Here is a 72,089-nt window from a genome sequence, read left to right as displayed (position 1 = left end):
CTCCAGGGGGTCACACAGATCTTCTCCTTCTAGCCAACCTTCACCACTTATTGCTTTTCCCAGCCCCAAAACCCAGCAGGTACTCCCTGGGAACTAATAGGTCAGCAAAGCCTATGGGCTAACCATAGATCTTTACCTCTACCTCCATCCCTGTAAGTCCAATCCCCTAGACTCATCCTCAGCTATGTAGCAGACCTTCTGATGTGCCCTCTCCTCATGGTCTGTCTCCATTTCCAGTGGACTAAATAGACACTTAATGGAACAACCTGCTTCCCACCCTCATGTGTACCTCTTAAATCTCAATCCATAGCCTATCCCATTCATAAGGGTGAGCTACCAATACCTATAAATACACACTTTACTGGAACCCCCAGTGGCCAAAACTATCAGGATCCCAGAAGAATTTCCTACCAGGAAACACAGTCACCACATTCTCCTAAGAACCAGAAAGGAAAAATAAACCAAGGAACAAAACACCCACCCAACAAAGACAAGAATAAATATCAGCACCTAGAATTACAATCTTCCCAAGTCCTGATGCCCAGGTGCCAGAATAAAAACACAATAACAGGCAAGACACAGAGAGAGAGTCTAAACAATGTCTGCATCAGGTCCCTCCCCTCAGGAAATCCCACAGAAGAGGGGTCAGAATGATTGTAAGAGTCAGAGAGAATGAAGGACACCAGGGAAACAGGACCCACTGAATCAACTAAGCAGGATGCATATGGCCTCACAGAGACTGAATTGGCAAGAATGAGGTCTACAGGGGTTTGCAGCAGGTCTTCTGCTTAGACCTACTGGCTGTTAGCTTGATATTTTTGTGATAGCTGGTATGTCTTTGACTCTTTTGCCTACTCTTGGGACTCTTTTCCTCCTGTTGGGTTGCCTTGTTCAGCCTTGGTATGTAAGAGGGCTTTTGCTTTGTCTTATTATATTTTGTTTTGTCATATTTGGTTGTTGTCTCTTGAAGACTGCTCTTTTCTGAAGGGAGGTGGAGGAGGGAGTGGATCCAAGGCAGAGGGGAGGTTGGGAGAAGCTGAGAGGAATAAAGAGAGGAGAAACTGTGGTCAGGATGTATTGTATGAGAGAAGAATCTATTTTCAACAAAAAAGTAGAAAATAAATAAAACAATTAAGTGATGCTAAAAATAAGTAAGTAATAGGCAGGACAATATGTCTCCACTAGAGCCCAGCAACCCTATCACAACAGGCCCAGAATATTCCAACATAGCAGAAGAACAAGAAAAAGACATTAAAACAGCCTTTATGAATATCATAGAGGTCCTTAAAGAATTAGTGAATAATTCCTTTAAAGAAATCTATAAAGTGGAAGAAAATGAGTAAAACAGTCCAAGACTTAAAGGTAGAAATAGAATCAATAAAGAAAACCCAAACTGAGAGAAACCTGGAAATGAATAACTTAGGAAATTGAACAGGAACCTTAGAGGCAAGCCTGACCAACAGAATACAACAGATAGAAGAGATTGTGTTGGACATTGAAAACACAATAGAATGGAGACTTTGGTCAAAGTAAGTGTTAAATCTAAAAATACTCCTGACAAAAAAAAAAGTCTAGGAAATCTGGGACATTATGAAAATACCAAATCTAAAAATAATAGCAATAGAGGAAGGAGAATAATCCTAGGTCAAAGGCAGAACAAATATTTTTAACAGAATCAAAAAGGAAAAGTTCCTTAACCTAAAGAATCTGATGCCTATCAAGACATAAGAAGCATACAGATAATGAAATAGATAAGAGCAGAAAAGAAAGTCCCCTCAGCACATAATAGTCAAAATACTAACCATACAGAACATAGAAAAATATTTAAAGTTGCAAGAGAAAAAAATAAGTGAGATAAAAAGACAGAGCTTGCAGATAGAATTACACTTGATTCTCAGATCGGGGCAGTGATGGCACATATCTTTAATCCAACACTTGGGAGGCAGAAGCAGGAGGATCTCCACAAGTTCAAGGCCAGCATGATCTATGGATTGAGTTCCAGGACAGCCAGGGCTACACAGTGAAACCCTGTCTCAAAAAAATAATAATACCTGATTCTCAATGGAGACTCTGAAAGCAAGAAGGGCCTGGGCAGATGTGACAGATGTACCACAGACTCTAAGAGATCACATAAGAGATGGCAAATATCATACCAGACTACCATACCCTGTAGCTTGAGTTTTCCTGCCTGGCCCACAGTCAGGGCAAATCTCTCTCACCTGCCAGTCCCACAGCCACTCAGACCCGACCAAGTAAACACAGAGACTTATATTGGTTACAAACTGTATGGCCGTGGCAGGCTTCTTGCTAACTGTCCTTACAGTTTAAATTAATCCATTTCCATTAATCTATACCTTGCCACATGGCTCGTGGCTTACCGGCATCTTCACAAGCTGTTTCTCATCGTGGTGGCTGGCAGTGTCTCTCTGACTCAGCCTTCCACTTCCCAGCTTTATTCTCCTCCTTGCCCCGCCTATACTTCCTGCCTAGCCAACGGCCAATCAGTGTTTTATTGATTAATCAGCAACACATTTGCCATACATCCCACAGCAATACCCAGCAAAACTTTCAATCATAATAGATGGAGAAAGTAAGACATTCCATGATAAATCCAAATGTAAATAATATTTATCTACAAATCCTGCCCTACAGAAGACTCTTGAAAGAAAACTACAACCTAAACAGGTTAACTACACCCAAGAGAACATAGGAAATAAATAATCCCATACCAGAAAATCAAAAGAGGGGAGGCACACACACACACACACACACACACACACACACACACACACACACACAAACAAACAAGAATCAACAAACACTGCTCTTTGATAGCTCTCAATATCAATGGTCTCAATTCCCCAATAAAAGGACACAGATTAACAGAATGGATGCAAAAATTGGATCCATCCTTCTGTTGCATCCTAGAAACACACCTTAAGACATTGCCTCTGTGTAAAAGAATGGATAAATATATTATGATCAAATGGACCTAAGAAGCAAGCTAGTGTAGCCATCTTAATATACAACCAGACATCAAACCAAAAATAATTAGAAGAAATGGGGAGAGACACAAGATAGATACTCATCAAGGGAAAATCCACCAAGCGGACATTGCAATTCTTAACAGCTATGCACCAAATACAAAGGCATCCAATTCATAAAAGAATCACTATGACAGACTAAATTGCATATTGATACACACACACACACACACACACACACACACACACACACACACACACACACACATTGATAGTGGGAGATTTCAAGACCCCAATCTCACCAATAGGCAGATCATCCAAACAAAAACTAAGCAGAGAAATACTGGAGCTAACTGGTGTCATAAACCAAATGGACCTATGTAGCAGAAATCTTAAAAGGTCTTATTAATAAAAACAAACCCAGTGCCAGTTATTGGGATGAATGCTGGAAGATCAGAGAAGCAGAACAAGCCACAGCCACCTCACCTCATCAACTCCTCAGCCGATCCTGTTTCCTCAAACTGGAAGCCTCTATGTCCTCATCTGAATGGCTTTCAGCTGAACTGCTGCTAGAAGCCTAAAAGATTAACCAGCCAAAAGCTTCTAGTTTCTGGTCTTCACACCTTATATACCTTTCTGCTTTCTGCCATCACTCCCTGTGATTAAAGGCTCACTTTCTGGGATTAAAGGAGTGAGTCACCATGCTTGGCTGTATCCTTGAACACACAGAGATCCAGGTAGATCTCTGCCTCTGGAATGCTAAGATTAAAGGCTTGTGCTACCACTGCCTATCCTCTATGTTTAATATTGTGGCTGTTCTGTTCTCTGACCCCAGATAAATTTATTAGGGTGCACAATATTTGGGGGAACACACTATCATCACAGACCTAAGAGCTATTTACAGAATATTTCACCTAAACAAAAGTAATATACCTTCTTTACAGTACCTTATGGAGCTCTCTCCAAAATTGACCACATACTTGGACATGAAACAAGTCTCAACAGATACAAGAAAATTGAAATAGCTGCCTGAATCCTACCAGACCACCACAGATTAAAGTTGGCTGTCAACAACAGAAACAACAGATAGCTTGCAATTTCATGGAAACTGAACAACTCACTACTGAATGAAAAATAGGTCAAAGCAAAATTAAGATGAAAATTAAAGACTTCCCAGAATTGAATGAAACTGGATATACAACATACCTAAACTTGTGGACACAATGAAGACAGTTCTATTAGGCAAGTTCATAGTACTCAGTGCCTACATAACAAAAAATTTTTAAGAAAATAAATAAATTACACTCAAAAGAAGAAGATGGCAAGAAATAATCAAATTCAGATCTGAAATGAATAAAAAAGAATCAATGAAACAAAGAGTTTGTTTCATCAAAATGTCAAAGAGATTGACAAACCCTTATCCAAATTAACTAAAAGGCAAAGAAAAAATATACAACTTAAATTCAGAAATGAAAAGGTGTGTGGTGATGTATTGTGTCCCTCAATATACTGTGTACCCCAATAAAATTTATCTGAGGATCAGAAGAAAAAGCCAGCCACTATATTAGATATAGAAGTCAGGCAATGGTAGCACATGCCTTTAATTCTATCACTTGGCAGGCAGGGATCTGAATGGATCTCTGTGAGTTCAAGGCCACATTGGAAAACAGAGCCAGGAATGGTGACACATGCATTTAATCTCAGTACCAACCATAGAGGTCTGGAGGTATGTACGGACAGACAGGAAGTGACAGAGCTGGGCAAGAAAAAGAAGTGATGTAGATGGGCTGAGAGAGCAAATGAGAGAACAAAACAGAAAGGCATATAGGCGTGGATATACAGGAAGTAGCTTGCTTTGGAAGCTGAGGTGTTGGTGAGGTGAGGTTAGCTTGTGGCTGTTCCTGTTTCTCTGATCTTTCAGCATTTACCCCAGTACCTGGCTCTGTGTGTTTTATTTAATAAGGCTATTTAGCAATTCATCTACAAAGGTGGACATAACAACAGACATGGAGAAAAATCCAGACACTCATAAGCATACATTAAAAACCTGTAACCCCAACAAATTGGAAAATCTAAAAGAAATAGATAATTTTCTCAATACATATCACTTACCAAAGTAAAATCAAGATCAGATAAGCAATTTAAACAGATCTCTAACTCCTAGTAAAATAGAAGTAGTCATTAAAACTCTCCTAACCAGAAAATGAGCCAGGTGGTTTTAGCAGAGAATTCTACCAGACTTTCAAAGAAGTTAATGCCAATATGTATGCCTCAAATATTTCACAATATTGAAAGAGAAGAAACATTGCCCAATTCATTTTATGAGGCCACAATTACTATCATACCTAAACAACATAAAGACTCAACAAAAAGAATTACAAACCAATTTCTTTTGTGAACATACATGCAAAATCCTAAAAAAAAAAAAAAAAAAAAAAAAAAAAAAAAAAAACTTACTAACTGAATCCAAGAACACATCAAAAAGATCATCCATCATGATGAAGTAGACTTCATCCTAGAAATGCAAGGATGGTTCAACATACATAAATCAATAAATGTAACCTACAATATATACAAACTGAAAGACAAGACCCACATTGTCATCTCATTAAATAGAGAAAACACCTGTGACAAAATCTAACACTCCCTTCATGATAAAAGTTCTGGAAAGATTAAAAACTCAAGGAACATACCCAAATATAATAAAAGCAGTTTAAATCAAGCCCACAGCCTGCATCAACTTAAATAAAGAGAAACTCAAAACATATACCACTAAAATCAGGATCAAGACAAGGTTGTCTACTCTACACACCTGTACCTATTCAATCATACTTGAAGTCTTAGCTAGATCAATAAGACAACTTAAGGAGATCAAGGGGATACAAATTGTAAAGGAAGAAGTCAAAGTATCACTATTTGCAGATGATACAATAGTATGCACAAAGTGATCCTAAAAATTACACAGGAAACTCCCACGGCTGATAAACACTTTCAGCAGAGTAGGTGAATTTAAAATTAACTCACAAAAATCAGTAGCCCTTCTACATACAAACGACAAATGAACTGAAGAAAAGCGGGAAAACAACACCTTTCATAATATCCTCAGATAATATAAAATATTTTGGAATATCTCCAATCAAGCAAGTGGAAAACGTATATGATAAAAACTTCAAGTCTTAGAAGAAAGAAATTGAAGAAGATATCAGAAGATGAAAAGATCTCCCATGCTCATGTATCAGTAGTATTAATATAATAAAAGTAATCATTATACCAAAATCAATTTACAGATTTAATGCAATTCCCATTAAAATTCCAACACAAATCTTCATACTTCTTGAAAGGGCAATTTTCCAGGTAGAAATACACACATACACATGTACACATGCATACACACACAAAAATCAGGACAGCTAAAACAATCTTAAAAAATAAAAATAACTGTTGGGGGTATCACCATCCCCAAATTCAAGTTGTACTACAGAGTAAAGTAATAAAAGTAGCATGATATAGGACAAAAAACAGATGAGCTGATCAATGGAATTAAACAGGATATTCAAACATAAATCCATACACCTATGGCCACCTGATTTTTGAGAAAGGAACAAGAAACAAACAATGGGGAAAAAAACAGCATCTTCAACAAATGGTCAAACTGGATAGCTGCATTTAGAAGAATCCAAATAGATCCAATATTTATTACCCTGTACAAAACTCAACTCCAGATGGATCAAAGATCTCAACATAAAACCAGATACACTGAACCTGATAGAAAAGAAAGTAGGTAATAGCCTTGAACTCATTAAGATAGCAAAAGACTTTCTCAGTAGAACATCATTAGCAAAACCACTAAGATCAACAATTAATAAATGGAACTTCATGAAACTGACAAGTTTCTGTAGGCCAATACACACTATCATTTGGATAAAGCAGCAGCCTATAAAATGGAAAAGGGTTTTTACCAGCTATATATCTACTGGAGGGCTAGTATCCAAATTATATAGAAAACTAGATATCAAGATAACAAATAACTCAATGAAAAATTTGTGTACAAATCCAAACAGAGAATTCTCAAAATGGCTGATAAATGCTTAAACTTAAACACTTAAACTTTAAACACTTAAAAAAATATTCAATATCCTTAGCCATCAGGGAAAAGCTAATCAAAGCTACTTTGAGATTTCATTATACAGTGGTTAGAATGGATAATATCAAGAATAATATATCTTTTTTAATAAATATTTTTATTTTATAATTAATTTAATTTTACATATCAGCCACTGATTCCTCTGTCTTCCCTCCTCCCACCCCCCAGTCTTCCCCCCAATCCACCCCCCATTCCCACCTCCTCCAAGGCAAGGTCTCCTCTGGGGACTCAGCCCAGCCTGGTAGATTCAGTTGAGGCAGGTCCAGTCCCCTCCTCCCTGCACCAAGGCTGAGCAAAGTGTCTCAGAATAGGCCCTAGGTTCCAAAAAGCCAGTTCATGCACCAAGGACAGGTCCCAGTCCCACTGCCTAGGGGCCTCCTAAACAGTTCAAGCTCATCAACTGTCTCACTTATCCAGAGGGCCTGGTCCAGTTCCATGGGGGCTTCTCAGCTATTGGTTCACAGTTCATGTGTTTCCGCTAGTTTAGCTATTTGTCCCTGTGCTTTTTCCAATCATGGTCTCAGTGTCTCTTGCTCATATAATCCCTCCTTTCTCTCACCAGTTGGACTCCTGGAGCTCCACCTGGGGTTTGGCCACAGCTCTCTATATCTGCTTAACTAGACTGCAGCTCACAACTCCAGAGAGGCTACCTAGTAAAGATGACCCTAAGAAAGACATAAGGATTGCCCAGCAACAGAGAAATGGATGAGATCTACATGAGCAAACTGGGGGTGAGGGGGTTAATGGAGGACAAGGGTCTGGGGAAAGCGAGCTTAAAGGAATGGGAGATTCCAGCTGGATCAGGAACAGAGTGGGAAAACAAGGAAAGAAACACCATGATAAATGAAGACCCCATGGAAATAGAGGAAGAAGAAGAGGTCCCCAGAAATCCACAAAGATACCTCCACTATAGACTACTGGCAATGGTCAAGAGAGTTCCTGAGCTGGCCTACTCTGGTGATCAGATGGCCGAACACCCTAACTGTCATGAAAGAATAATGTATCTTGATATCAAGATAATATCAAGTGACAGCTTATGCTGGTGAGGATATAAAGTAATAGGAAAATTCATTCATTTCTTGTGAGAGTGCAAACTTACAGAGCCATTATGTCAATCAGTATTATTGTTCTTCAGGAAGATAGGACTTGGTCTACCTCAAGATCAAGCTATACCACTCTTGGGCATATACCCAGATGATACTTCATCCTACCACAGAGACTCTTGCTCAATCATGTTTACTGCTGCTTTATTCATAATAGCCAGGCATTGGAAACAACCTAGATATCCTTCAACAAAGGAATGGATAGAGAAAATGTGGCACATTTACATAATGGAGTATTATCCAGCCACTTTAAAAAATAGCTGAAATCATGAAAATTGCAGATAAATGGATGGAACTAGGGGAAAAAATCTGAGTGAGTTTTCCCAGATTCAGAAAGACAAATATGGCATGTATTCACTTCTATATGGATATTAGCTGAGGTGACTATCTATAGAACTACAAAGGGTAGAGCTACAGTAAGGGTCTGGGGAAGGGGTGCAGAAAGATTTTATCAGGAAAGCTAAATAGAATAGATAGTGAGGGTGGTGGGGGCTGGAAAAGGAGGATCAATTGGGGAGGGGAGAGTATAAGAGAATGAGGGAGGGAATATAAGGAGAGATAGCTAAATTAAGGGCCTCTTGAGGGGCAACATTGAAGCCTAATACAGTACAAGTGTCCTTAAATATATACATATATGAAGGTGATCTAACTGAAATCACCAAATAATGAGGGATACAGAGTTCCAACTGGACATCTTACCACCAAATGAAGCTTCCAGTCTCAGAACTGAGTTACATCTGATTAAGTTGTTGGCCTGTTGGCCAGGGGGCTACAAGGGAATTCCCAAACAGCCAAGGCTATTGCCAAGACTATATGGTTTGCTCTCCATAGACTGACAGGCAAGTCCCATTGTTGAAGATGAGATATGCACAACTCATTGAACATGGAGTAGTCGAGCTGGTTCTTATAGAGAGCCTTTACCCCTACATTGGTGCAGGAAGGTACTCTGCATGCTACCAAAAAGTGTAAATATTAAACCAGCCACAAACCCTTTGATCTACAATCATGGCCTTCCTGTGAGATATACTAGGGCAATGATGGCACAAAGTTTGCGGGAGTAATAAACCAATGTCTGATTTGACTTAAGGCAAACTTCAAAAGATGGAACCCAGCACTGCTTGGATAACCCAGAACCAGAGACTAAATAGCCCAGGGACCTAAGAAAAAGCCAATACTACTGGTCTAAAGGGGGGGAAAGGTAGTAATGTAGCATTTAAATGACTGCTATTGACATTCTTCTATACTCATAGATCAGTGCCTTGCTCTGCAATCATCAGAAAAGCTTCCTCCTGCAGCAGATAGAAACAAATACAGAGATCCACAGGCAGATATTATTCAGAGAGTGAGAAACCTTGAAACACTAAGACCTACAAGGGATATGTCTATCAAATTTCCCCCTCAGGGCTCAGGGAACCCCACAGAAGAGGAGGCAGAAAGACTGAAGAGCCAGAGGGAATGGAGAACACCAAGAAAACAACATGATCGAACCAACATGATCAAAGCTCATATGAACTCCCAGAGACTGAGGCAGCATGCACAGGGCTTGTACAGGTCTGAACCAGTTCCACAGTTTTGAGCCAAGTTTGAAGCAAGCTTTAATTAAATACTGGCCAGGTTGATGGACTCTAGCCAGGTCAACCCCTGGGTTCCCAAGGAATGGTCACCATGAATCACATTTTGCAGGGGTTTAAAAAGGCAAAACCCACGATTCATTGTATTTCCCATCATATCCAATCAAAAGCAAGGATACATCCTGACGTATTTCCTGCCCATTTACCCCCTGCCTACAACCAATCAAGCACATCCAGTATAAACAAATTTGTTTAGGAAAGTAAAAACACATCGCTTGCTATTTCCCAATAACTACAGCTCCCAGAATCCCAGGAAGTTATTATGTCCTTGAACAAGTAGGGTTTACAGGTAAACTTTGGCTTTTACACTTGGTTAGAGTTATTTCAAGATATGTTGGGGCTATTGTTAAAAATATTGTTTTCTTGATTTCTTCCTAAGTATGTTTTTCATGTGTATATATGAAGACTACCAATGTTTGTGTGTTAATTTTACATTCTGCTACTTTACTGAAAGTATTTATTATTTTGTGTCCTCCTTTTTTTTACAGATTATAACACACTAATTCCAGTTTTTGCTGTCTGTATGCTACGGGATGTAGAACCAGCCAGTGAATGCAGTTGACCTTCCTAAGGTCTTCCTTAAAGATTACACTTCTTCAACTAGCCATTAACTGTCCCCAGTTTGGGTTGGGGACTTGTGAAACCCTCATCCCTTCCATTGCTAGAATGTTGACTGAAGAGGCTAATTTTTTCTCTTTTTTCTTTCTTTTTTTTTAAAGAATTCAAAGCATTTCAGCATTTGTTTTTAAATAGGAAATAGTTTAGCATTAGAGTTTTAATAAGTATCAGTACTGACAATAAATTTTCTCATTAAATGAAACAAAAAGCAGCCATATACTGTAAATATGCATTTAACCAACAAAATGTTTGCCTACAAAATATAGCCTACCGCTTTTAAATGAGTGCCACCTTTCAAACTATTATTCTTTCCTTTTATTGGAAATAGATTTTTTTCCCACATAATATATCCTGATTATGGTTTCATCTCTCTCTACTCCTTCTGATTCCTCTTTACCTCCCTTTTTATCACTCATGAAAGAACAAATATACTTTTATGGGATAAAAATAAAATATAACAAAATAAGTTATAGTAAGATAAAACAAAAAACTGACATATTGGATAGGTAGATCTGTGTGATCCACTAGAGATGGGATGGGGGAAAAGTAGGCTGCAGCAGCTGGTCTGCTACAGAGCTGTAGGTATGACTGGGTTTTGAAGGATGAGACTGGGGGGGGTTGGATTTGGAGGAGCAGAGGGAGACATGAAGATCTGCAGACAGACTGCCTACTTCCCTCAGAAGCTAATTTCTTGAAGTAATAAGAATTTTTTTAATCATTAAATTGCTTAGTTAAAATGTGAGTTTATTAAGGATGGCTAAAAAGGTAAGTCATTAGTCAGGAAAAATATCAGTTCTCAAGTTTCAAAGATTTTACTTTTAGTAATATACAAATAATTCTTTTTTAAATTTATTGATTTATTCTATATCCCTGCTGAAGTTTACCCTCCCTCTTCTCTTCCCAATCTCTCCTCTCCACTCCCATCCTGTTCCCACCCCCCAATTGACTCCTCCTCCATTTCTTTTCAGAAAACGGCAGGTCTTCCATGGGTATTAACAAAACATGGCATACCAAACTGTAGTAAGACTAAGCACCTCCCCATGTAGTAAGACTGGGCAAGGTGACCCAATATGAGCAGTAGGGTCCCAAAAGAGGAGACAGCCCCTGCTCCCACTGTTAGGAGTCCCACAAGAGGACCAAGCTACACAACTGTCACATACATGCAGAACATCTAGGTCAGTACCATGCAGGCTCCCTGGTTGTCAGTTCAGACTCTGTGAGCCTCTGTGAGCCCAGGTTAGTTGATTCTGTGAGTTTTCTTGTCAAGTCCTTGACCCCTCTGGCTCCAACTATCTTTTCTCTCCCTCTTCTTCAGGATTCCCCCAAACTCTGCCTAATATTTTCGCTATGAATCTGCATCTGTTTCCATCAGTGGCTGGATGGAGCCTCTCTGGTGACAATTGAGAGACAATAAGGCATCATTACATTGACATTTTTGTTCTAGCCTAAAACCCAAGCCAGGAGAGTAAGCCCTCCCCTGACACTGTCTGGAGCACCAAGACCCACAGGCTGGATGACCAAGAGACCTAGGATAGAATCAAAGATTTTTTTTAAACAATTTTTGAAATATATTTCAAAGCACTGATATTGCTTTAATATTCAATTTTGGCAAACCCTTTAAGATGGCATGTAAGATTAGAATCGAACCCCCACCCCTGTGTTTAATGTACTATATCTGACAGATATTCTATACATGGAATTGAGATTGATGCTTGAAGTTACACAGGCTCTGAGGTGGTGTAGCAGTGGGAATCATAGAGAACAGACACTTATGTTGTTTCCTCTGTTCATGTTGGAAATGGTATAAAAGCATCTAAGTGCCTCTGATTTACCCTATTTGGGCAGAGGCTGACTGTTGTCTTACCATCAGCTTAGAGACTAAACCTAAATCTATGGCTAGTTTAGCTACTTTCTGCAGCCTCACAGTCCATGGCCCACTGCTCAGGCCATAGCCTGGCAGGACTTCCAGTCCCACCAGCACCTGTTCTGCCACTACCACCAAATGTCATTTTTAACTAAGTCTCTATCATTCTATTTACCAATAAAGACTTGGGAGTCAGATGTTGGAGTGAAAACCTGATAGCTCAGAAAGGCCAAAAAGCAACCAGTTGACCTTCCTTTTTGGCCAGTGACCCAACAAGAGAGCATCTCTCTGGCTTTTTCAAACCAAAAAGACCACCAAACTCCAAGTTCTTCTCTACTACTTCCTAAGGGTCTCTCTTTGTCTCTTCCTGGCTCCCTCATACTCTCTATGGCTAATTCCTGTCAACTAGTTGCTGGCTCTGCCTCCTGACCCAAGTTTGGTTTTATTAACACAGTCTTGGGGTTCACAGTGTGATCAAATATCCCACAACAGCTGCCAAACTTAAAATAAGAAACTATTGTTCCTGCAAAGTAAAATAAGTTAATCAAAAAAGCTAGGGAGATGGCCAGTTGGGGGGACCAGAGTGTGGATCCCCACATCCATATAAATACATAAACACTGGGCAAGTGTGGTGGCCCATCAATCTTAGGCCTCTGGGGAAAGAGTCAAGGGGATCCCAGAGCAAACTGGGTAGCTAAAGTAGCAGAAAACATGAGCTCTATATTCAGTTCATTGAGAGTTCTTGCCTTGATACAAAAGATGAAAAGCAATCAAGAAAGATACTTGGCAATAGCCTCTGGTATTCACCCACGTGCACTCCACACATGAACATGCATATACACATATACATACACCACACAAATATGCAAAAATAAATAAATAAGCAAATAAAAGGAATCTGCCTGTTTCCTAAAATAAAAGTTGATTAATAGGGATCACAATATGCAGAAGTGGGATGAAAAAAGTAAATAGGGTACATAATGTAATTTACCCTAGATACTCCTTTAGGAACCAAAACTGATATAGCTGATGTATTTACTGTACCTCAATGCATACAATGTTCTCATATAACAAATAGTCACTCATTCTGAAAATATGGTTCTCAAAGGCCTTTTCTGGTACACTCAGAGACTTCTTATTCTGCAATATAAAAAGAACACTAAAGTTTGCTTTTTTAAAGTCTTACATTTCAGAAATAATACACAAACCAAAATTTCATTTTTGTGGTTGATGTTTTAACTAATGGAACACCAATTCAAAAAATATGCTTATCTTGCATTAATTGTGTGTTAAACATTACTAAATTTGACATCATTTTAGAATGTTTTCAGTAGAAAATAATTTTCCTGAGCTATTCATGTTCAGGTTGCAGGACTTGAGAAATGGTCCAGTGGCTAAGGATACTTGCTGCTGTTGCAGAGCACCAGAGCTCAGTTCCCATCACTCACATGGGGCAGCTCACAACCTTCTAAACTCCAGCTCCAGGGGCTCTGACACCCTCTCCTGGCCTCCACAGACATCTACACATATATCCATATAACCACATACACACACACACATAGATATAAATAAAAATAAGATAAATCTTTAGGGGCTGAATATATGCTATGAGGAGCTGATATTAGCAGTGGGTGGCTGTTGGGAGGGAAAGTCATTTTCTTTGGTAGTGTAGTCACTAGCAGGCTCCCCACACCCCAGCAGATGACCCCCTGCCATGTGCATAGGGGCAGCACTAGGTGAACTCAGTAGGTTAAAATTTTCTAATTAATTAAAAATTAGAAGGATATGAAATTGGAGAGAGATGTGATGAGGGTTTTTGTGAGACTTGTAGAGAAGGACTTAGGGATGGGTGTAATCAAGATATATTGTCTACATGTAGGAACTTTGCAAAGAATAAAAATAAAATTAATTTTTAAAAATATAAAGAGCTAAAAAAAAGATGTTCTGAGTTTAGACATAAGGCTTAATTTAATCATTCAATTTCATGTCACCTGGAAAATGAATTGCAAGGTTATGGGAAAGGTGCTGCTGTCCTAAGAATGAGCACCCTTACACCTCTGCTTATGAATCTTGATCTAGCCAGAACTAGAAATGTGTACAACATGGAAGAGAGATCTGATCAACAATGTCACACTGACTTTTAGTCATCCTCCATGAGGTAGGAAAGTCCTTCTATGGCCCTTTATTTCACCACCTTTTATGTCATTGAACCATTGCCTATCTTTTTAAACTCATAAAATAAAACCAGAGTTTGTGTGTCCTTATCTCTGTTGACAAAGAAAGTTCTTCTTACTCCAGGCTTACAGGACAAATAAATTTTTACATCTCTTAATCTAAGTGGTAGACCATTTCCCTTCATCACCAGCATCTTACTCCCCTCTATTGCTCCTAAGCTATAAACAGCTTTAAACCCAGCCTTGCAGTGGCTAGAGGTAGGAAAAGACGGAAAAATAAAACAGGATAAGAACTTACTGCCGTGGTAATAGTGATAAACACAGTAAATCATACATAGCACATGGTCCACAGCATGGGCAAGCATTGGAAGGATCATGTATTCTCTAACCCTGCCTAGGGAACTTGCTAAGACCAGGTGATGAATTATCTAATCCCCTGGGCAGTTCGGGGATCTACTTTAGAGAACACAAGAGATGCCATTTCCACACATGAGAGATGAGGGTTACAGTTCTCCTCTGGTGTGAGTTGTCTCACAGTCATGTCTCCAGTTCTCCTCTGGTGTGGGTTGTCTTAGTCATGTTCTCCAGTTCTCCTCTGGTACAGGATGTCTCACAGTCGTTTTCTCCAGTTCTCCTCTGTTGCAGGTTGTCTCACAGTCATGTCTCCAGTTCTACTCTGGTACAGGATGTCTCACAGTTGTGTTCTCCAGTTCTACTCTGGTATGGGTTGTCTCACAGCCATGTTCTCCAGTTCTACTTGTGTGGGTTGCCTCATAGTCATGTGCTCCAGTTCTACTTGTGTGGGTTGTCTCACAGTCGTGTCTCCAGTTCTACTTTGATGCAGGATGTCTCACAGTTGTGTTCTCCGGTTCTCCTCTCATACAAGTTGTCTCACAGTCATGTTTTCCAGTTCTACTCTGGTGTGGGTTGCCTCATAGGCATGTCCTGTTACTACTGTTTTCTGCATAGTATTCTTCCCACAAAAGTGAAGCTTTCCTATTTTAACAAAGAGATCAAAGAAAATTATTTGTGAATTTTCTCCATAGCATCAGATATGTGCCCCTAGAAGTCATGGTCTCTCACTTTTGTCAACTTTCTTAAAACATTCAAATGTGCCGGGCAGTGGTGGTGCACGCCTTTAATCCTAGCACTCGGGAGGCAGAGCCAGGCGGATCTCTGTGAGTTCAAGGCCAGCCTGGGCTACCAAGTAAGTTCTAGGAAAAGGCGCAAAGCTACACAGAGAAACCTTGTCTCGAAAAACCAAAAAATAAAAAATAAATAAATAAATAAATAAAATAAAAACCATTCAAATGCTTCTAACAAAAAACCACAAAGAAAAATCAGTTCTATCTGTGACTACATTTCATAGGTTTAAAAGCCCAGTGATTTTTTTCCAGTCGTCAGATCTAATGATGTCTATTTTGTTCTTTTAACATTAAAAAAATTAGTATAAGATGCCTAAATAGGAGTAGATTTCACTCTGGAAATAGCTGGGAAAATTCACCCTGGAAGTAGCTGGAAAAACTCAATTTTCACAGTCTTATTAACTCACATTTAATATTTCAATAAGCTCAAACACTGGCTAGAGGAATAGCAGTCTATCTGTTTGGATTCTATTTCACATCTCAACTTGGTTTTTATGTGACTCCCATTTACAACCAGAGATAAACATGAGTCACTGTGACTTACTATCTGTCTGCTGTCTTCTGAGTTAAGGGAGCTTGGCAAGAAATGCTGTGTATAACTGGAAAATCCAAAGTCGAGTCCCCTATACTATGCCAACACAAACAAGCTCCTAATCTACAAAGAAGGATTAGCCATAGACTAAGAACTGGACCTTTCAATAAGTAGTCCTTATTCTTCTAGCCCTGGAACTTCACTTTGCTCTGCTATTTCTAGCCCAAAGATAGTATAGTTTCTACATGCTATTGCTATATTGTAGGATCCTCTCAATGTTTCTGTTACATCCTAATGTCTGACTCTTCATGAAATGCAGGACTCTCATCACAGTACAAGCTCCCTGATGCCCACCTGCCCTTACAGCCTTAAAAGACATTCTATTCTGTATGCTGAATTTTTACTCTTTTCCATCCATATCTGCTACATTCCCTATCTTTGAAGGCCATTTCTCTGCATTCTATATTGCTAGTCAGAATTAATCCCTTCTTGGGCATACTTCCTAATGACAAGTTCCCATGACATGCAATCCTATATAATTGTTTAAATCCTTACTGATTATTACTGTGTTCTCTTCTCAAGGGCAAATCCTGTAGCAAAACTTTAAGATGTTCCTGAACAATGACCTTAATCTGCATACAGTAAACAATGTAATGAAAAGAAAGCTCAGGATATAGATTGAATGTAGGCCTTAACCTGCATATAGTAGACAATGTAATAAAAAGATAGATCAAGATATGGATTGAATGTAGACCGTAACCCTCATACAGTAGACAACAAAAGATAGCTCAGGATATGAATTGAATGTGAACCTTAACCTGCATACAGTAGATAATGTACTGTAAAATACAGTTGCAGGATTTGACTTGAGAAACACTGAAAAGATTTTGAAAACTGAAGAGGCATTTCCTTAGGTTTCCTCCATAAAAAGGTTTTTTCTTAAAACATGAGTACTTTTGGAAATGGGAGTTACATGATGAACTTTCTTTATTTCCACCAGTTTTCTATTTTTTAATTTAAAATGCATATATTATAACTGTATTCTTTAAAAACATCAGTTATCTTTATTTATGATGTACAGTTAGGAAACCAGAGAAGAACACAACAATCAGTTGTCCAGTGCCAACTGGTCAGCCCTGAAAACATCCATATAGGTAGCATTCAACAGACTGAAGAGGTTATATTTAGTAATATATGTGTTTATACATATATGTATATATATGCATGCAATAACAATTTGTAAAAGAAAAAAATGAGGTCATGAATTTCAATATGCTCATTCAGTATCCTGTTGGTGTATATTTGTGGATAAACAGACATTTATTAGTTGTTTCAGATCGATTGTTTAATATACATGATATTTCAACTTCCATGTCTACAAAATAATAATAGTTTTAAGTACTTCATAGACTAGCTACAGGATAGATCAGCAAAAGTTAGCTGTTAGGTTGTTAGTTAGTTAGTTAGTTACTTCCTGGATCATGGGAAATTCATCACAAGAATTAGTCATTACTGTCAATATCACTATTACTATTTGGAAAATACAATTGCTGAGAGAAAAATAAATGAAAACTACCTTTAAAAAATCTAATGATATCCATGTGTGTGATTCATTACCTTTTAATAAAATTGCTATGTCAGAGTTTGCTTAAGATTATTGCCTTCTTCAGAATGTCTTACACATAGGCCACTGGGGACCATCAAAGAAGCACATATTTTTAAATTTCTAATCATTAGTTTTAGCACATTTTGCCACAAATTATATTCTTATCGTCATACTCTTCAATATGAAATCAAGTTCTCCACTCTGCTGAGTTTTCCCAGAAGATGCAATCCTTGAGCTCTTACAAGAAAACTTCCACAGGGAAAATATCTCTAAGTAAATGTGTAAATATAATGGCCCATCTTGACCTCTAGGCACACAGCTGGTAAAGTAGTTGAAAAAAAAATGATTTACACTGTTTTTTGCTTACATATTAAAATCTAGTTGTGAAGGTGCTATTCAGATACAAGATGCCAAGGAGTAGCGGTTAATCTGCTAATGCAGCTTCTAAAGCATGGAGCATTCATCATGGTGATGCAAAAATGGTCCTTTCTTCCCTGTGTTGGGACAAACATCCCACAAATCATCATGAAAGCATTGAGAGGGACTGAACCCTGAATTATAGGCCTGAAGAACCTGGAAGAATCACTTCTTGTGAACTAAGAAAGAAAAAAAGTAGAGGATTGGCTTCCTGTCTCAACTTAAGCGCTGAGGGGACTGGAGAAATAGTTCAGCAGTTAAGAGCATGTACATAATTCTTGGATCTAGTTCCCAGCACCAATATGGTGGCTTGTAACCAGCCCAATTCCAGTTCCAGGGTATCAGATGCCCTCTTCTGAACTCTGAGGGATTTCAGGCACATACATCCTGCACATACATAAGTGCAGGTAAAACAATCATAACACATACAATAAAAATAATAATAATAAATTTTAAGGACAAACAAGAATAAACATGTATTAACTAGCCAAGTCTGTGTTGGTGAAGGTCATATTCAGCAGAAAAACATGTTTGGAGGTTCAGTAATGTCTACATTATAACAGTGTTTTCAGCCACTCCAACAATCTTAAGAGGTTAATGTTTCCCGACCATCTTTAGGCTATTGGTCTTAAGTGTAAATTGAAATTCATTTTCTTTAAAAGTGCTATTTGGCTGGAAAGGTAATGGCTGTGAATATGCATGACAAGAAGATACTGCTAAGTTTTTTAATCCTTTGCCCTGAGCCTGGAAAGTGTAAGAAGACAGGGAGGGAGGTGGGGGCAATGTTTATGTCACTCAAAACAGGGCTGCAGCTGTTTTACATCAGAGGAATAGTTTTAAAACTGTACAAACCTTAGTTCAAAATACCTAAAAACTGGCTCCCTGTGCACTGAGAAGGAACATCCACCTTCTTAAAAATGGTTTAAGTTATTTACTGACCAATGTTTTATTGTGGCCATGATCCAAAGTTTTAATCACTAAAGATAAGGCTCTTGATGCCTTTGAAAAAAAGTCCAAAATCCTCCAGCAACTGAGCATCTGGACATGATTAAAAATGTAAATAGGCTCAAGAGATGGATTCCATTTCCAGGTCCTCTGTTTATGAATCACCCACCCAGAGACATAATTTAGTGGAAAGAGAATTTCCTTCTAAAGCAAAAAATAAATTAAGTCCCAGGAATACTGCACAGTCCCCAGCCTTCGCCTGTACTGTTGTGTGGCACAACCAGGCTCAGCCTTCTTTGCCATAAGACATTTGTAATGTTGATGTGTAATCAGCAAATGTGGGTTTCTCTGGCTTTCATTTTCATGGGAAAGGAAAATATTAAGGCTGCCTTTCCAGTAATTGCAACTTAAGCTCCAGATCTTGTTTGGCAGATGAAAGATCATTTACCCAGGAAGCAATATGCTTGGTGGTAAAATTGAGCACGTTACTTAAGGGTGCTCAAAGCAAGAGTAAGCCGGCCAGCTGTTTACTTGACCTCTGTGACCCAGATGCAAGTGTTTGCTTTAAGGATCAAGATAGAATCCACTTGGATCTGGGTGGCACAGAGACTGCACAGGGTGGTACAGGAGTCACCCAACAAGTCACCTACCACCAGTCACCAACCCTTAATCTTTCTACCTGATGAGAACAAAGATAAGTGAATATTAACCTGGATAAAACTGAGTTTCCTGAAATCAGGGGCTCTGGCTGAAGCTGAAGAGAAAGGCAAGTTACTTCAAACACAAACAGTACCTCAAATACACTGCCAAATATATACCTGCCAAATACACACACACACACACACACACACACACACACACACACACACACATACACACACGTGCTACTGTCCTGGCCATGACTGTTTTTTCTTACCCTCTCAGATAGTGTGGTGTTGAGAAAAGCAAATACTTAGATAGTGTTAATATGTAAAAAGAATTGACATTCAAATCAGACTTGAAAGCTCTGTTAACTATTAATTCCTAAAACTACTATGAATAACATATTATATGAAACATAAAAAGAATAAACTGTAGTGACTACAGTGGCCTTTATTGATCATACCTGAATTGAAATAACATGACTTATACTCCTTCAACTTTTTATCACCACCCTTGCTATACATCATCTTTCTGGACAGTGAGTAGAAGCCATGAAGGATAGGCTCGCCATCACCATCCCCACCACTTCACTGACCTCCTATGGAACAACTGTACACGTGACACAGCCAGCTCCTCAGACTGTCCTGAGATATCCAGGTATATTTGTGAGTCAGCAGTGTGTTTTGATATAACAAATTAAATTATTTATTTAACTGGTCCTTTTAAATTTTGTTGCAGAAACCTAACCTAGAAATAACAAAACAAAGTAGAGTAACTGAGCAGAGCCACAACCAAATACCCTGCAAAGTTAGTTTTCACCACTGCAGTCATTTACCAGGAAACCAGCGTGCTCTCTTTCTTCTTTGAAATCTTATGTATAAACTTTTACTTCACGGTGTCTTTTCTTACCCAGAGATATACTTTCCTTGTTTTTTGGTCTTGATGTTGTGTTTGCTTCAAGACAAAATTATGGTAACAAAGTGACACCAGATGGATTCTGCTGCGGTGGAATTATAGAGGCACCTTACACTTTGACTTATTGGGCTACCTTTGCTACTAGGCCATGAGCCCTAGCCATTGAGAAATATATGTCTAATTGCCCAACTAAAATTGAAAGATTAAAGAAACAAAAGGTCATTGCTGATTGGGTAATACTAGCTCTGAGAAGTCATTAAAATGAGAAGTAAATTTCTACTCCTATTGGGAAGGAGAATAGCAAGCTAATAATTGTAAAATTTCAGATTTAACTACCCCTTAATTGCTTTAAACTTTTCCCTTACTGCTAAAATGCAAAATTATTTTCATGGAAAAGTAAAACATAAGTTTTAAAATACCTTTTTACAGGACTGAATTTGGACAAGGTGACTTAATTAACCAATTACTTTTTAAGAGGCTTTCATAAATTAATTGAAGCTTTAGTGGTTATGAAATCACTGAATCAGATTAGAAAACCTAAAGAATTTTAAAATCATTTTCTTTCTACTCCAAACCACAGTTTTATGGAAACTTGAAACTTTGAAATGGCAAGAGTGTATAGAGTAGATTTATTTTGTAATTATAATTCAAGCAGAAAATACAAAAGCTAAACCACATTCACTATCAGGCACAAAAATGAAACTGAGCAAACGCATGCTTCCTTTCCTGTCTTAGGAGTGAATATATACAATAACATAACGATGGGTTCCCAGTGCTTTTAAAGATGCTCAGACATATTCCAAATAATAACTTGTTTTTCTTTCATTTATTCAAGACCAAAAGATACGTGATTTGAGACTGAAATAAATACAAAACAAGCAATACAAAACCTAAGTTTAAATTTAGAGAGCAAATGGTACATTCCATTGATGAATCTAAAATCTAACCAAATTAATACAATTTATTTTTGAACATTTTGAACTTGGTTTTACTTTGCAAGGAACACTCTGTCTGGATAATCAAAATGCTCCTCAGTTGTGGTTAATATATGCGAGCACTACCATGTACTCATCAAACCGGACATTTAGAAAGGCCAAATGGTCAACTAATCACTAATAGAGCTTTATCACTGAGTACTTGCAACATCTTTTACTAAAGCTTAGCTTCTGGGTTAAGAAGATAAATATGAAGTGAATGACTAATTATAAATGAATGTTGTTTTCAATGTTTATATAACAAAGCAGCCATTTCTCAGCCTTTGGTATATGACAAAGTGTATAACAACACAAAACTTCTGTTAATACACACAGTAATGTCTAAATTAGAAAGTAACTCCTTATTGATAAAAAATTTAAATTTTCATTCTGGAAAACCCTACATTATCATCTTAAAATAATATAAATCAAAGTACTTCAAAGTCATAGTTCTTTGTTTTTAATTAAAGAAAGTTTTATCTTCCTATTTCCAATCTTTTTCAGCACAACTCTTGGCCTCGTCTGTCTTTCCACTCTTATCACCCAATCTCTGTGGAGCCCTCAAAGCTTTACGGAACCATATCAGAGCTCAATCTGTGTTCCACAAGCTCCTGCACATTCCATTTGTCTACCTGGAAAATATGCTGCCCTTTCAGCTCCCAAGGCAGCATCAACCTCTTCCAAAGCCCGACCACAGCATCACTTGCTCTGTTCACGCTTTTCAGTCCCTCAGAATTATGGGCTGCTTCTTCTTTGCTGTCCGAAATATGAACTGTAGTTCATTGCCTGTGTTTCATAATTGCTACATTTAATATTCTTTAAGAATGAAAAACTTTTCTCCAACCCAAGGGTCAGCTCTAAACACACATACATTGGAGCAACACTAAAAGTCACACACACACTCACACATATACATACATACATACATACACATACACACATACATGCATACACACACATATATAACAATAGTAATTGCAGAAGATATTTTGGATGTTCGATGGAATGAGTGGACATTTTGGAGTGGAGGGGATAGAGGGAGTGTGGAAATAACACAAATACAGTACTCATGTATGAAATTCTCAAAAATACAAAAATTTTAAAAAGAGTGAGAACCTTTAATTACCTTTCTTTTACCAATACTGAAGACTGACCCTAGGATTTCCAATTTGTAGGCAAATACCCTACCACTGAGTATTCTTATTTAAGACAGAGTTTCATTACATTGTTCAAATAGGTTTTGAACTCACATTGTTGGCAGCCTCCCAAAAAGCTTCTACCAGCGTAGTCCATAAGGTGCATAATTCAACAAATATCTCTGAAAAGAGAATGGAAAGGGGGAAACAGGAAGAAGAGAAGGAAACCGAGAGAAAAGAAGATAGGTAGGTAGTCAAGCTGGTGCTCAGATCTGCCATCCCAGCTCTTCAGAGGCTGAATCAAGCAGATCACAAGTTCTCGGCCCACCTGGGCACCAGCATCAGTTAAGATGAACCTAGTTACCTCAGTGAGACCTTGCCTCAGAGCAAAGGCAAAGAAGGAGCCGAGGATAGAGCTCAGTGGTGGAGCTCCTGCTAAGCATGCCTGTGACCCTCCTTCATTCTCCAGCACCCTAACATACTAGTTCCAATAAGTTTTCTTTTGGGGGAAAATTACTGGAAATATAAATCATCACAAGATTAGAAATGTACTTATATTGATCATCAGCAAAGTATAGACACTGGAAGACACTTAAAATACACATACCAATATAAGACCTTAATATTTGCAATGGGAGCAGTTAAGTCCTGTTCGTATTGATAAACACCTATTCAAACTAAGCATTGGGAAATAGGAATCAGAGCTCTTACTTAAAAGTGACAAAATCAGAAAGATCCAGTTTGTGTTTTAATAAAATTTGCATTACTGGGCTTCCTAAATAAAAAATAGATATGGCCAAAAGTTTATGGAGATGGAAAGAAAGCCATATTGGTATTAAGGATGTTTCAAACAGATTCCAACATTTATTTGGGGCAACTGTTTCCCAGGGATGAATTGCTTCATAATAATGAGGTCAAACACACTAGTGGTTCTCTAGAGGCCCTTTCTATTCAAAAGGTCTTTCAAAATAAGTGGGAGTGGAGGAAGAGGCTAGGGAATGATTCCTTCATGAGCCAAATGCATTCTCAGAGCACTAACATCTGTTTCAGTTTACATAGTTGAAGTATGACATTGCACATGGAAATTAAACCCAGGCACCATGCCGAAAACTCACCCTGTCTGCAGAAGAGATGCATCCACAGCTGGAATTGGTATGTCCACCTCCTACAGAGCATAATATCCTGTGAGCCACCAATGACCCCACTCTCAAAACCCAAATGTCACAAAACATCATCCTAACTCTCACAAAATTTTTATAGTAGAGAAAGAAAAAGAGAGGAATATGGTTACAATATGGAGGCATTCTAGAATTTAAGATACTTTTCTCTAGAAAGGGGATTTAAAAACAAAATATCTTTATTCATTACTTTAGACTAAGAAATTCCCAGTCTATTTCATTTCATCAAGTTTGTTTATTAATTGGGTAAATAATCATACTTTTCAGCTTGATAGTCAGATCATTTCTGGTAGATACAGATAGGCAAACTTTCTAACACAATGATGGGCCTCTACTGCCCCCATGTGGTAGTTTTATATTTCTACAGTTGTAGTTCAAGTTTTTTAAACAATAGCTTCATATTTGATTCACATTTTCATCACCTCAGACTTCAGATAGGAAAGGACTGTGGTGATATTGTGTTCCCCAAAATATTGTGCACCCTAATAAACTTATCTGGGGTCAGAAAACAGAACAGCCACAATATTAAACATAGAAGATAGGCAGTGGTAGCACACACCTTTAATCCTAGCATTCCAGAGGCAGAGATCTACCTGGATCTCTGTGTGTTCAAGATACAGCCAAGCATGGTGACTCACACCTTTAATCCCAGAAAGTGAGCCTTTAATCCCAGGGAGTGATGGCAGAAAGCAAAAAGGTATATAAGGTGTAAAGACCAGAAACTAGAAGCTTTTAGCTGGTTAAGCATTCAGGCATTTGAGCAGCAGTTCAGCTGAGATTCATTTGGATAAGGACTTAGAGGCTTCCAGTCTGAGCAAACAGGATCAACTGAGGAACTGAAAAGGTGAGGTGGCTGTGGCTTGGTCTGTTTCTCTGATCTTCCAGCATTCACCCCAATACCTGGCTCCAAGTTTGATTTTATTAATAAGACCATTTAAGATTCATGCTACAAAGGACTGCTAAAGACTTGAAGAATGTAGGATCTATTCACAGATAATTTGCATAGTAAAAAAATTAATAAATTAATAGTAAATAGGAATCAACAGCACATATTATCTTGTGTCAAAACATGAGCAAATAGAGCATTAATGTGTAGCAATTCAAGAGTTACTGTAAAACTGGATGGCAATGAGTTACCATTCATTGAAAGTATTTCAATGTTGTGAGCAGAAACTAGGAAGGTTCATGGAAACTTTCACAGAAGAGAACTGAGAAGCCATGCACCTACTGGAAAGAAGCAAACGGAAGAGAACACTACAAGCTGCTAAATAAAGGTAGACAATTTGAATCATCATAGAAACTCATTAATCAAGAAAAAGAAAAGGCAAATCAGAGTAGTTCATGGCAGGCTCTTATCGCCAAGGCACTGGCCTTAATTAAGTCCATTACCCTAATCACAGTCATGCAACATGCATTTGTTCCACGGTAGACCTGCTCCCTCTTTCACATGGGTACAAATCTGCATGAAAATAATTTATCTCCAAAACTAGAAATAACCTAGTAGGCCATGTCCTCTAACCTTTTACTCTGGCTATATAACTTAAAACTACAGAGTCCTGAAATCAAAACCAGCCAATGACCGTGTCTCCAGGAGAAAAATTAGACATTTAGAAGAACAAAATGGAGTTTGCCCGGATGAGAAACCGTCTCTTGGTGTTTCGCTGAGGCATTCTGTTCTGCTGAAGGGCACTTTGAGGGTGAGAATGTCACAGAAAGCAATGAAACTCAGACTCACACAGTCTCAACACAAGCTCTACTGTAATCATCAGGGAAATGCAGGGTTATGCAAAGGGCTGAAGACTCGGGCCTGCTGCCAGGAGAGTGTCTCAGAGGCAAACATGAACCTCCAGAACTTGATCTCTGTTCCCAAAAACTGATTGATAATTTTAATCACTTAATGTGGGCTAGATTTTATTGGATGCCTTTTTTTTTTTTTTTTTTTTTTTTTTTTAGTGGAGCATGGAACACCACAAAGAATAAAGAATCCGTAGAGTGAGGCTCAATAACAGCTCCTCGGTCCTCACACATGCGGAGTGACAGGAAATTTACATACAGAGAAAATGACAATTCTAAAAAGAGCAGTAAAGGCTCACACTGTCACTGAACTTGTTTTCCTCATTGAAATGCTGTAGGCCCAGACTTTACTAATCGTGACGAAAGCAGGGCTTCCCATCCATCGCTCTTCAGAAGAGCACACAGCCCTCCGACTAACTGCTTCCTGCCACCTTAAAGATCCCTAAGAGCGATTCATTGGCCTCAGCGTCTGCACCAGCCATGGGAACACTGCTGCAGACCCTGTCGGAGAGAGGTCATATGGGAGCTGTGCTCTGCCACTGGGCAAGTGCCCCAGCCGGGTGGCGGGAAGCCTTTCACGCAGCCGGGGTGTCCCAAGTCTGGGAGGCCAACCAGCTCTTGGAGGAGTCAGGGTCAGCGCGCTCATCGAGAGCTTGCTTCAATTTTGGACCCCAGATGAGTTAGCGGGCAAGTCAATTGCAAGAGTACCAGTTAGTGACCAGGGTCACCGGTGAACGTCAGACCCAAGTGTCTTTGAGGCGTTAAAGATGGAGAATGGGGTGACCCGATATCTCCCAAAGCCCACCCCCAGTGACATACTTCCTCCAACAAGGCCACATCTCCTAATCCTTTCAAATAGTGCCACTCCCTATGTGCCTATTGAGGGCCATTTTCACTCAGACCACACCAGTGATGGATGTTGAGATTGTTGGCATTCTTTTTTTTCAGTCTAGTTTCCAATAGAGCAGCCATAAAAAGTTAACATAGAAAGATCACATACTAAGAGCATAAGAGGAAAATGCTCAATTATTTCTTTGCTCACAGACTTTACAATGTGCTCATTAATGTATTTGCTACTATTATTTCTTTGCTCACAGACTTTACAATGTGCTCATTAATGTATTTGCTACAGACACTGATAAATTTGACTTGAGGCTGCTCTAAGTAAACTAAGTAAAGTGTGATCCTCCTGCCTCTGCCTCTTCAACATATCCTACTGGCCTGCTATTTGCAGTTGATGTAAAGGAATAATCAGCTTTCCCCAGTGAAGTGTCACTAGGTATATTGACCACACTTCAGGACAAGCCCCATGCCCAGGAGTAGTTGACCAACACAAGGCACCCCCCTGTAGCAGGAATCTTAAAAGTTCTTATTAATAAAATCAAACCTGAGGCCAGTTACTGGGGTGAATGCTGGAAGATCAGAGAAGCAGAACAAGCCACAGCTACCTCACCTCACCAGTTCCTCAGCTGATCCTGTTTTCTCAGACTGGAAGCCTCTGAGTCCTTATCCAAATGAGTCTCAGCTGAACTGCTTCTCGAAAGCCTGAAAGCTTAACCAGCCAAAAGCTTCTAGTTTCTGGTCTTCAAGCCTTATATACCTTTCTGCTTTCTGCCATCACTCCCTGGGATTAAAGGCGTGAGTTACCATGTTTGGCTGTATCCTTGAACACACAGAGATCCAGATAGATCTCTGCCTCTGGAATACTAGGATTAAAGGCTTGTACTACCACTGCCTATCTTCTATGTTTAATATGGTAGCTGTTCTGTTCTCTGACCCCAGATAAGTTTATTAGGGTGCACAATATTTCAGGGAACACAATACCCCCACAAACCCCAATGGTATTTTTTGTGGACTTTTTGTTTTGCCAATTTTGTATTAGCATTTTTTGTGTTGTTGGTTTTTTACTTGTGTGTTTGACTTTTTGTTTTTGTGCTTTTGTGGGGGGGTTGTTTTGGTTGAGAAAGAAAAAGAACATAGATTTAGGTAGGGAAAAGCATGATGGAAATATATTGTAAGGAATGTTTTAATTAAAAATGCATATAAAATGTGTCCTTTATAAGCCAGTTAATCAGTTAAACTGACCTTTGATTAAAAATAAAGAAAACAGTAAAAAGTGGCCCATCATATATCAGTATACTTCACCCACCCCCTAACTCTCCTCTCCAAGAATGTCAAGGGAACATCTCGATTTCCCAGAAATATTTCAATTCTCATGAGACAATTCAGTTTTGTGGAAAAACGTTATCCCAGCTCCAAACTGAGTTGAGATGTAGACATCTAACTCAGACATTCCAAAGAAGGAGACTATTAAACACAGTCATGGTGATGCATGCCCGCAATTCTCAGGAGATGGAGGTGGGAAGACCAGAAGCTCACAGTCATTTTCTGTTACATAGTGAGCTCAAGGCTATCCTGGGTTATATGAAACCTTGTCTCAGAAAAGTGAAAACAAAAAATAGGTGAAGGTAGGGAAACAAAGGCTTCCAGTCTGAAAGGAGATTCAAGTACGTCTCTGAGAGAAAAAGTCACCAGATACAAGAAAAGTTTGTAATTTTTTTCTTCTTTAATTAAAACATTATGACATCATTTCTCCCTCCAACCCTCCAGTGCCCCCTCTCTGTTCCCTTTCAGATTCATGGCCTCTTATTATTTAATGATTATTGTTACATGCATATATGCAAGTTAATAAATGTATAAATTCAACCTTCTGAGTCCAATTAGTGATGTTCACATGTAGTTTTTATGGGTGATCACTTGGGACTGGATAACCATTTAGGGGGCTCATCTCTTGGGAAAACTAATTCTCCCTCACTTAGAAGTTTTTAATTGCCTGTAGCTCTTCTGTGGGAAAGTGCTCTGTGTAATTTCCTCCATTAACATTGAATGTCAACTGGTGTTTTCATTGTTCGGTCTTGTTTAGACAGTTGTATTTTTGAGATTTTTATGGGTATAGCTTCCCTGTCATATCTAGAAGACACAATCTTGCAGCTGACTTTCTGATCCTCTGGCTCTTAAATCTTTCTGTCCCCTCTCACATCATGTTCTCTGAGCCTTGAGTATAAAAGTTGTATTTAATAGCTATATCAGCTGGGACCAGGAACTCTGCAGACAGTTGTTCTCTGAATTTTGACCAGAGGTGACTTTCGGTAATAGTCTCTGTCTGTTTCAAAAGGAGGCATCTTTGATGAGGGAGAAGAGCTACACATATCTATGGATGTAATAACTTGTACTTAGAATGCAGCCAGGAATTAAACTGGCTTAGGAAAGTGACTATAATAGATATTCCTCCAAGATCTAAAGCCTCACCAGCCATGGGTGATTGACTTGGTTTACAGTGCCAGCATGATTTTCCTCCTGTTGAGTGGGCCTTAAGTCCTGTGAGACAGCTGATGGTTACCACCAAGATATAAGGCCACTATTACACTTTTATCTTTCCATGATGGTCATTGTTGAGGTTTGTAGGCTTTACAACTAGGTAGGACTACTGAATACTTTCCTCCTTGACAGCTTGCAAAGCACTGTCTGGGGTGATAAAAGCTAGTCCTTAGGGAGGAGGCTTTTGTGTCAGATCCAGCTTTATTCCTCTGAATCCTCCATCGCGAGTGTGTGGTGGGTGTATATAGCAACAGGGATTTACCTCCAACTTTTAAGAGGCAACCAAGGGCAATGGCAATAGCCTATATTGTTTGGGGGAGTCTCCTGGACTCCCTGATCAATAATAACTTGAAAGGAGATTTCTTGTGCATGGCACTGAAGTTTTTGTTAGATAGTCTATGACTCTTGGGGGTATCGTTATTATCCGAAGTGGCATAGTCTCACTTAAACTATATACATAAATCATACACATACATTTGTATATATTATATGTAATTTAAATCATACACATACATTTGTATATATTATACGCAATTTTAGGTAAAAATAATATATTCCTTATGGCTTTTTCAAGCATCCTCAGTGTAACAAGAAGTTAGGCACAGGAGTTTAGGCACAGGAGTCATAGCAGTGGTTCCCAGCACTGTTTTCAGGCTGTTCCTAATCACATGTCCTTCAAAAACCCTCCGCATTGAAATTGCATTGTTATTGCAGATTCACTTGTTGGCCAGAGCGCCACTGACAGCTCAGAAGACTGGTTTTCTATCATGTGAATGGTCAGGAGATCATAGAATTTTCAAGTTTTATCTCTGTGCATCATTACAGTCCTTACCACGGCACACTAGAGAAGGAGGGTAACTTCATAAATAACCATGTTACATGAACTAGTAGGTAATATTAATGGATATCATATGTTACACATACTTCAGGGATCCATTAACACATGCATTGAAACTATAATGCATATCACCCACTCTCAGCATGATAAGGAATAAGGAAAGCAAAGGGGAGCGTGTGATGAATGCTACCTGTGAAAAGACATTTGTTTCTTTTTTCCCCTAAATCAGTTATATTTAGTTCAAAGCCCTAAAATGTTTAACTATTGTGATATCAATGTTATATGAGTTAGGTACACTCTTGCAAAACATCAATTTTATTATAATTTATATATACTTTATTCATCACTATGCAAGCTGATTATTAACATTGAGAATAATTTTTTTAAAAAAAGATTAAAATTGGGGCATTCTTTTCTTCCACCTGAAAGAAAACTGAAACTTAAAAACATGGTGACCACAAGGTCTAGAATAACGGAAAAACACATGATATTTAAGCATGTTGTATGTAACTGTGACAATCAGAGTCATCCTTTTCTGAAAATGTATATTACACAAAAGAAGGGCAGGGTAGGTGTCTTAATCTGTGGGTGGTACTATGAGGCACCCCAGTTCCTTGGACATTCTGTGGGTTGGCCTTTATTGGGTCGGTTTTCTTTTGCAATAACTGTTCCCATCACCAAGTCAGGAAGCCTTATTCCTTCTTAAGCAATATTTTTTTTAATTTTTAAAAATTTACTTATTTATTTTACATCCTGACTGCAGTTTTCCCTCCCTCCTCTCCTCCCATTCCCTCTCCCCACCTCCCCTCTGCATCCCCCATCCACTTCTCCATTTTTTTTCAGAGAGGGCCTCCCATGAATATCAACCAAACATGGCATATCAAGTTGTGGTAAGACTAAGCACCTTGTATTATGGCTGAGAAAGGCAACCTAGTATGAGAAATAGGTTCCCAAAAGCCAGCTGAAGCATTAAGAACAGCCCCTGCTCCTACTTTTAGGAGTTCCACAAGACCAAGCTACACAACTATTACATGTATGCAGAGGGCCTAGGTCAGTCTCATGCAGGTTCCCTGGTTGTTGGTTCAGACTCTGTGAGCTCCTATGAGCTCAGGTTAGTCGATTCTGTGGGTTTTCTGAAGATGTCCTTGACTCCTTTGATTCACACACTCCTTCCTTCTTCTCTTCAGCAAGATTCCCTGAGCTGAGCCTAATGTTTGGCTGTGGGTCTCTGCGTCTGTTTCCATCAGTTGCTGGATGAAGCCTCCCTGATGACAACTGGGGTAGGCACCAATCTGTGGCTAGAGCAGAATATTGTTTGCCATCTGTGGTAGTTTTAATGTCATTGGCCTCCATAATCTCACAGGGAGTGGCACTATTAGGAGGTGTAGCTTTGTTGGAATGGGTATGGCCTTGTTGAAGGAAGTGTGTCACTCTTGGGGTGAGCCTTGAGATTTCCTGTGCTTAGGAAACTGCCCAGTGTATCATTCAACTTCCTATTGCCTGCAAGATGTAGGACTCTCAGCTACTACTCCAGCACCAGGTCTGCCTGCATGCTGCCATGCTTCACCATGATGATAATGGACTGAACTTCTGAAACTGTAAGAGAGCCAATTAAATGTTTTCATTTACAAGAGTTACTGTGGTCTTGGTGTCTCTTCACAGCAATAGAAACCCTAACAAAGACAGCATCATTACATTGACTTTTTATTTTTCTCCAATTGTGTTTGGTTCTATCCTATGTCTCTGGGCCATCAGCCTCTGGGTCCTGGCCCTCCAGGCAGTGTCAGGGGTGGGCTCATTCTCATGGCATGGGTCTCAGGCTGGACCAGTCATTGGTTGGCCACTCCCACAATCTCTGTGCCATCTTTACCCCAACACATCCCTAGGCAGGACAGACTGTAAGTCAAAGGTTCTGTGTCTGGGTTGGTGTCCCAATTCCTTCACTTGAAGTCTTGCCAGATCACAGGAGATGGCCAGTTTGGACTATGTATCCACTTTAAATTCCTGGAAGTTTCCCTTGCACCAGGTTTCTACTTGATCCCCAAATGCCCTCTTTCTGGTCATCTCTTTTCAGTACTCTCCCCCACCACCCACCCCCAACCTGATCCCTCATGTTCCCATCCCCACTCTCCCCTAGCCCAAACATGAGATCTCTTCTTTTTCCCTTTCCCAGGGAGATCTGAGCATCCTCCCCCGTTTGAACCCTCATTGTTATTTAGCCTCTTTTGGTCTGTGAATTGGAGCATGGCTATCCTTTACTTTACAGCTAATTTCCACTTATAAGTAAGTACATAGCATATTTGTCTTTCTGGGTCTGGATTACCTCACTCAGGATGATTTTTTCTAGTTCCATCCATTTGCCTTCAAATTTCACAATGTCATTTTTTAAACAGCTGAGTAATACTCCATTGTGTAAATGTACCACATTTTCTTTATCCATTCTTCAGTTGAGGGCATCTAGGTTGTTTCCAGGTTCTGCCTATTACAAATAAAGCTGCTATGTACACAGCTGAACAAGTGTCCTTGTTGTGTGACTGAGCATCCTTTGGGTATATGCCCAAGAGTGGTATAGCTGGGTCTTGAGGTAGATCAATTCCCAATTTTCTGAGAAACCAACATATTGATTTCCAAAGTGGCTGTACAAGTTTCACTCCCATCATCAGTGGAGGAGTGTTCTCCTTACTCCACATCTTTTCCAGCATAAGCTTGTGGTTTTGATCTTGGCCATTCTGACAGGTGTAAGATGGAATCTGAAGTCGTTTTAATTTGCATTTTCCTGATAACTGAGGATGATGAACATTTCTTTAAATGTTTCTTGGCCATTTGAGATTCTTCTGCTGAGAATTCTCTGTTTAGATCTGTACCCCATTTTTTAATTGGATTATTTGGTTTTTTGATGTCCAGTTCTTCTTAAGCAACTTAAACAAAGCTCACCATACAGTAAAATAACTGAAGTCAAAACTGATTTGGTCATTTTTTTTTATCGTCTCAGAATATAATAAGCATATATCAGATTTCAAAGTTTCCAAGGAATCTTAAAGGATTTATCACACAGACATCAAGAGGCTGGGGGTGGGGGGAGGAACGGCAGCACTAAGTTCACTGTGTTCTTCCACTAAGAAAAGGTAAATCACAAATTATGAAAAAGGAAACTCTTTAAATCTGAGATAAAACGCAATAATAAGTCTCTCTCCGTAGCTCTGTCTCCCAAATAATGAAAATTTTAGTGTTTCTCATGCGCTTTATCCAACAAAAAGTAAATTTCTCTGTTTTTTTGCAATTGCCATGCCTAAAGCTGTTTTGACATTTGAGAATATATTTTCTAGCTATGAATAAACATGAACTTGTGGTGAATTTCAAATGTACCAAGCCTCTGCTCCTGTTAAGATTAAGATATCCATGGCTCTTCCTTAGAGGTAGTTCAGAGCCAGCACAAATGGGAACTATTATTGACAAATGAAGGCTCAACATACAGACATCCCCTAATATGAAGGAACCACGAACATAATGCATATGAAAAATGTTAGAGAAGGATCAGCATCCTTGGAATTCAGGGCTAAAGCCAAAGGAGCTGAACGACCTTAGCGAATCTGACGACCATTGCCGCAGTCCTGACACTAGGGTGCACGGTTTTTTTTGTTTGTTTGGTTTAGTTTGGTGGGGGGAAGTTGTTTGGTTTGGTTTGGTTTGAGACAAGGTTTCTCTGTGTAACCCTGGCTGTCCTGGAACTCGCTTTGTAGACCAGGCTGGCCACTAAGATCCACCTGGCTCTGCCTCCCGAGTGCTGGGATTAAAGGCGTGCGCCACCACTTTTAATCCTGGACTACGTCGCCAAAGAAAAGAACGTGGCTCTGGGAGTTGCAGAGATGCTGCAGGAACTTAGCGATGCTCACAAAAACGCCACAGGATAACAGCTAAAAGGCCCACTTTAGTTACTACTGCATCTAAAGAAGGCGCTCTTTCTACAAAAAGAAAAAAAAGACAACCGAGGTAAAATTGGCGCGGGGTGATTGCGTCATCGCTCTGTCGCTCAATCACAGAGACAGAAAGGGCGAGGCCTTCGGTAGGCGGAGTGGCGCTCACTTCCGCTTCTGGCCGAGGCTATAGAGTCGGGTTGAAGAGACCGACGAGAAAGCGCTTTGTATTAAATAGTGGTATCGGGTATGATTTAACTTTTATGGGTGTCAGTTTGGCTTCACTCTTTCTACAAGCATCTTCATTTGACAGTGCCCAAACTAAAGATGGCGGCGCAGGCGCTGAGCTGACCATAGAGTCTTGAAGCTAGAGCGGCCCGGGGCGGACCGCGGCGGGCCAACACGCCCAGGCTCGCCGGCTAGGGAAGGAAGTTCGCGGAGGGGCCGGCGCTCGGCTGTTCCTGCGACTGCGCGAAGATGGTCGAGGAGAGCGTCCGCGTGGTCCGCTGCGGCGGCAGCCGGCTGAACTTCAGGAGGGCCGTGTTCTCGGCCGATTCCAAGTACGCGGGACTGCCGGGGTACCGGGCTCCGCGGGCGGGGAGGGGACTGTCCGGACTCCGCGTGCCCAGACCCGGGGCTCCCGGGCAGCCTGGGCCCCCCGGCCGGACCTACCTGCCCGGGCGGTGCGGGGACAGGTCGCGTGTCTGCACTAGACCAGGCCCGCGCGGCTGGAAATGGTCCGGGCTGTGTACCGTTCGGTCCAGACTCTTGGTACGAAACGTTTTAGATCTCTGCACCTTTAATGATTTAGCCTTCTCCTCTCTTCCCGGAGAAAAACATCATTATTACCAGCCTTTTTTTTTTTTTTTTTCTTTTCTGGAACTCTACATAAAAACCGATGTTAGAGCTTTGGGAGATAATAAGTCTCACACTGTTTGGGAAGAATGAAATGTCTGTACGTACGCAACTTTCACAACGGTGCCTGGCCTCAGTAGCTCACTGCATGTCATTGTATCATCTAGAAGAGATGCCTGCTAGTAACTGCTAAGTATTTACTCAGTATTTTTTTTAATACTTAGTATCTATTTATTCAAAGCACTCTGACTAGAGATTCGTAGTAAAAACCCATTCTATTTTAGAACGGTATTTGTGGACGGTGTACTCTCCCGCAATACCATGGCTATGGGTGTATGGTAGCTGGTTGTTCAGTGCATGCATGATGAAGGGAACTTAACACACACAAGTCAAGGGTTTTTGTAAGATAATCTTTATATAAAGGATTTTGCTGACTTTGTTTTAGGAAATAAAGAGGGAAAAAATGGGCTTAGAGGAGTTGTCACAGTCCTGCCCCTTCAGACTCATTCTTGGTCCAGTTTTTACCTTATCTGTTAAAATGAGGTGAATGAGTCTGGTGAGCTGACGAAAACAAGACAAGAAACTCACTACGGTGAAGAAAAGTTAGTAGCAGATGTTTCAAACCCAAGGCGCTTTTAAGGCTGTATTTCTCAGTAGTGAGAAAGATGGAGAAGATTACAGAGGGCCACTGTCTAGGTGTCATATATACTTTTCTGTTGCTCTTACAGAACACCATGACCAAAGCAACTTATAAAACAAAATGTTTAATTTGAGGCTTATAGTTGCAGAGGGTCAGAAGTCCATGACCGTCATGGTGGAGAGCATGATGGAGGCAGGCAAGCATGGTGTTCGAGCAGTACCTGAGACATCCCCAGGCAGAGAGAGCTAACTGAGAATGGCTTGGGCTTTTGAAACCTTCAAGCCTGCTCCCAGTGACACACCTCCTCCAACAAGGCCATGCCTCCGGATCCTTCAGGAACAGTTCTTCCAACTGGGGACCAAGTATTTAAACATCTAAACCTATGGGAACCATTCCATTCTCATTGAAACCACCATGCTAGGCTAGACTGAGAAGGTTGTTTCTTGAGGATATGAGTGGAAGGCTTCCCTTTCAGTAGGATCCAAAAAGGTAGCTTTGTTTATGCAGATTGGACCTAGGACCTTGCACATACTAGGTAAGCACTATCACTGAGCTCTGCCTCCCAGCACTCCCCACCAAGTGCATGTGCACCTTTTTGGTTTTTGGTAGGGTTTTTGGGGTTTTTTTTTTTTTTTGCTTGTTTGTTTGTTTGTTTGTTTGTTTTTGAGATGGTCTCACTAAGTTGCCCTGTTTGGTTTTGAATTTGCTGTGTAGTAGATAGCCTTTATAATTGTGATGCTCCTGCCTCAGCTTCCCAAGTGGGTGGACTTACAGCCCTGTGCCATCAGGCCCAGCTTAGAAATGTGTTTGTATTGAAGAGATACATGGTTATCAGTGGTATGTGATGAGAGCTGGAGGAGAATGAGGTTGGAAGGGAGATTATCCAGTTCTTTTTTGCTGTTTAGGGAAAAAAAACTTGGTTTCATTGTATCTTTATTTGAGGAGGGATAAGGTGAAGTTTTGCAGAATTAACTTAATGTGACTATGAAGCCTGACTGTATCAACCACTCATGGAAGCTAAGAACACCTTAGGAGTAGTCCAGGCTAGAGACATTAGCCTCTGAACTAAGATAGTCAAGGTCTGGGTCTAGGCATGAAGAAGACCAGGACTGTAGGTGCTTTGTTCTGATCCCTTTCTTGAGCTGATCACACACAGAGCCACCTGTTGGCCAGTAGTTCGTAGACGTACTATCAATTATGAACCACAGTCTTGCTTTAAAGATGAGAACAGGTAAGCAACTCTGTGTCATAGATTTGATAAAGCAGGATAATAGCGACCCCTCAGCATCACATTTCCTCTTAGGATATTCATGTGCAGGTGCTTTGGGAGCACAGGGAACAGTCTGACTGGTTCTCACTGGCTTGAACCTTCCACTGTGTGAGAAAAGTGTGAGATACAATTGGCATAGGGCAAGTTTCTTTTCTTGACTTTCCTTATGATAAGTTCTATTATGAATATGAAGATTATGAAGGAACATCTGCTTTGTGGGAAGTCATAACTCCAAAAGGTATAAACAAAATTAGCATTCAGCAGTTGGAAAAGAAACTGATATGAATACAAGAGTAACCCGGACCTCACCATTGAGAACAGAGCATTTAACTCAGCATTTGTGAGCTGATGTCTTCAGTCGGCTGTGACATTTTAGAACACGGTGCACATGCTGCCAGTGAACCACTGAAGAATAATTGGATATCAGTGTCTGCAGCCATTCAGCAAGGGAGCAATTCAGTTGTTTTTGGGACAATTCCATATTGCTTCATAGTCTTTTCTGTGTTAATAGATGAATCCTTTGATATTCTCATAAGTTTAACAACACATGCATTTGAATATACAGTTCTTAAACTATTTTAAAAGATATTTGCATGTTGTTATCTTTATAATAGTCCACAAAAAGATTATGCCATCTTTGTAATATGTGAGACTTAGCTTTCTCTCTCTTTTCCAGGTTTATCTTCTGTGTCTCAGGAGACTTTGTTAAGGTGTATAGCACTGCCACAGAAGAGTGTGTGCACGTTCTGCATGGGCACAGAAACCTGGTGTCTGGAATTCTCCTCAACCCCAACAACCATCTGCAGGTGCCAGTCTGTAATGGAACATGCTAGCATTGGTCTTTCTGTGGACAGAAACATTTAAGTTAAATTTGCAGGGGCTACTTTACAGATTGTAACCAGGAAAATAATCTGTTGATTCTCCTAGTCAGGGTATTTTTCAGTTATTCTTACTGGAAAGGGGCCACTGCCCAAAACTACATATTATATTCTGTGAACCATTTCAACCACATGATGCCAATGATGTTACTTGAGAAAAATGTTCTACATGTGGTTCTGAAACAGAGATGCAGTTAAATCAGTTTCTTGATTAGATGCCTTCTCAGGTCCCCATATAGCATTGGCATTGTGAATATCCAAACACGTGTCCATAGGTTTCAACTTTAAAAAATTAAATTTATTTTAATATTTTGCTCTGGCTATAATTTTTAACAAGTTCCTATTTTCTGCATTAGTCACAGCAACATGGAGGCTATTGCTTGGTTTAGACAGGATTTGTGTTGCTGCCCGTGACCTTGTCACAAAAGTAGGGCATCAAGTAACACTCTTAAGAGAGCTACCCTTAAACATCAGAGTCAGATAAGTCTTCCATATGGTCCAGGTATATTTTTAATCCTGTCCTCTAAGAACTTGACAAACTGTATCATCGTATGCATCCTTTGCAGGTTTTTAATGAAGAAAAGTGTTCAGCAGTTAAAATAAAAAACGTATTAAGTGTGTGCTACTAACCTTTGTCAAAAAACTATATACACATTTTTATAAGAGTTTTGTCTTAATGATAAAATCAGAAATATTTTTCTTTTTAAAAATATTTTATTAATTCTTTGAGAATTTTATACATTATATTTTTATCATCTTCACCTCTCCTGTCTCCTCTCAGATCCACCCAACTTTATTTGTCTTTTTTTTTTTTTTTTTTTTTTTAAGAACACAGTTAGTCCTGCCTGCACAATCCATCCATGCATGTCCCACCTGCTGAAGGCCAGACAGACAAGGGCAGCTTTATCATCAGCTTGGGATGAGGTTATGGGACAAAAATTGTGTGAACTTGAGAGTTCTCTATGGTTTTGACAGTGCTTATATTTTTAACTGTTTTACTAATCCATATGTATGATTCTTAGATAAAATAACTGGCATTTATTTTTTACCTAATATAATTATTTTACCTGAATAGATGATACTATCTTACTCAAATACTTTTTATTTTTAATCTCTAAATTCATGACCCAGTTCACAAAAGTTGTCAAATTGGCACTTACTTTCAAATTGAAATTATTTATAAACCTTATATACAAGCTATTTTCACCTAACAGCACAAAATCTGTGTACCCATATAAAGCTAAGCTTACTTAGCAGTCATAATCTCACGTGTTATTAAGATGGTCTTTACTCACCAAGAAGGGTCCACAGACTGGTCTAACACTGTTGTGCCGTCTGCGGCGATGTGCAGCAAAGACAGAGTCCTGGAACTTGCTGGCACCGAGGCATTGCCGTAGAATAAGAGTGCGTAAGAATTCCTACTGTGTTTCTGAAAGTATTGGTTCTTAATGGATTGGGTTAAAAAAAAAAAAAAAAAAAAAAAAAAGATGTGTTATCTGGTCATTTGAGGAACATTTTTAAATACTTAGGTAAGATGAATGCCATGACACAAATAAAAAAGAAAAAAGAATTGGGCTTTGGAGAAAGCAGAATGAATTCTTGAGCACTCCTCACTCATACTGTTCCATATCCCATGTCAGAGCAGAAGCTTGATTCCTGCTCCCTTCATCTCCACTTGAGACTTGAAATTGTTGTGCTGTAGTTAGATTATTTTGCAGAGAGCACTGGTTGTTCTCCTTCATCTCAGATACTCAGGGTGGAAATGTCTCAGATTCTGGAGCTTTGGAATCTGGGCCATTTGTTTCACTTTGCTGGTTGAACAGCCCCAAATTCCAAAGCTGAACCTTTTCGAGTGTTGTGTTGGGGCTCAGGAAGCTTTGCACTTAAAGTTTTAATAGGGATATTCAAATTTTATAAATTCTACTGCCCCTTAAAGGCTAATGAGCTAATGGACAACAAACAAAAAGCAGTCCTGTAGGCCTTAGTTACTCATTTGATATCTTTGGAACAGTGTTTAATCTGTTTTGTGCTGTTTACCCTTCTAGCTCTACTCCTGCTCCTTTGATGGCACAGTTAAGCTGTGGGACTATCTGGATGGCATTTTGATAAAGGTATCTATATTACTCTTTAGTTTTCTTCTCATATGAGGCTTAATCTTAAAGGGACTTCCTGAACAAGTTAAGAAATCTACATTATTAAAAAAGATGCATAATTTTGACTATGTAAAAATTGAAGATTATATCATAAAAAAACTAATAAAAGCACCAAGAGAAAATACTTTAACCACCAATAAGAAACAACTAGTTAGACCAACAGGATGGGAAATAAATGAGCATGGACCCCGAGGATGTAGCTCAATGGTGGGGTGTCTGCCTGAGGTCCTGGATTCTGTCCAGCATCTCAGGGAAGGGGAGGGGAGGCAGGCATAAGCTAGGAATTACGCATCATAGAAAAAGTAGCACCAGTTACCATGATGAGATTGTCCATCCTATTAATTTTAGAAGTGTAAATTTAAACAAATAGGCATTTATATGTTTATATGTGCAGTCAATGAGAGGAAAACCAAAGATACAGTACTTTTCTCTGTAAGAAAATATTTTCTCATTGAAAATATCTTGTATATGTTTGTAGTCCTTAAATTATTTATGGTGGAAAAAAAACTGTATAACCCTAATGTTACTTACAATTATGATAGGTTTAGTTAGTGAGATACTGCAATCTTTGAAAAGTCAGGAAGATATATAAAAGATTATTCAACAAATAGTGTACATGGCCTCTATAGACAGGTGCTCTCATGCGGTAGGGAAACAGCAGTGAGAAGACCTTGAACTCCGCACCGTGAGCTCAGTGTTCTGCTGCAGGAACTGGACAGTGCATAGTGTGATTCCTTATCTCTTTTCAGACGTACATTGTTGGACCTAAACTCCATGCCCTCTTTATTCCTCCCTGTGCTGAAGAGTCCGTCTTCCTTACAATAAGTAAAGAGGAACCAGGTACAGCATAGTGCACTTAATTGTTTTTGTGGACATCGACTGGATCTTTAAATTCCTCAAAATTAGGTTTCTCAACACTAGTTTTAATCTCAGGCTAGCAGCTTTGAGTTGGCATTTAAATTTCTGTCATCATCTTTATATCGGGGGAAGGGGGTCCTGTTCTGAGGTCTTCAGTGGATGATGATTACCATATATATATTAATTAATAGTGGACTCAGAGCTGAGTGTTAGAGCCAAGCTAGAATTTGTCTTTCTGCTGAGTTTTAATGTCATTCTTAGTATCACCGTCCTTTTATTTGTTGATCTTAAGTCATACCAAATAATATAAATTGGTATTAAGAACCAGTAGTGTGTGGCTGAATTGTTAATTCTGTTTCCTTTTATTGAAACTATCATATATCAGCATTTCAGAAATATGTACAGTATTGTCAGTAATTACAGATAATTACTCTCAATCATAGAATTTAATATTAGAGTATCAATGTGGAGTTATCCAAAAAAAAAAATTTGAATGCTGGAATTCATGAGTGCCACTCACTCCATAAGATACAGGTGTATCAGAATTAAAAGTTCAAAGCAGCTTTTAATATAGTTACTAGACAGTCAGCTGGACTGCCTAAGATTTAATTCTTTATGTAAAATACAAGCACATATATCTCCTTAGTATAAAAATTGTTTTCATTTTTCACTAAATGGTATAATTATATATATACCAGAGAGTTGCTTTAAAATCGCTTATGGTTCAGTATCAGTAACTCTTTGGTTTGTGTGCCTGTTTTATGCTGATCTGTGGACGTTATAACGGCTGACTTATATACATACTCAGCACATGAGGCTGGAGGTCAGCTCTCTCTGCACCTGCAGCTCACTGACGCAGCTAGACTAGGTGCCGATAAGTCCCAGGGATCCTCCTGGGCAACCGCCACTGTGCTAGCTTTTATAATTGGTGCGAAGACCTAACTTGGGTCTTCATGCGTTCATGGCAAGCACCACTGAGCCATCTCTCTAGCCACACATTTCAGGAAGTTCTCAGGTGGCTTCTTACTTTTGGTTGCTTAATTTACCAGTAGTGTATTCAATTTTCAGTTCCGTTTTATTTATTTAGTTAGTTGTTGTTGGGTTTTTTGTTTTGTTTTGTTTGTTTGTTTGTTTGTTTTTTGAGACAAGGTCTTTATAGTCCTGGCTGTCCTAGAACTCACTGTGTAGACCAGACTGACCTCAAACTCACATGGATCCTCCGGCCTCTGCCTCCGACTTAGAGGGCTGGGATTAAAGGCAGGTGACAGCTCAGACCCATTTTAAACCTCAACTTAGTCCTTTGAAACAAAGTATACCTGTGTAAGATTTCTATTTCTGTAGATATAGCCAGGAGTGTCGGGGAGTTGTGGATTTAGACTTTATTCAAATGAAGAGTTCAGGGACTAGAGAGATGGTTCAGCAGTTAAGAGCACTTGCTGCCTTTGCAGAGGACCCTGATTTGGTTCTCTTCACCCAAATGGCAGCTTCCAGCTACCCGTTACTCCACTCCCAGGACCCCTGTGGGCACCAGGCTGTACACAAAGTGCACTATATACAAGCAGGCAGAACTCACAGACATAAAATAAGAATAGAGAAATCTGTGTGTTTGTTTGTTTGTTTTTTAATGTAGAGTTCAGCGTGGATCTCTTGAGTTTGAGGCCAGCCTGGTCTACCAAGCAAGTTCTAGGACAGCCAAGGCTACACAGAGAAACTTTGTCTCAAGAAAAAAAAAAGGAAGAGTTAGCTTTAGGTCCATTTTATTTAAGATGACCTACATTTACAGTCTTGGCATTTGAGAATACAGATTAGTGGTTTTATCTGATTCAATGTACTTCTTTAGAGAAACTTTGTAACAAATGACTTCCTCTGTCTAGACATATTCCAGCTGGTTTCTGTGAAACTGCCCAAGTCATCAAGCCAGGATGTGGAAGCTAGGGAGCTGTCCTTTGTTTTGGATTATGTAAACCAATCACCCAAGTGCATTGCCTTCGGAAATGAGGTACATTTGTTTTGTTAGTTTCTGCTTATAGTTAAGATCTATTCCCTGAAAGTTTTCCCTCATCACTGATGATCCTGTGCTGTGCTGTGTTTTCATTAGTAACAAAAAATCTATGACGTTGTTTTAATTCTCCCCCAAAATAACAATGTCTGGTATTTGTACTCTTCTTTGCCTTTCATATAAAAACCACTGATGTTGTTCCATTTAAAAAAGAAAAAGAAATCATTCCATTTTAGGCTTTGTGTCTTTAGAAAATATGGGCTCTCTATCTATAATTAACATACCCATTATAGGAAATTCAGATATTACAGAAAAATATAATGAGGAAGGAAAATATTCAATCTCACCAGTGATAATATTTAAAGACTTTCCTAGACTTGTTTTGAACACATGGTAGACGACAGTTCCCAGAGGAAGTAGGATCAGACATATTTTTTTCTTTTCAACTTAGTATCACAACGTTCGTGAATGCTAACATGTTTTTGACAGGTACTTTATAATATTTGTACCATTATTTAGCTACCTGTTAATAATTTATTATTATTATTATTTCATCATTCTTCTGAACATGGTTAATGCCTCAAGGAGAGAAGATGGCTTTATTGTTGTTAGTTCAGTATTCAGCTTCATTGATCATCAGTGTGGGTCAAACCATAATTAGAATCCGCTTCACTTCTGCTACAGTTACTAATGGTGTCAAGATGAGGAGCAGTGTTAAATCCCCTGGCCCTAGATTCCACTTCTGTACAGAGACAGAGCATGAACACAGAGTAGTATGTCTAGGAGTGACGACTGTTCTCCAGAGCTCTGAAACATAACTTACAACCCAGAGTCAACCAGCCAAACAACAGAGTTCTGGTGTACTTATTCAGCTGAATGCTACTCAACAGTGAAAAGAAATTGATAGCACACCTAAGGTGAACTTCGGAAGGGTCGTGTTGAGCCACAGTTGCAATGTACAGAGTGAGATACAGAGTAAGATAAGCTGTGATGATAAAATGACAGTTGCTGGTGAGAGTTGGGACTTTGAGGAAGGACAAACGGGGAAGGGACATTCTTGGATTGAAGGAACAGTTATGTAGACAGAGTCAAACCTGGCACGGTATTATATGTATGCCTAGTGGGGAAAAAAATGTAAATCACTACACTTAAAGTTAGAGAGTATAGAATTTAGGGCTTAATTCTTCTTAATTTTAAAGGTAAGATTATCTTTTTCATGGCCAAAGTATAGCATATCATTTCGCAGTAATATAGTTTTACAGAGATTTTTTTTTTTGTACTTGGCATATTTGGAGAAAATACTCCATTATTTATTGATGAGTCCAAGATTTTTTTTTAAAAAAAATGTTATCTTCTGCTTAAATCACCAGGGAGAATATATTGCTGCAGTGCGGGACTTTTACTTATCTGTTTACTTTCTCAAAAAGAAAAAAACATGCAAGTAAGATTTCCCTTTTATTAAGTTTATTATATTACCAGAGCATTTATCACAGTGTTGTCCAAACCTGTTTCCAGAGTCTTGTTTCAAGAAGTGGGACCATCGTGTCCAGCTACAAACATTTTAACCCACAGTGGTGGGGAGGATCTTAGCTCAGGGTCTCCTCCATCCCAGACCCCATAGAGACAATGCACCAAGTGTGGACTTGGTATAAAAATTGAATTTAGATTGACAAGGCTTGGCGTGATGGTCCTCATTGGCTGTAGGAACTGAAATAGGCATTAGGTTCCTGGGGCTTTGTTGCAGTTTGCTGTTCTATTGCTGTGATAAGACACCTTTACCAAAAGCAGCTGGGGAGGAAAGGGTATATTTGCTAACATCTTGATCTCACAATACATCATAAAGGGAAGTTAGAGTAGAAACTGTAGGGAAGAAATAAAGCAGAGGCCGAGAATGCTCTTTACTGGTGCTCTCTGTGGCTCACTCAACTTGCTTTTTATACTTGCAAGACCCACTTGCCTAGTGGTAACATCACCCCTAGAGGGCTAGGCCCACCCACATCAATCTCAATCAAGAAAATGCCCCACAGTCTTGCCAAGAGGCCCATCTGGAGGCATTGTCTCAATTGAGGCTTCTTCTTGGTGGATGACCCTATCTTGTGTCAAGTTGACAAAAAAATTATATATGTGTGTGTGTGTGTGTGTGTGTGTGTGTATAAACATTTATATATACACATATATATATAAATGTTTAGTGCATTTCAGCCACCATGTGCTTCAAATTAATATGTTTAAGTAGAGACAGTATCTAATTGAGTTGTAAGGATAAATAAGATGCCGTGTTAGAGAGGCTGTGGTGCTGAGCCGAGCATTGTATAGTCAGTCTTTCTTAGCCACGGTCATCTTCCCAGCTACCCTTCTGAGATTAGCATTATTTGTTATGTAAAGGTCCTCACTTCCTCGGAAGTGGAATAGGAACCAATCTAGACAGAGCAAATGATTTATCCCCTGTATTGTTCGTTTAGGACCCATAAGGTCACTTGTTTCAGTTAGAACTTAGTAAGCATGGCCATAAGTTTAATGCTGAAATTTTGGTTCAGGGAGAAAATTGAATCAGCTGTCCCCAGGCCAGAAAAAGGAACTAAAAGGAATGTCTTCATGACTTAAATCGTAATAGCTTCCATTGACCAGTTCTTGTAATATGACTCACATGAAGTTTATATTGTGTATTGGTAAATGTTTACCAAACAAAATGCTTGATTCGTAACCAAGGGAAAGTTGTTTTTCTTTTTCCTAGTTTTACTTTACCATCAACCAAAAATAAGAAGAATGCTAATAACAAGTTCACCTGTGTAGCCTGCCACCCAAAGGAAGACTGCATTGCATCCGGCCACATGGATGGCAAGATCCGCCTCTGGTCAGTGAGCTCGGGAAACGTGGGGTCGCTTGCACACTGCTTCACACTCATCCTGCAGAGCAGCACCGTCTCTAGGTCCTAAAGGAGGTTGTGTGAGCATCAGAACTGCTGCAGGACTGGGCTGTGCTGCCACCTCTGTTCCTTGTCCTGCTCTCCCTTCAGGCTGCCATGTAGGGTTCCTGACCTTAACTTCTGGAGAGAGGGAAGCATTCCATGTCACCTGGAGCCATTGTATTGGAGAACTTAGCTCTCAGCCTTTTAACTAGAACAGGAAAGTGAGACATTGCTTAGTACCTAGCAGGTGGTATGATGGTACCATAATAACATTGCCTGTAGACGTGGTTCTGGTTAGGAATAACAAGGTATTTCTAAATACTGATGTCAGAACACGTCAGACTGCGATGTGTTGGACTTAGCACGCCGTTGTTTCCTGTTCTGCACCTGAGGTCAAGTGAAGAATTCTGTTTTCTCAGCCCTAAGTCCATGTCTCCATCAGATAACTTTGCTCATGGCTAGGGAACCCTGTGGAAGAGGAGGCAGAAAGGATGTCCTTTGCCTGTTTACTGTAGTATGGCTTCCAGTTTCATGTTTCTATGGGATTCCTGAGCACCGAAGAGTGGGTCTCTGTTTCTCGTGCTGTCTGTTAGACTTTTCTCCTGCACACGGCTTTGTTTGTCTTTTTTGTCCAATTCTGATGTGTTAGTTTTTGTTTTACTATATTTTATTTTATTACTGTCTCAGAAGCCTGTTTATTTTCTAATCAGAGACAGAAAGTTCTAGATGGGAGGGGAGGTGGAGAAGAACTGGGGGGAGCTGACAGAGGGGAAAACCATAGTCAGGATATATTATGTGAGGAAAAATGTTAAAAAAGTATTTCGTTGTTTCCAACAGGAGGAATTTTCATGATGATAAGAAGTACACATACACGTGTTTGCATTGGCACCATGATGTGGTTATGGATTTGGCTTTTACAGTGTCAGGTAGGTGCCATTTTGATAATTAAAAGGACATTTAGAAATATCTGAATCAAATGTTGCGATTCACAGCGTTTACAGATTTAAAATTGAGGCACCAGGTGTGGTATACAACTATAATCCTATTGCTTGGGAGGCTGAGGCAGGAGGATCACCATGAGTTCAAGGCCTGCCTAAGCTTTGTAGTGAGACCCTGTCACAAAAAACACATTATGGGAGTCAAATTGTGAACACTTCATGACCCTTTGTTGGGCTTTACTCACCACAGTAGTATGTAGTTTAGCGTTCAGGATTCCAGAGTATACGCTTGTGCTCATCATCTCTCTTAACATAAAGAACCTATGTAAAGTGTATGCCTTTTTTTAAACAGTCTTATTATAAAGATGTAGTCAATAACTGCTGCTATTTACCAGATGCAAATAGCTTCAGTGTTTTCTATTCTCTGTCTTTGGACCAGTGAAGTCCGTCCTTAATTGTCCTTTCATGGATGAAGGAAGTGAGAATTTGAGGTAGTGACTAGCTAGCATAAAGTCCAATGGCTAGTAAGTAGAATATGGTCATGGGTGTAATTTAGAAGCCTGTATTTGAATTGAGAGATTGTGAGTGTTCCCTATTTCATATTTTTGGTTGTGAGCCTAACCTTCAACAGCTGCGCCATCCCTCCAGCCCAGGTGTTCCCTACTTTAAATTCAGACCCTGTTTTGGATGTGAGGCAGACATAGGAAGTACATACGTCTTTTATTTTAATGCCCTCATACCCATGTGCCTGCAGAGCAGGAAGGAAAGTGATTGTCCTTCACTTGTTCCTCCTGGAGACTGACAGGCAGGTGTGGTTGACAGATGTTTTATATGTAGGTCATCTTTACTCTGTTTCCTCTGTTGCACAATAGAGTGACTGTAGCTATTACTATTATAACTATAAAAGAAGATTTTGATTGTTTCATCACAAGGAATGGGTAAATGCTCAAGGTGCTAGATGTTCAAATTACCTTCTTTGAGTGTTACACCATATATGTATGTAAGCATCATGGTATATCCTGTATATCTGCACAGCTATGTCAATTAAAAATAAAATTAAAATAAGACTGAAAGATAATAAAACCAGATAAAATGATAGGAAGACACTTTGTAAGTTTCCAAAGAAATCACTTAAATGCTGATTGTATTTGTCTTTGTTTTCTTGTTTTTGTGGTTTTGTTTGTTTGTTTTCCCTCCAAACTCTGCCTGTTGGTTTCTTTGGTCGTGAAGGCACTAGTGTGCTGAGTGGCGGGCGCGAGTGTGTGCTTGTAGAGTGGCGAGATGGATCGGAGAAGAACAAGGAGTTTCTCCCTCGCTTGGGATCTACTATTGAGCACATCTCCGTCTCCCCTGCGGGAGACTTGCTCTGTACATCTCACTCTGATAACAGTAAGTCTGAGTTTCTCACTGTGAGGAGGTAATATTAGCTACCAGCTTGTGTATGGAAGACAAAGGGACCTAAAACAAGTAAGAGCAGAAAGCTTTATTAATACGTGGATTTTTCTTCACTCTTCTGCTTTCCTCCACCCTCTTAGCCTCATGTGCCACCAGATCCATCACTTTCAAAATTGTTTTTATGAAAGCATAAGACTAAATGTGTTTGTTTATTTCCATGGCAATTATATTTTCAGAATCTTTTGAAATAGAAGGCGGGTTTGAAGTGGGCCTTCCTACTTTCATAAGTAACGGCATTTTCATGAGAGCGCTGTGGGCGCCATTGTTGCAGTTCTAGGCGAATGTGGGAATGAGCACTAGGAGGAGGAGCACAGGCTCTTCTCCCGTTCCTTCTCACCTGGGTCGGTTTGTAAGCTGTCGTGTATTCATGAGCACAATCGATAAAAGCAAATAATAGATCCCCTCCTCTGACACAGAACCCATAAGGCAGCTCACAGCCACCAGTAACTCCGGTTTTGGGATACCCAGCATTCTTGGGTAGCTTCCCTGAGCACCTGCACTCACATGCACATATCCTCCCCCCCCCCCCACAGACACACACACACACACACACACACACACACACACACATGAACACACATAATTTGAAAGAAAAGGTAAAGACTTCAACAGGCACTTCTATCCCCATCCCTAATTGTTCAACTAACTTGTAAAATAAAGCCCTGATTTTCTAGTAACACTGACTTAGTTAAGCTTACTGGATTGTCTTGTGTTGCAGCATATCAAAATAACTTAAATGTCTGCTCCTTGATACTCTGACCTATTTATGTTTAATTGTTTTTCTCCTTGCTTTAATAGAGATAACAGTTATTCACCGAAATCTCGATGCATCTGCAGTAATTCAAGGCCTAGTGAAAGGTACGGTGGACTCCAGGGGATGTAGGACTACACCTGAGGAGTGGCTGCTGCTCCCAGTTTAATCACTGTCTGTCGCTTCTCTTGCAGATAGGAGTATATCTACTGGCTTGATGATTGACCCAAGAACCAAAGCTTTAGTTCTAAATGGAAAGCCTGGTCACCTGCAATTTTATTCTCTCCAGGGTGATAAGCAGTTATATAATGTAAGATTTTGATTCATAGCTAAGTTTTAAAACAAGCGAAAGGTCTTTTACTACTGGTCATGGGGTTATTTGTAAGCTCCTGGTATTGATCCTTTGCTTTTGTATTTGAACATGGCTGATAGTGTCTAATTACTGTGCAGTTGTTGCTGCCCACATGTGTGCTTTGAGTCACAATGAAAGGGAATGCGCCTGTGGGATTGACAGTACAGATGGGGTCTGCTGTGTGGTAAAACTGTCATCACATGCTAAAGTTCAGTGCAGATTAAACAAGAACACTGCAGGCCTGCCAGATGCAATCCCACCTTTGTGCAGTGCTCTTTCTACGTTACTGCCAGAGTAACTAACGTTTTCTTTCTTTCTTTCCATATCCTATAAACATCTTCTGAAGGGGCAGTTACTGTACTTAATACAGTTTGAGCATCCCCAATCTCAAAATCCAAAGTCTTTCATTTTGTTTTTGTTTTTCAAGACAGGGTTTCTCTGTATAGCTCTGGCTGTCCTGAAATTCACTCTGTAGACCAGGCCGATCTTGAGCCCAGTGATCCACCTGCCTCTGCCTCCTGGGTGCTGGGCTTAAAGGCATGGGCCACCATGCTTGGCCAAAATCCAAACTCTTAAATGTTCCCAGATCTAAAAATTCTGAGTACCTCCCTGAAACTACAAAAGGAAAAATCTCGTGCCTGACTTAATGTGAAGACATATCACAGCACAATGCTAAAACTATTACATAAAATTACCCACAGGCTGGCTGAAGATTTTAAGAGCACATAAAACAAATGGATTTTATGTGTAGACTTGGATCCTAGCCCCCAAATACCTCCTATGTCTATGTAAACATTCTAAACATGGAATGAAATCTGAAACATTTTGGATCTATAGCTGTTCAACCACTTAATTTTCTTAGCAAACACAAGACAACCCATTTTAAGGGATTAAGAGATCAGTCATAAATAAAAAGCTAGCCTACTTAGACCATTGCTTATCTTTTTTTACTTTCTTACTCTCTTAAAGTGATAGAGAATTTAATTTAGACTTGAAGTTTCCTTAGAAAAAAGCATGACTGTAAATTAAAGGTACTTATATTAATAACATATTGGGCTCTTTAACCTTGTCAGTTAGATATCATACAGCAAGAGTACATCAATGATGACGGCCTAATCCAGATTGAACTGACGAAGGCTGCCTTCGACTGCTCTGGCACTTGGCTAGCAACAGTTGAACAACGGCAAGAAGATGAAACTGAGCTTGAACTGCAAATGAAGCTGTGGACCTATAGCAAGAAAACGCAAGGGTAATCCTACTGTGTGGCCACCATTTGAGCTTCTGTTTACAGCTAAAACCGTCAAGTCTTGTTTCATTTTGACACAGGGAAATGGGGCTTGGGGTATTAGTCTAATAAGAAAGCTTTATTTTAGCTTTCCGTTTTGAGAAAGCATTGGTGTAATGTAGGTCATGCTATGTCGTCACAGAAGAGATGAAACATGAGAAAGAATTGTAACCCCACAACATAATACACATTCCAGGCAAATCCAGAATTAGAATCCAAGTGTGTCCCTAACTGTCAAAGTAGGAATATAGACATGTGTCATGTTAGGTAAATAACCCAGTGCTTGTTTGCAGAGCTGCTCGTTGGGTCTTTCTGTTCCAGCCCACCACCACCACCCCTTTTTTTCTTTTTCTTTTTCTTTTTTTTTTTTTTTTTTTTGGTGGAGAATGGATCTCTCTGCATAGCCCTGGCTGTTCCTAAACTTGCTATGTAGACCATGCTGGTTCAAACTCAGATTTGCCTGTCTCTGCCTCCCAAGTGCTGGGATTTATGGCGTGCACCACCATTCCTGGCTTGATGAGTTTCTAAAAACATTATGACCTGAGCCTGTGCCACACGTTTCCCAGATGAGAAAAGCAGCCCGGAACTGAGTGGTCCTTCCTAGTCCTCTCTTGAAACATTTACTCTTGGAGGTACTTGCTCTGGTGCTCTCTAAGGACACAGAGCAAGCAGTGTCCATGACTGGGGCAGTTTGAATAGGTCATTTTTACCCCATATTTTCACAATATAAATATAAGTGGATCCTTTCAGAGCCATTCTTTTCCTCTTTTTTTCTTGTGTCTGTTTTTAGAAAAGACCAGGCTTCTAAGTTCTGTGTCATTAGCCTGCAGAGTCCGGTGGAGTAGCTTCAGCCATGGTTTGTTTTGTATTAGGTTCATTTTTACCAACAGACTGGCCACTGTATATAATCAGTATTTGAGTCACCCCAGATGCATGTGATGTTAGTCCTGTGATTGTTAGAGTGTGTGAAGTTTTGCCATTGTGGATGACAATCCGTCACCTGCCCATTTTAAAGATGTTATTGAGTGATGTACAGAGCCTACCCTGTTTTTCTGAGAGTAAATTCATGATTTTCCTTCTACTAGGTTTGTTCTTAACACAAAGATCACCATGCCACATGATAACCCCATCACAGCTCTCTGTTTCAATAACGCAGAAAACCATGAAAAACCCACACTGGTCACAGCCAGCAGAGACGGCCACTTCAAAGTGTGGGTGTTGGCAGATGACTCTGATATATATAGTAAGTTAACACATAGAGCCTATAAACTATTGCTTTTTTCATATTAAATATGTACATACCCTTTCACCAGAATCGTGCCTTGGGGAAGTGAATGACATTGTGTCTGTTTGGTCAGCTCAAAGGGCTATTGCTGATGGGGCTTTTTCTTCTCCACTAGAGGGAGGTCAAGGTCTCCAGGAAGGGGAAAATCGCAACACTTTTGACTTAGCACAGTTCTGGTGAATCTGCTTTTTGTTATGTTTTATTTCCCTTGTTTAACTTTTTCAACTTATAATATGTCTCTAATGTTATTTATTAATATTTATGCCATTTTTGTTATGGCTTGTTTTTCCACAGAAAAAGCCATTGGCTGGACTTGTGACTTTGTGGGTAGTTATCATAAGTATCAAGCAACCAACTGCTGTTTCTCTGAAGATGGCTCCTTACTAGCAGTTAGTTTTGAAGAAATAGTTACAATATGGGATTCAGAAACATGGGAACTAAAATGTACATTTTGCCAACGAGCTGGGAAAATCAGGTAAGTAAATTAGTTTGTATTGCTACCAAAGTATGTATAGCTTTGTAATTTAAGTAAGCCTTTAAACTTCAGTAATAATGTATGTTTCCCCAGTAGAAGTAATCTGTAGGTTGCAGGGGATAGGGTAAAAAGCTAATCAAAACGTTGGAAAACTGAAACTTGTGAGTACATGAGCAGTTTACAAGCATTCTTAAACAATGATTAACATTGAATTATTGTATCCAGCTTTGTTCAGTACAGTAAACAATTGAATGGGGGTATCATGTAGCAATTAAAGCTAAGCCAGCCTTGGTTGATCCTGATGTGCCAGTCTGTGTTCCCATTAAAAACATAATGTTAGACTCAAACCAGACCTGAGGACAATTCTGACAGGTGACTAATTTCATCTCATTTTAAATATATCTGATTTTGAATTTACTTTGTAAAACTTTAAAATTCTGAATACAGATTTCCTCCTGTAGGTAAAGAACATAAGGTTTTGTTGTCATATATTTTACATAAATTGTTCTGTGTTCTGTGGTGATTGCTCCATGATGCTGCATATAAGAGAGTTGATCATCAAAGTTTCCTAAAGAAATACAAGTACCTAAATAACCCCTTTGTATTGCCTTAGCACCTTTTCCATTGACGTCAGAACAATTAGGGACACAAAAAGGAATACCCATGCCTGCTTGCAAGTCTGTACCGAGTAGAACTAAACCCTGTGGGCACAGCCTGCAGTTGTTTGTAGGTAAATGTGCTCATGCTGCCTGCTGCTCACCCTGGTGTGGTTCTGACCTAGGCACCTGTGCTTTGGAAGAATGACATGCTCCAAGTACCTCCTCGGCACAACTGAGAATGACATTCTCTGCTGTTGGAACCTGCTCAGTTGTTCACGTAAGCTGCCGCTTTACTCTGAGGTGACATGGAGGGCACATGTGGGTCAGTAAGCTGCCGCTTTACTCTGAGGTGACGTAGGAGGGCACATGTGGAACACTGCAGTTAGACTATGATGTTTTAGGAATTAAGGATACTATTTCCTTTTTTTTTAATGTGGTTTTTTTTTTTCATTTTACATACCAATCCCAGTTCCCCCTCCCTCCCCTTCTCCCACTTTCACCCCCACCCTCCTCTCCACTCCTCAGAGAGGATAAGGCCTCCCTCCTTTGGGAGTCAACAAAGTCTAGCATACTAACTTGAGGCAGGACCAAGCCCCTGTGTCTAGGCTGAGCAAGGTATCCCACCCTAGGGAATATGTTCCAAAAAGCCATTTCACGTACTGGGATAGGTCCTGGTCCCACTGCCAGGGGCTCCCCAAAGAGATCTAGCCACATGACTGTCACCCACATTCAGAGGGTCTAGTTCAGTCCCATACATGTTCCCCAGATGACAAACCTGAGTCCATGTGCTCCCACCAGCTTAGGTCAGCTATCTCCTTGGTTTTCCCCATCATGATCTTGACCTCATTTGCTCCTGTGATCCCTCCTCCCTCTCTTCAACTGAAGTCTAGGAGCTCAGCCCAGTGCTTGGTTGTGGATCTCAGCATCTGCTTCCATCAGTTACTGGGTGTACTTCCTATGATGATAATTAGGGTAGTCACCAATCTGATTACAGGAGAAGGCCAGATCAGGCACCCTCTCCACTATTGCTAGGAGTCTTGGCTGGTGTCATCCTGTGTAGTCCTGGGGATTTCCCCAGCACCAGGTTTCTCCGTATCCTCCTAATTGTTCCCTCTACCAAGATACCTCTTTTCCGTCCCTCCCTCCACTCTGCCCATCTCAGTCCCTCCTGATCCCATCCCCCATTCTTCTATCCCTTCTATTCCCCCGCCCCTCCTAGTTTACTCAGGAGATCCTAACTAGTTTCCCTTCCTAGGCCCCTCCATGTGTGTCCCTCTAGGGTCCTCCTTTTTACCCAGCTTCTTTAGGGTTGTGGATTGTAGCCTGGTTATCCTTTGCTTTGCGTCTAATAGCCATTTAAGAATAAGTACATACCATGCTTCTCTTTCTGGGTCTGGGTTACCTCACTCAGAATGATTATTTCTAGTTCCATCTATTTGCCTACAAATTTCATGATGTCATTGCTTTTTGCCACTGAGTAATTATGTAATTACTCCATTATTGAGTATTTTTGCATCAATGTTCATGAGGGAGACTGGTCTGTAATTCTCTTTCTTAGTTGCATCTTTGTGTGGTTTGGATATCAGGGTAACTGTAGTCTCATAAAAAGAGTTTGGCAGTGTTCCTTCTGTTCCTGTTGTGTGGAACAACTTGAGGAGTATTGGTATTAGCTCTTCTTTGAAATTCTGGTAGAATTCTGTGCAAAACCATCTGGCCCTGGGCTTTTTTTGGTTGGGAGACTTTAATGACTGCTTCTATTTCCTTAAGTGGTCATAGGTATATTTAAATTGTTTATCTGGTCTTGATTTAATTTGGTATGTGGTACCTATCCAGAAAATATCCATTTCCTTTAGATTTTCCAATTTTGTGGAGTATAGATTTTTGAAGTATGACCTGATGATTCTCTGGATTTCCTCATTGTCAGTTGTTATGTCCCCCTTTTCATTTCTGATTTTTGTTAATTTGGATGCCTTTTGGTTAGTTTGGATAAGGGTTTGTCTATCTTGTTGATTTTCTCAAAAAAAACCGACTCTTTGTTTCATTATTCCTTGTATTGTTCTCTTTGTTTCTATTTTATTGATTTCAGCCCTCAGTTTATTTCCTGTCATCTACTCCTGGGTGACTTTGCTTCTTTTGTTCTAGAGCTTTCAGGTGTGCTGTTAAGTTGCTAGTGTGAGATTTCTCCAACTTCTTTATATAGGCACTTAGTGTTATGAACTTTCGTCTTAGCACTCATTTCATAGTGTCCCATAGGTTTGGGTATGTTGTCCATTCATTTTCATTAAATTCTAGAAAGTCTTTAATTTCTTTTTTTATTTCTTCTTGACCCAGTAGTGATTCAATTGAGCATTGTTCAATTTCCATGAGTTTGTAGACTTTCTGTAACATGTGTTGTTGAATTCTAACTTTAAGGCATGATGATAAGATACAGGGGGTTATTGTATCTTTTGAGATTTGCTTTGTTACCAAGTATATGGTCAATTTTAGAGAAGGTTCCATGAGGTGTTGTGAAGAAGGTATATTCTTTTGTGTTTGGGTGAAATGTTCTATAGATGTCTGTTAAGTCCATTTGAGTCATAACATCTATTAGTTCCCTTATTTCTCTTAAGTTTCTGTCTGGCAGACCTGTCCAGTGGTGAGAGTGGGGTGTTGAAGTCTACCACTATCAGCGTGTGAGTTTTGATGTGTGATTTAAGCTTTAATAATGTTTCTTTTACAAATGTGGGTGCCCTTGTATTTGGGGCATAGATGTTCAGAATTGAGACGTCATCTTGATGGATTTTTCCTGTGATGAGTATGAAATGTCCTTCTCCATTTCTTTTGATTAATTTTTAGTTTCAATTCTGTTTTGTTAGATATTAAGATAGTTATACCAGCTTGTTTCTTAGGTTCATTTCATTGGAAAATCTTTTCTGAACCCTTTACTCTGAGGTAATATCTGTCTTTGAGGGGGAGGTGTGTTTCTGGTATACAGCAGAAGGATGGATCCTGTTTTCACACCCATTCGGTTAGCCTGTGTCTTTTTATAGGCAAATTGAGTCCATTGATACTAAGAGATATTAATGACCAGTGATTGTTAATTCCTGTTATTTTTGGTTTTATTGGTGGTGGTGGTATGTTTGTGTGTTTCCCTACTTTGGGGTTTGTTGGTGTGAGGTTACCTATTGGCTATGCTTTCATGGGTGCAGCTAACTTCCTTGGGTTGGAGTTTTCCTTCTAGTACTTTTCTAGAGGGCAAGATTTGTGGGCAGGTATTGTTTAAATCTGGTTTTGTCATGGGATATCTTGTTTTCTCTGTCTATGATTGAAAGTTTTGCTGGGTATAGTAGTCTGGGATGGCATCCGAGGTCTCTTAGTGTCTGCAGAACGTCTTTTTCCAGGACCTTCTGGCTTTCAAAGTCTCCATTGAGAAGTTAGGTGTAATTCTGATATGTTACTTGGCCTTTTTCCTTTGCAGCTCTTAATATTCTTTCTTTATTCTATATGTTTAATGTTTTGATAATTATATGGTGAGGGAACTTTTTTTTGGTCTAGTCTATTTGGTGTTCTGTAAGCTTCTTGTACTTTCATAGGCATATCCTTCTTTAGGTTGGGGAAGTTTTCTTCCATGATTTTGTTGAATATATTTTCTGTATCTTTGAGCTAGAATTCTTCTTCTTCTATCCCTATTCTTAGGTTTGGTCTTTTCATGGTGTCCCAGATTTTCTGGATGTTTTTTATTAAGAATTTGTTGGATTTAACATTTTCTTTGACCGATGAATCTATTTCTTCTATCATATCTTCAACGCCTGAGATTCTCTCTTCCATCTCTTGTATTCTGTTGGTTGTGCTTGCATCTGTAGTTCCTGTTCGTTTTCCCAGATTTTTCATTTCCAGAATTCCCTTAGTTTGTGTTTTCTTTATTGCCTCTATTTCAATTTTCAAGGCTTGAACTGTTCCTTCATCTGCTTGATTGTTCTTTTCCTGACTTTCTTGGCTTTCTTTAAGGGATTTATTGATTTCTTCCAGTTTTTTGTTTGTTTTCTCCTCTACTTCTTTAAGGGAGTATTTCATTTCCTTTTGTCATCTTCATAAAGTTATTTTTAAGGTTGTTTTCTTCTGCTTCTTCTATACTGGGGTGTTCAGGTCTTGCTGTTATAGAACTACTGGTTTCTGGTGGTGCCTAGTTGCTCTTTATGTTGTTAAATGTATTCTTACACTGTAGTCTGCCCATCTCTTCCTCCACTTGGTGCAGGTGGGGCCTGTTCCTTAGGGGCCCCTATTCTTCTACTTGCTGCAAGTGGGCCTGTGACTTACGGGGTCACTCCTCCTCCAGATGCAGGTGGAGCCTGTGGCTCTGGTGATCACTGATGCATCAGGGATGTTTAGGGGTGTGGGGAGGCTGCTCCCGGTCTCTGGGACTTTGGTGGGTTGGAGAGAGGTATGAGATGTGCCCCTGGGTGCTATGGCCGAGTGAGCAGGACTATACAGCCTGGAGCCCAGACACTCATGTCCTCCTCCAGGTACAGGTTAGGAAGTATCCTATTTTCATGTCTTTACCACAATATGTAATTTTTCACTTGACCAAAAGTTTTGAATCAGTGGGCTGGTAGTAAGTAGATAGCATACTGTAAACAATAAGGCACTTGTGCCTAGTGTGCTCAGAGTACAGGACTGCATGTTCATCTTCAGAAGTTGAGGAATAGCTCTGTTGGTTGTATGTAGAATCCCAGACAGTGTAAGATTTGATAGTCTGTCAGAGTACTCCTGAAAAATTAGACTTTGGTGGCATTTTACTGATTTGCATGTAGGGAAAGTATGATGTTATTTCATCATGACTGTGTATGGTGGTGGTCTCTTTCACCCACAGTTAGTAAGAGTAGAAAAGCAACCTCCATGAATCTGAATGAGCCTAACTGTGTCACAGTGTGTGGAAGGACCTGAAGTTCGTTTTGCAGCTCTGCTTTCTCCTGCACACTTCACTGAACCCCTCCACAGAAAATGTCAGCATGTGTCTATTGTTATGGAAAGCATAAACTCCTTCCATAGAAGAATAATGTGTGGGGCGGTCCCAAGAAAGATGAAGAACACCCATTGTAAAGACTTAAGAGCTTTTGGTGAACCTGTTCTCAGAAGTGTATCCTTTCCCACAGTGCAGTGGAGTGCGAAGTTAAACATTAGAGTTTTGGAACCCGACCCTTACTCAGACCACGTTGCTGCGGTGTCTCAGTCTGCAGCAGGCTCAGATCGTAAGTACTATCATGCTCTGATAGCGTGAGGCCTGTTTCCTAAATTCTCTCTTTAATGTCTTTAGTATAAGCTGATGCACACTCTCCTTGAATCAGAAATTCATGTGCAGCTCTTTGCCTGGGGCCCTGCCCTTCCTCTCTTGCCCAACACCTCTAATATCTGCTTTCACACTTAGTGCTTTGAGTGTTCCCCTGACGTTTCCACAGGCCAGGTCCCACTCAGCCTTCAAAATCTTCCTTTGGATGTCTAACTGGACTTGGTCTGCTTCTGAGACAGTGTCTGCATCTTTCTTCTGATACTGGGCAGTATTCTGGTATCTCTTCTACAGATGCCCCTGGTCTCTGGAACAGAATTCCTTTTCTTTTTCAGATTCTAGCCCTCGTTCCTACCCTGTTTGGTGCATAGCAGGCACTCAGTAGATTAAACAGAAACAACAAGAGATTTGAAACAATCCTAAGTAGTGCATTTACCTGGTGGGCTGGGTACAGGACGAGTGTGATCCTGCAGCCTGAGGCTAGAACCAACCTCCACAGGTTAAATGCCATCATGTTCCTGTTTTCCCCTTTAGTGTTTGTATTTAAACCCAGCGAGCCGCAGCCACTGTATATTCAAAAGAATGTCTCCAGAGAGGAAGTCCAGTGGGGAGTGTTTGTCCCACGAGATGTCCCTGAATCATTCACCTCGGAAGCTCACCAGTGGCTGAACAGGTCCCAGTTTTACTTCCTAACTAAATCACAGGTAATTGACTCCTTCAAAAAAGTGTGACCAGTTTATAGACATACTTTTAGAAAGTTTGTTTCTAGGTAGGACTCTCATTAAATGTTTATTTCCCAAAAGAAGCAGTCAAATGTCAATACAGCGGTGCTATGAATGCAGTTGTCCTAGCCCTTTACCCCACATCTGTGAGGCTTTGTGTTAACTCTGACACAAGAAAAGCACCAAAATTACTTTGTTGCATTTATTAGCATTTTCTCCTAATTTTACGATTTGATTTGCCGTTGAAGAAACTGGAAGCTTTTATTTTGTTACCAGGTCTCACATGCCTCTCAAAACATAGTCTTTTAACTCTCACCGGACCTTTTAATCAAATTTAAGTCTTTTATAGCTTTTCTGTGAGCAGATTTAAATACCTGAATGAAAATTTGACATTTTAGGACCCGTGTCATCTTACTTAATTTGTACCTCATAGTATTCATTTTCCTGCATTAACTGACCTGTCTTTTCAGTGTTTATTAACATTCAGTACAAAGTCTCCAGAAGAGAAACTCACACCAACAAGCAAACAGGTAGGCATTCACTGCTGTCCGTGTGGAGAAAGTTCGCTTTCAGATTCGGCTGTGACAACAGTAGCTAGCTGGACTGTAAGAAGGAATTGTAAAGTGCATACCTGTGAACTGGTGTCCTGTTTTGACACTATAGTGCTCTGCTGCAGTCTAGAGTACTGGAGAGAAGGATAATCTTATGTGTTAAGTGGACAGTCAGTGGCCTGCCATGTCTAATTGTGAAATGGAATTGGCTGAATAACCAATGGTAGGTCAAGAATTTTGGGATGAGGTGGAACATGCCAGAGTAGATGAGTGGAAGTGCTGAGCTCATAATTAAATGATACTCCAGCCCACTCCACTGAGGACCTTGGGTTCTGTTGTCTGCACTGTGTTCTGAAACAGCCCCCCATGAACATTAAGGGACTTTGATCCTCATCATTACAGAACCTTCTGTTATTGCAGTTAAAGTTCTTTTTACTTGCTTGTACTTCATATCTCTAAGAACATGTTTAGATTATGGATTATGGATTTAGTTATCTGTTGAATTTATTGAAGTTCTTAAAGCTGAAAGTTTATATTATCTTAAGATATAAATGTATTCATAGCCAAATAGTCCACATACTTTCTTTATGTTTGTGATCAGCTTTTTCCCCCTCCTGGAATTAATGATTGTCTCCTTTTTTTGTAATTTGCTTATTTTTTTGTTTTGTTGTTTGTAGCTGGAGTTTTTCTGCCTGGCCCACAGTCAGGGCAAATCTCTTTCACCTGCCAGTCCCACAGCCTCTCAGACCCGACCAAGTAAACACAGAGACTTATGTTGCTTTCAAACTGTATGGCCATGGCAGGCTTCTTGCTAACTGTTCTTATAGCTTAAATTAACCCATTTCCTTTAATCTATACCTTGCCACATGGCTCGTGGCTTACCGGCATCTTCACAAGCTGTTTCTCATCATGGCGGCTGGCAGTGTCTCTCTCTCAACCTTCCACTTCCCAGCTTTATTCTCCTCCTTGTCCCGCCTACACTTCCTGCCTAGCCAATGGCCAATCAGTGTTTTATTGATTAATCAGCAACACGTTTGCCATACATCCCACAGCACTTCCCCCTTTTTTTTTTCAAAAAGGAAGGTTTTAACCTTAACAAAGTAAAATTACATGTCATTTGGGAATTTGGGCGTAGCTTCTCTTACTACTTCCTGCTGGAAGGGGGCGCTGTATCTTATGGGGAAACAAAGAAAATTTTAGAATTATGGAATAGTCCATGAGGCTGTATCGTCTGAGCCAGATGCCTTCAAACCATTCTGGATGTTGGATCATCTGGGCCATGGTGTCATTGGAGACCTTTCAGGTGGCCTTGGCTGGTCAAACCTGATGTATCTTAATCTTGAACAAATCCATAGCCTTTGGCTTTCTGTGGGAACAAAAGCAGAGTCTCCTTTCCAAAGTAACATATCCTTACATCCAAATTTTGAAGTCAAGGTATCTTTAAAATATGCATTTTGGCATAACTGAACAGCTTTTACAATCAAATGTTTTTCTGCAGTTAAAAATCCCAAACACAACACAATCCAGATTCTCTGTGTAATATTCATCTTTACGTGGCTTTTTTTATACTACCTTTACTGTCTCTTTAAAGACTTTATTTTTAAAAACTATTTATTTTTTTATATAACTGTATATATTCCTTTTTTTCTCTTTCAAGCCTACGTACATTTTTACACACATTGTAAACTATTACATCTGAATCTGTCTTATTGTGAATTTATTGCCTTAAACTGCAGCAGCTGTGGCTGCTGGCTCCACCCACCTCAGCTTCCCAACATGGCTACATTTACCACCAGCTCTGGGAGCTATCGTGGGTCTATGCTTTTAGCCAAGCAGCGTGTAGCCCAGAAACCTCTTTTTTTGTTTTGTACCAGCAAAGTCTAAATCCACCATGCAGCTTACTGTGCCACTTGCAGAGGTCTCATTCCTGCCATAAGGCAGCAGGTCGAGCGCACATGCTAGGAACCCACCAGTAGCTCAAACCAGCAGCTGCCGCTCATTTGAGAGAGACAATTAGGAACTGTTTTTAGCTCCGTTTTACAATCTTTTTTCTCAGTTTTTGGTGGAAACTCTTGCCACAACGTTGGAGGCCATTTGTAGCTGGAGTTTTTCTACCTGGCCCACAGTCAGGGCAAATCTCTTTCACCTGCCAGTCCCACAGCCTCTCAGACCCAACCAAGTAAACACAGAGACTTATGTTGCTTTCAAACTGTATGGCCGTGGCAGGCTTCTTGCTAACTGTTCTTATAGCTTAAATTAATCCATTTCCTTTAATCTATACCTTGCCACATGGCTCGTGGCTTACCAGCATCTTCACAAGCTGTTTCTCATCATGGCAGCTGGCAGTGTCTCTCTCTCTCAACCTTCCACTTCCCAGCTTTATTCTCCTCCTTGTCCCGCCTACACTTCCTGCCTAGCCAATGGCCAATCAGTGTTTTATTGATTAATCAGCAACACGTTTGCCATACATCCCACAGCAGTTGTTATTCTACTCCAGCATTTATGCAAATTAAATTAATTCTTTCAGAATTTTCAGACACATAGGTATTCTTTCAAGTTATGATAACCATTTTCACAAACCTATACCTTACTTCAGTCTAGACTAATTTCTCTGTGAATCTGCTCCACAGTGGTCATCCTGGGGACATTAGATCTCAGAGAACTGCTCTCTCTTTAGTCACTCCTTTGCTTTGGTAAAGCCTGTTCTGTTGAAGCAGGGGTTAGGACCTTGTAGTTTGGGCAGTTTTCTTTATTCTCTGCTACTTGATTGACTCATTGTCTGTAAATGTAAACTGAAAACCATTTTGAAGATGGTGGCTTAAGATTGTATGGCTTCTGATGTTGCCAGACATCCAGGGCCATTCTTCATCTTTGATTGTGTAGCCATAGCTTGCTTAATTTTTTCTGAAAATTCATTGAATTTATTCACTAATTTTCATTTGTTGATCATCAGTATGCCAGGGACTATTGTAGACAATTGGGATGTGTTAGCAAAACAGCTTTGTCTGTGAAGATACAGATGCTAAACAACAGGTACCAAGTCAGTGAAGTGTGAGTACTTTAGAAAGTGGAGAGGGTTGAGATCAGGGGCGGGTGAGTGAGGTATGTCTCACAGTTTTAAGTCAGCCTTACTGACTACAGCCATCTTTACTCTGCATGCGATATGGAGCTCCGTGGAGAGCTTTGAACAGGGAACTGACTCGGGAAGTGCTTACTCCATCTCCAACACACCCCCAACTGCCCTGGGTTTTGTGTCTGTTTTGTTATTTCATGTTTATCAACAACAGCACACACACACACACACACACACACACACACATACACACCCCTTGCTTTTCTCACAGCTGTCTTAGAATATTGCTTTCTTGGCTTTATTTCCAGGATGTCACCATGTGGCCTTTCCCCACTCTGTGCCCTTGGGAGTGTGTGCCCACTGTGATCTTTATACGCCCCCAGCAAGGAAGCCATGGTTCTCTCATCAATGTCTGTAGTTAGCTTTCCCATGTAGAAAGTGGGACACGAGGTGTCAGTTGCTTTGTGACATGAGAGTAACTGAGTAATTTCTAACGTTTCACCAGAGCCATTTTACAGTTCAGTGGCACTTACCTGTTATGTCAAAGAAGTTCCACCTTTTTATTGAAATATTTTCTTTTCCTTTTGCATCCACGCAGCTGCTGGCAGAAGAAAGTCTGCCAACGACCCCATTTTCTTCTATATTGGGGAAACACAGGCAACAGCAGGATGCAAGGTTGAGTGACACTTCGGAGAGTGAGCTGGTACAGCTCCCCTTAACGGAGAACATACCTGCAATTAACGAGGTGAGTGATCAGTTCAGCAGACCATGGGAAACGGTAGACACAGTGAGCACCTGAGCTGCAGGTAAACTGTCTCAAGTAGCGTTTGACTCATCCAGTGTCCAGACAAGCATGGTACCTCAGTGGGGTGATTCTCTCCTGGACCTAAGTGAGCAGTGGCGGCTGCACAGGTGTGAGGAACTGGAAGGACTGTTTCCTTTGGCTTGGTTTTCTCCAGGGAAGAATTTAGAATAAAGGGTATTAGGAAGTGAAGTAACACTCTGCTGAAGGATGATCTTTCTAACCAAGTCTGCCTTTCCGTGTGCCTCCAGCTTCTCCACACCCCGGCCCACGTACTGCCCTCGGCTTCTTTCCTGTGCTCTCTGTTTGTGAACTCGTTGCTGCTGTCTAAAGAGACTAAAAGGTAAGAGTTCCAAGAGGTTTGTCTTCTGTGTTGTTTGGGAAATGTCGTCCACTGTGTTTGTATCTTAGCTTTGAAATGTGGCTAATGACATAAGATTATTAAGTTCAATACTTGTGATGAACTGAGAAAGATGTGTTGTACATGCTTAAAGACGTGGTGAGAGTTACACGTTTCATAAGTTCACTTGCTCTTTCATGGCCCGTGCTCCTTGAGGATGCACATCACAGTGTTTTCAGTTGAGTTACCTTCTCTATATGGTATTTCAATGTGAGTGTCTTAAAGTTATTATTTAGAAATATCTAATGGTACATTGAGTTGAGGCAGGTCCAGGCCTCTCCTCCCTGCACCCAGGCTGTGCAAAGTGTCTCACCATAGGCACTAGGCTCCAAAAAGCCGGCTCATGCACTAGGGACGGGTCCGATCCCACTATTAGGGGCCCCCTAAACAGTTCAAGCTCATCAACTGTCTCGCCTATCCAGAGTACCAGGCTCTGCTGACTCCCCATGGGAGACCTTGCCTTGGAGGAGGTGGGAATGTGGGGTGGGTTGTGGAGGAAGGCTGGGGGCAGGAGGAGGGAGGACAGGGGAATCTGTGGTTGGTATGTAAAATGAATAGAAAAATCTCTTAATAATAAAAAAAAAAAATGAAAAGAACTATCTAATGGTGTTACATTTTATTCTGTTATTGTCAAAGTCCTGAAGAAATTCCTGATGATGTAGATATGGAAGAAAAAAAAGAAAGTGATGACTCAGATGAAGAAGATGATTTTACTGAAAAAGCCCAGGAAACAAATAGCACCGATCTGGGGGAAGATGTTATACATCAGCTGTCAAAATCTGAAGAGAAAGAGCTGAGAAAGTTCAGAAAAGTAGACTACAGCTGGCTAGCTGCTCTGTAGGCCACGGCCATGCACAACACAGAGACATGTTGTACTTAACTTTTTACTGTCTGTTAATACTCCAAAAAAATTTTTTTAAGTTATTTTATTCTTAAGACAAAATATTAAAAGTCTTTTATTTGCTTGTTTGTTTAGAGTCTTAATAAGTTGCTTAGGCTAACTTTGAACTTGAGTCTCCTCTCACCCTCCCACATCAGTAGGTTTATAGGCCTGCCCTGTCTGGTCAAGTTTGTGTGTTTGTTTAGATTTTTTTACTTTATGTGTATGAAGGTGTTCCTTGCATGTATGTCTGTATACCACTGGCTTCCCTGGTGCCTACCAAAGTCAGATCAGGGCATCAGGCCCCTGGAACTAGTTACCCATGATTGTGTGCCATCATAAAGGTGGTAGGAATCAACCCCTGGTCCTCTGCGAGGAAAACAAGTAGTCTAAATCACTGGCCCAACTCCATTTGTGTCAGGCTGTACATTTGTGGGTATATGCTTTATCATTCCAGGTTTCTCTTGAGTCACAGAGGAACCTTATTTTTTGGTAGGTATTGTTTCTAGGTGAGGTGACAGAGCTGACTGTAATTTACCCCTATACCCTCGTCTTTAATTTGAACATAGGAAAAGATGGCTTTGCTGCTGTTACTTTTAAATTTGACACCAAAATTCATTGATTTGCTAGATGTGACTGATTTATTCACACACCAGACTTGATCCTTTTTGGTTGAATTTCCCAGTCTCTACCACTCAAGACAAAGTATAAGCCACCCAGTTCAGTAGCATTGTGTTATATTAAGCACAAATGGCCTATATTTTAATCAATACTAAATACCAATTATACTGAGATATAACTCCTCACTCACACATGTAAAGTGAACAATTCAATGAGATCTGGTATTTTTATAGAACTGTATACCAGCATGGAATCCAACTTTTGAGCAATTTCATCTCCCTACCCCCACCAAAAAAAACCCCACCCAATTCTTCCAACCTCCACACCCTGCCTGCTGGGCAACAATAATCTAACTTGACAAATTTGCCACTTATGAACCGTTCATCTCGATGGAGTCATGCAATGTGAGCTCTTGCAGCTGGCTTGTTTCACCTAACGTTCTTCCTTGTAGCATGGTTGAAAGGATGGAAGACTTTGTTTAGACTCACTATGTCCATGGCCAGCTGGGTCCCTTGCCACAGAACTGTGGTGAAGTAGAAGAGCTTGGCTGAGGAGGGGGTGGGACAAGATACACCCTTCAAAGACACCTCAAGTAACTTCGCTCCAGCTGGGCCTCTTCTAACCGGCCATTCAGCTGTTAATTGGTGAATTAGTTCATAGATGAAGTTAGTTTCAGGCCCCTTGATCCTGTCACCTAGATTGTTTCCCTGGCTGGAGACCAGGCCAACAGATGAGCCTGTCGTACATTTTCAAGCATGACCGTTGTTGTCGTGTGAGAGCTTGCATTAGCACTTCATTCCTTCTGTGATGTTCAGTCTTTTTGCATATTTACCTAGTAGTAGAACTACTGGTTCATTCATCTTCACGTCTTTTGAAATGCCACCATACTAAACTGAAAAATCAGTTGTACCATTGAGCGTTGCTCATAGCCTGATCCATTAATCTTACGTCCCTTTGGACAACAAGTTGTTCTCTGATGTTTTAAGGCTTTTTAAAAAGTAATTGTGTGTTTACCGGGGTGTAGGGAGCTACGAGTGCAGTGCCCACAGAGGCCACTAGAGGGGATCTGACTCCCAGGGCTGGAGTTACATGGGGTTGTGAACAGCCTGAGAGCTGAACTAGAGCCCTCCGCAAGAAGAGCACACACTCTTAGCCACTGAGCCACCTCTCCAGCGGTAATTTTTAATCAACTTTAAGTTCAAAGCAAAACCGAGGAAAAGATTAATAAGAAATAACCCCTCCCCTACACATGAATTAAGTTCTGAATTATCAACTTACTGGCAGTGGTAACATTTATTAGAACTGATGAACCTGCATTAACTATCACATAAAAGACCCACAAAAATAACTCCTTCCTCTGCTCATCTTTACCAAGGCATGAACCCCACTCTCACCGTGTCTGAGACGAAAGGTACAGCTTTTCATGTCTAGAAGTACATGAACTGAACCTGATCCTTGCTGGCGGATGAGTCACAGACTAACCACATACACATGTGGCATGCACTTCACATACACTCCTCTTCATTTACAGTGCAGTGTCTCTGCTATTACCTTAATTTGATGGGATGGAGGGTCGCTCCAGATCCAGAGATTAACTTACTTAGATCATTGGTCTATCAAAAGTGAAATTAAAACACAAGAATTATGCCTGAAAAATTCCAAGTGCTGAGCACTTCTAGAATAAAACTGTCCCCAAACACAACAGCCATCTACCATTGGGAAAGAGGTGAAGTAAACAAAGTGACCCAGATTTAGGGCTAATCCCAACTGAAAACAAGTGCTCCGTGTGGCTCTGAACCAGCTGAAGTCCTTTAAGCTGTCTGAGCCGCAACCCCTTTGTCTACAAAGAGTTCCCCTCCCCAGGCAGATGGTTCTCTTTTCTCGTTAGTTGTATCTTATCGTGTTGCAGATAGGAAAGAGGAAAATGTAATATATGATATTATGCACTAGAGAATAACCAAAAATTGTGATTAAAAAAATCTAAGCTTTTGGATAGTTGCACATTAACTAAAACAAGTTTTTTGTTAATATGCTGGAACACCATTCTTGCATTTTTTTTTGGTTTGATTTGGTTTTGGGTTTGTTTTCTTGTTACAGACTAGCACCCAAATAAAAACTACAAACTGTGTTGTAGTGTTGTGGATGTTTTCCAAGTCTTTGTGCCATGACTGCAGAGGAATTTTTCATAGAATTCTCTAAGTTAAATATAACCATCTGGTTGAAATAACCTAAGTCTCATCATGCACTGCTTATTCTGTAAGGCTACCTTATTTGAACTTTTAGAAACTGTGTTTTTGTTTCTCGACTCTGTTGCTTGCAGCCAAGAAAATGATCAAATGACCTTGTAACACCAAATTAAATTTCTCAAAGTGGAGGTTTACAGAAAGGATGATTAATGGGCACAGATATAACTCGGGGGATGGAGTAACGTCTGATGTTCTAAAGCACATGCAGATAACAATGACTGACAATGGCTGGTTGAATTTGAAAACAGCAAATAGTTTAAATGTTCCTAAAAGAAATAATGAAGACCCAGAAAGTTTAACTAAAACGTACAAGGTGATAAATACATCAGTTATCCCAGTCTGGTCATTATACATGTATTCTGTGTTGAAAAGTTACACCATGCCCACATATACGAACACTGATTGGTGCAAGCTAAAAATAAAAATATATTAAGTAATGAAAGAGAAGGAAAGGACAGAGAGGCCATTAGAAGGGAAGAGTGGACATCATGAAGGGAGAGTCACCTGCAGGAAGGCGCTCTTCCAGCCTGCAGCACTCCTGACGTCTCCCTGCAGGGCCGCTGAAGTTCGGTTTACTATGCTCTCTGCAATGGCATTTCACAATGACTCTTCTTCCTTTCCAGACTTTTCCTTCAAACAACTGAAACAGTAATTTAGATCATTTCAAATGATAGAAGTGAATATGTGTATAGTATCAAATATTTTTAGTTAGAAACATTAAGTCTAATTGGCTCAATAAGGAAAGTATTGCATTAGGTGTCTTTTGATTTTTTGGAAGCCACACACACTCAAGAGCAAAGCCTTAATAACCCCTTGTTTAATCTAGATCTTTTTAAAAACAGGATTTTGTATCATCCTACGAGGCTAACTGAAATGGCAAGAGGTAAGACCTGGGAAGGACTTAAGACCCAAGAGAGTCGTCGCCGGAGAATGGCTCTGAGATGAAAACAAAGCGGAAGGCCCTAGCTAGGGTTGACGGTGTACCCAGTGGGAACTGACTAGAAGAAAGTCAAAATAAGCAGCAGATCAGAGACCTGAGCAGTGATCATGGTTTTTGCTCGATTTGTTTTTCAAAATCCATGAGTAAGCCACTGCCTCTGAATCACAGTTCCTTCCTCTAAACTGCAGAATCAAACAGAATGACATCCTGCACTTTTGCCTCTGTGTAACCACAAAGTTAAATTAGATACCACTGCACTGCAGTATGGCTCCACTCCCATCCCACCCCACAGCAATAAACTGGTCTGTCATGCTGAATTCGTGATCCGCATGTAGAAAGTGGAAATATAGTTCTGGTTAGTTAGCCAGCTCAAACATGACACACCTTTGGCTTAGGAACTCCTTGGGAGATCAGAGCACTGGGTCTACAAAATGCAATAATCAGACATAAAAGTGCAACAGTTCCTCCTATTGTTTCATGGGGTTTTGATAAGCCCTGGCACTCCGTGGTCGCCTGCCTTAACGGAAGGGTGAATGAATATGTGCTCCCAAAACAAGCACTTGAAATACAAATATTGATACTGTGCTCTAGTCCACACAGGAAAGCAAACATCTTGTTCCTTCAGAAATGCCTGTCTGTCTTTACGGCACCTCTGTCTACTTGCCCAGCTCAGTGATGTAGTGAGCAGCATCTGCCAGAAGGAACTCCACGCAGGACCAGGGGGCAGCTCGCTCATCTAGGCCACTGACACATCTGTGGCTCTACCTGACTTTACCTCTTTTACTTTCGTTTTCACCAGATGATCCTCAAATGGCCCTCGCTTTACTCTCAAATTGTGGCTCTCCGAAGTCCACAGAGAGTTGCTGGCCTTTTATAAAAACTTATGGATGGCCTTGCTACTTAATTGCAGCCTCCTTTGGTGCAGAACAGGGCAGCTTTGAAGTTAGAATTTCTGAGTAATACAAGATCCTGTGCTCTCTGCTCAAGACATGTTTGACCCAAAGCTGTGGTGATCGTACCCTAGAGAATAAGACTCGAGTCAGAAATCTTCATGGACACCATCCTCAGAAATGATATGGAAAGTGAGAACAAAGACTTAGGAGCAGGCTGGATGACACAGGAGACATGTAAGAAGAAAAGGCAGGGATGAGCCTTTGCTTGCATTCAACAATTGTGGGGAAAATGATTTGCCACAGCTTTGTCTTGTCTCTTTGTGGCTGTCTACCAGCTTTCCCATAAACCATGAAGAGTGGTGCATTCCGCAATGTGGGTAGTACAGTCCATGAATTTTAGCTAGTCATTGTGGTTGTTTGAATGGAAATGGCTACCACAGGCTCACAGGGAGTAGCACTATTAGAAAGTGTGGCCTTATTAAGCAGGTGTGGTGTTGTTGGAGGAACTGTGTCACTGCCGGTGGGCTCTGAGGACTCCAGAAGCTCAAGCCAGGCCCAGTGACAGTCTCTTCCTGCTGCATGCCAATCCAGATGTAGAACTCTCAGCTACTTCTCCAGCACCATGTCTGCCTGCATGTTGCCATTTTCTGACATGACGATAATGGACCAACCTCTGAAACTGTAAGCCAGCCCCAAATAAATGTTTTCCTTTGTAAGAGTTGCTGTGGTCATAATGTCTCTTCATAGCAATAGAACCCCTAACTAAGACAGGCAGTGAAGGAACTTTTGGAAATGCTACAAACTAAATGTCCTGTCCCATCCCATCTCATCTTCATGGAAGAGTCAACCTAGTATCATTCTTCTGCCACCCCCACAATGGCAAAAAGTGTCCCATTACCCATGAAAGACAGTCTAAAAGGAACATTAGAAAACACAGCAAATACATACAGGTATCACATGAGGGGGAAGGAAGTCTTATGAATAACCGAAAACCCAGAGAACACATCTTTATTAGCACTGGGGTTGTCTTGAAGAAATTGTTCTTTGATATTTTCCTTCTGGCAGACTCATCAGCTTCCTCCCCCCCCTGCCCCCCACCACTCCAGTGGGAAGTCAGACCACTCTGAGTGTTTCTTCTCCTTCTCCTTCTTCTTCTTCTTCTCAGAGCATCTCTACAGCAGCAGCTATCTCTGCAATAGCCCCCAGGCCCATCTTTCCTTCAGGATGTTGAGGAATCAGCCCACACGCAGTACTTCGAGTGCAAGAAATTAAAAAATGTAGCCTAACTTTGATCTCAGTCACAGGGGCTCCACTAAGCTATCGGGGGAAACACTGCTACTTCCATCGCAGCGGGGATATCCACTTCTTCATTAGGAACATTCTGGCAGGCCTTGACTACAAGCACTACTCAATACTACTTGTAACTAATGCCTTGGTAATGGTAATTCATTGTTGAAAATGCCAATAGTCTAGAATCCCAGCATGAATCACAGTGACTCTCCACTGCATACCACCCTAGCTGGTGTTCCAGTCCACGGATGCAGGAGATAGTATGGTTGGCAGGAAGTACTCAGGTGGGAGTTGGAAGGGAGATCAGTCATGAAACAACACATCACAGGGATCATCATAAGTTTCTTAGGGGTCCTGGGGGTATAGCAATGATATAACAATAATTAGGACAGTACACAATATTTATATAGGATTTATCATGTACCACTTAATACACTTCTTAGAATGTAGTTACACTTATACATTAAAATGCAATCTGGCTGGGGCTGGAAAGATAAATCAGCAGTTAAGAGCACTGGCTGCTCTTCCTCAGTGTCAGGTTTGATTTCCAGCACCAACATTGTGGCTTACAATAGTCTGTAATCCATTTCCAGGGGTTTTGACACCCTCTTCTGGCTTACACAGCACTGCACACATGTGGTACAGGCATACACGCAGCAAAAAACCCGTACACATACAACTTAATAAATAAATAAAATGTAATTCTGTTGCCTTTATCTTGTAGGACAGTAAGCTGAGGCCCAGAAAGCTTATGTAAAATATCTAAGGTCAAAACAGAGCTCTTTTAGACTCTAGGAGCTATCCCTTAGTCACCAGGTCCCCTAAATGAGTAAGCAGGCTTAGTCACCACTACCGCTACACCAACCTCCTTACTCCTGGAATCCTGGAAAAGCAGGCCACTAGAGCATTTCCTTCTGAGTAGGCTGGGCTGAGCAGGGTCTCTTCGCCCCCCACCAATCAGGCACAAAATGGTTGAAGACGCCTCCCTTTATTTTCCTTTTTACACACTCAAGCTTTTCAGGCCTCATTGCTTTAAAAATCCCAAGCATGATCCTGACACTGCTTGGCTAGGTGAATTTCCAGCACCCACACTTGAGGAAGCTGACTGCTTCAGCAATTGCATTTGTACAGAAGGATTGTGTATGCCCTGCCTGGTCCAGAGCATGGCTGACTGCCAGTCTTCGGCTGGCACTACCTCAGGAGCTGAAGGCCACCCACACTATTTGCATCACCACCCTCTTTGCAGGCCTGTTAGGCCTTCTGGTCTACCTCACCAAAGCCAAATGTGACCTTTGTGAAGGACAGGGATTCCGTTGGCCCATTTGGTGCTCATCTTAGAGATTGTCTTCTCCCCCATTCTGGAACTGATCCTGATCACTGTCTCCTGGACAGCCTACATCATCATCTGAAACTCATGAAAGAAATGAAAGTTGTCAGAATCAAAATGAAGTCACTCATGTCAACTCACAACGAAAACACAATTCAAAAGATAATCTGGAAGGCTATGAAGGGCTTTTATGCATTACCTGATAAAATCTACTCCAAAAGATTCACTAAGGCCACACGCTTCTGCACCACCACAGCCTTCTACACAAGGACATCTGACCAATAACTTTTCAGCCCCAAATTAATATCCCTCTTAATGTCTATCATTGCAACTAAGGGCCAGAGCATTAAAATAGATTATGTAATCTTTGCTTTGTCTTTAAGATGCCCCCTGCCTCAGTATCTCTAAACAAACCTTTAGTTCACTATTGCATAAATGTTCCCACAGC

The 72,089-nt window shown here is 40.3% G+C and overlaps 1 protein-coding gene across 1 annotated transcript; it reads left to right on the top strand.

Annotated features, from left to right (window-relative positions):
• The first annotated feature begins 34,081 nt into the window (after nucleotides 1-34,081).
• On the top strand, nucleotides 34,082-64,406 carry Wdr75 (WD repeat domain 75). Its single transcript, XM_059278247.1, has 21 exons — nucleotides 34,082-34,492; nucleotides 37,374-37,503; nucleotides 39,621-39,686; nucleotides 40,478-40,568; nucleotides 42,461-42,585; nucleotides 43,956-44,026; nucleotides 45,320-45,439; nucleotides 46,331-46,419; nucleotides 47,662-47,820; nucleotides 48,685-48,744; nucleotides 48,832-48,947; nucleotides 50,063-50,238; nucleotides 51,360-51,517; nucleotides 51,854-52,034; nucleotides 52,816-52,910; nucleotides 57,766-57,861; nucleotides 58,431-58,600; nucleotides 59,089-59,148; nucleotides 62,841-62,987; nucleotides 63,296-63,387; nucleotides 64,081-64,406. Exons 1-21 carry the CDS (start codon nucleotides 34,410-34,412, stop codon nucleotides 64,283-64,285), a joined length of 2,490 nt encoding a protein of 829 aa, XP_059134230.1. The 5' UTR covers nucleotides 34,082-34,409; the 3' UTR covers nucleotides 64,286-64,406.
• The last annotated feature ends 7,683 nt before the right edge of the window (nucleotides 64,407-72,089 follow it).

This window comes from Peromyscus eremicus, chromosome 13, assembly GCF_949786415.1.
Source record: "Peromyscus eremicus chromosome 13, PerEre_H2_v1, whole genome shotgun sequence".
Lineage (NCBI taxonomy): Eukaryota > Metazoa > Chordata > Mammalia > Rodentia > Cricetidae > Peromyscus > Peromyscus eremicus.
The sequence above is the reverse complement of the archived record's forward strand: the minus strand, read 5'-3'. Positions and strand labels throughout refer to the sequence as shown.

Bases quoted from the DNA above. Each gene is read 5' to 3' on its own strand.
- Wdr75 (XM_059278247.1), top strand. From the start codon at position 34,410: ATGGTCGAGGAGAGCGTCCGCGTGGTCCGCTGCGGCGGCAGCCGGCTG. The intron at 40,569-42,460 runs GTACAGCATAGT...TCCTCTGTCTAG, and splicing joins AATAAGTAAAGAGGAACCAG to ACATATTCCAGCTGGTTTCT. The intron at 63,388-64,080 runs GTAAGAGTTCCA...TTATTGTCAAAG, and splicing joins CTGTCTAAAGAGACTAAAAG to TCCTGAAGAAATTCCTGATG.